General features: G+C 37.0%; 1 protein-coding gene across 1 annotated transcript; it reads left to right on the top strand.

Annotated features, from left to right (window-relative positions):
* Positions 1-40,436: 40,436 nt before the first annotated feature.
* On the top strand, positions 40,437-59,381 carry LOC140230316 (uncharacterized). Its single transcript, XM_072310469.1, has 4 exons — positions 40,437-40,667; positions 41,825-42,040; positions 55,720-55,881; positions 58,982-59,381. The coding sequence occupies exons 1-4, from the start codon at positions 40,437-40,439 to the stop codon at positions 59,273-59,275; spliced, it is 903 nt and encodes a 300-aa protein (XP_072166570.1). The 3' UTR covers positions 59,276-59,381.
* The last annotated feature ends 12,708 nt before the right edge of the window (positions 59,382-72,089 follow it).

The raw sequence follows: 72,089 nt of genomic DNA, 5'->3' as shown, positions 1-72,089 counted from the left end.
GCAATCGATAATGCCTAATAACATTATTATTGATGGTATGCCCATTATTGGAAAAAAATCAACTAAGTTCTTAGGGGTAACCCTTGACTCCAACTTAAATTGGAATAACCACATTGACAATATAACCACATTAATATCCAAAGCCATTGGAATACTTCGGAGATTAAAATATTTTGTAACGGAAAAAGTACTCATTATGTTATACAATGCATTAATCTTACCGTACATTAATTATTGTAATGTTGTCTGGGGAAACTGTAATAAAACCAAAGTAAATGTTATTTTTCTTTTACAGAAAAAGGCAATAAGAATATGTACCAACTCACATTATCTAGAACATACTGATCCATTATTCCTTAGACTAAAAGTTTTTAAAGTTGACGATATACACAAATTTCAAACAGCTATATTTATGTTCAAATACACGCAAAATCTACTCCCACTCTTCCACAACGCATTTTCCCTTAACAGGGATGTCCATGCTTACCCCACGCGCCATCGTAATGATTTCCATTTGAATAACCCTAAACTCCTATTAGCTCAAAAATCAATTCGGCATAACGGGCCTGATATTTGGAATTCACTCCCTCTCCACATAAAACAGTGCACATCTCTCTATTCCTTTAAGGCAAATACAAAGAAATATTTCTTGGCACAATATCATACGGTACAGTAATCATTAAACATGTACCTCTTATACTCAACAACAAGGCAATATTTGGTCCACCCCCTTTTCCTTTTCTTTTACTTTGCTGCTTGACCCTTCGCCCATATTATAACAAATCCAATCATTTTCTTAGAAGTGCTGACCATCAACACTTTCGCGCTTCATCACCTGCACACGCACTCACAGGCACCACTCCTGTTTACCAAGTAATTGTATAAAACTGGATTTACGCGCACTTTAACATGGCCCATCTGTATTAGTGTTCAAGTACTACAATAAAAAATGGTAATTTAACTCTGGCTGTCCGTCTGTTCAAGCACGGCTTATAACGGCGGCCCTCTGCATCATATGTATATATTATATATTGTACTGTGAATTAAGTCATTATTGGCCATATAAACATTTTGTATGTTATTTAACGTTTCATTTGTCTTTACATACAAAATATGATTTACTATGTAATATGTCAATAATTTTCAGAATTGTATTTCTGTAATTGAACCTGCCTTTGTTATTTTTGTTATTCTGAAAGAAAATATGAAATGCAGAAAATAAAATCTTTTCAAACAAACAAAAATACTAATGTAGCTTTGGTTTTGTCGCATCCCCACAGAAGCCGGCAAGACATCGTTAATATATCTCCTATCAGAAAGGACAACAAATAAAAGGTGAATAAATAAAAAGATAGATAGATAAATAGATAAATACATACATACATACATACAATTATATACATACCAACGGCGTAAATCCGTGCTGAGGAGTGGGGGGGGGGGGGGTGATCGGCGATAGTCACCATTACCATCGATTACAAGCCCATAACCGGATGGGTGCAGCCAGTGGCGTACCGTGGGTCAAGACATGGGGGGGGGGGGGGTGGGCACCTCATGGAAAAGTAATTTTGAGGGTGTGTATACTTGTGCGAGCCTGCGTGTGTATGTGTGTGTGCGCGTATGTGCGTGTGCTGTCAATACATATTACGGAATGTGATACATTATGGAATGACGGTGTGAAACGACGAAATGCTGGCAGCAACATCAGGAGAATTGAATAATTGCATATTACGAGCTTGAAAATTTTGACTACAGTCCCCAAACTGCCATTTGTAGCTATATTTTTTTCGCTTTGGAAATTAAGGGGGGGACACCGGGCTCAACTGCTGGCAATTACTGGCAGCAACATCTGTAAAATGTCATGACGATTAAATGCGAGCGAGCAAAGCGAGTGAGCTTGAAAATTGTGACATTTTACAATCTCCAAACTGCCGTTTGTATAGCTATATTTTTCACTTAGGAAATGAGAAAAATGTAGCTGCTGGCAATTACTAGCAGCATCATCAGGAAAATGACATAACGATTATATGCGAGCGAGCGAAGCGAGCGAGCTTGAAAATTTTGACATTTTACAGTCCCAAAACTGTCGTTTGTGTAGCTATATTTTTTCGCTTTGGAAATTAAGGGGGGCGGGGCGCTACTGCTGGCAATTACTGGTAGCAACATCAGGAGAATGGAAAAAGCGATTAAATGCGAGCGAGCTTGAAAATTTACAGTCCAGAAGCTGCCATTTGTAGCTCTGCTTTTTCGCTTTGGAAATTAAGGGGGTGCACCGGGCGCAACTGCTGGCAATCACTGGCAGTGACATCAGGAGAACAGCATAACGATTAGATACGAGCGAGCGAGCTTGAAAATTTTGACATTTTCCAGTCTCCAAACTTCCGTTTGTAGCTATACTTTTTCGCTTTGGAAATGAAGGGGGCGCACCGGGTGCAACTGCTGGCAATTACTAGCAGCAACATCAGGAGGATGACATAACGATTATAATATGCGAGCGAGCGAAGCGAGCGAGCTTGAAAATTTTGACATTTTCCACTCTCAAAACTTCCGTTTGTAGCTATACTTTTTCGCTTTGGAATTTAAGAGGGGGGGGGGGGGCGGATCCGCCACTGATAGTCAAGGGTGTTGGTTTATGTTCTTAATTTTGGGGAGGTATGACCAGCGAGGGTGCGTCGAAGTGACCAAGTGGGGGAAGGATATCCAAAAGCTGCACTTTAGAACATCCCCTAATATCATTGTTTGTGTTTGTGTGTGTGTGTGTGTGTGTGTGTGTGTGTGTGTGTGTGTTTTACATACATGAAAAAGTCAGGAAATAGCCCAGGTCAAGTCTTATTATTGGCAATGCAAGGCATTTTAATATAGACTAGTAATTAACACTGCAAAATCATTATGATCTAGCTTCGATATAACGAAGCGTAAGGTACAAAGGTGTACATTCTACATCACATTGCGCAACATTGCAGCGACTCTTTTTGCCGTTCGGATGTTCTGAGTACACTGCGCACATCCTACTTATATTCAGAATGCCAACCAGGAATCACGCTGAATCACAATTTTGTCGGCTCCGGGCTTTTTGAACAATGTTTCACACTATTATACCTGTTTAAATTATGGTTAAAAGAAATATTAGAAAAATATCTTATTTCTTGATCACCCTTTCATGTAATTTTTTTTTTTTTTTTTTTTTTTTTAACCAGCATAGTTACCAGCGTAGTTACGCGTGCAGCACTGGGGGGGAGGGGGGGGGGGGGGGGAGCTTGGAGCCCCCACATACACGCTCGAATGTACCACTCTTTCGCATGAAATATAAAGTGGGACGGAAGTGGCAGCAAAAAATGTGAAGACTTTTTGTTATTGTTTTTGTTTGTTTGTTTCTGTTTCTCTTTTGCTTGTCAGCCGACTTTCGGCGGAAAATCAGACCTTAAAAGTTTCTCTTATCTTTAGATTTGCTATCTTCTTGACTGACAGGCGATTTTGACCCCCACCCCCTCCCGTTTAAAAACGTAGCGGAGCCCTGAATAATGCCCAAATATATTCAATACAATGGTTATATGGATCTCCATTTCTTTGTATGTAATAACGTACCGGTATTACTTTCTTGTAGGTGTTGTATTTTTATATTTTCTTGATTTAAGTCAAAGCAATCATCCCAGGGGCATCGTTCCGTTTTAATGATGGTGGGTGGGGGAGGGACTTGGAGTTGGAGTATCTGTACAAGAGAGCGGAGCGACCGAGTGGGGGAGGGTGTGGGAGGGGGGATACCTTCCTCTCAGACGAGGAAGATTTTGCATTTTCAGACCTGAAATTAAGCTACCTGGTGCACATTTTTGGTAAAATTTTGGATTTACATGTTTACATGTAGGCCTATACTATTTGACGATGTCAACGTCTGGGCCATAACTTATGTCGATATTACTTTCTACGCGAGCGAGCGAAGCGAGCGATCGCTTGAGACAGTTATGTATACATTATCCTACAAGATGGAATACTGTATTTCCTGTCTGGAGGCGGGCGTACACGATCGTCATCAGCGCAATATGCCAAAAGTGGTACAATCACATTTCTGCTTCCTCCGTCTTTTTCTCAAAATTCGGGGGGGGGGGGTGATTGTACAGGCCATCCCCCCTTCCATCCCCCCCCCCCGTATTTACGCCCATGATACATACATGCATACATACATACGTATAAATAAATAAATAAAGCATAACGCACTATTAAACAAAAACCAGAAAATGGGTGTGTCAATGGGCAATGGTCGCCTGATTTATGTCTAGGACTTATTGCCATGTTTTGCTAGAGTAACGAGAGCATTGTGCATATGACGTGAGCGCAACAAGGACGTTAATATTAATGTAAGAACATGTACAGTCCTTTTACCAATGTTTAAAGGGGGAATAAAATTACCATGATTCAAACCTCCTAAAAGGTTAACATGCTGCTTTCATAGTCTTAAATCTATTCGTGTATAGCAACGTTCACATTTCAGCAGCATTCTCTTCCTATCTCTTGAAAGAATCAGTTTACAGAAATCATCGCAGACATCAAAACCGGACGTGTTTATTCACTATAGAAAGCATGTGAAGATCTAAACCTCTTCAGTTGTAAACTAAAACATTCACTGGATCATGTGCTTGGGGTTATATTAATTTTGTTCAATTTCTTTCTCTCTTTTGTTACGTCTCCTTCTTTTCTCTCCCTAATAAGTTGCCTTGTACAGAGTGACCTATGAAATGGACGCTGGGCGTACGGTCCGCAGACAATAATTGATCGAAAGGGGTTTGAGGGACAGACCCTTTTCAGAATATTATGGAGACCGTTCGATGAGGCTTTAATTGAAAAGGGTTGAAGACTTTGCTCTCCGTACCTCGCCTTTTATTTGCAGTAACACGACATGTGGAAACCGGAAACTTGGTCGCAATCATGAGAAGTGTCAAGGCGAGGAAGGGAAACGGGGTGTGCTGATTTTTCGGAAAAGAAACTACGCCTTTAGCTTCGACCGTAAAATACCCCTAAAAAGGAAACACAAAGGTCTTCCGTGGGAAGATCGATGACTGTGGTGAATTTCCAATTTGAACCGAGTTTACTGGAATATTTATATTGTTCTGATGTAATCGCGGGCACTACTTTAACCTTCTACAGATGGCATTGGCATTTTATGTTTATTAACATTTTTTACTTGTTTTTGCTTTCGTCAATTTGTCATTTATTTTCTTTCTTTTTTTTTTTGGCTCACGCAAACCTAATTAAGTTTTACTGTTGAAATATACTTCAATGGAATCCCAGGACTGGGTGGGGAAGGACTTATTGGATTCTTGAAAATCTGTTCTAATAAGTTCTTTATTTGCTGATCTTGGTTTTCTGGTCCTACCAAAACGACAACTAGTAAAAACAAACTACCAGCAAACGGGCTCTTAGAACATAGAAGACTTGGAGCAACAACTGAAGTGCTTCAGTAAAGCTAGTTTCGAGCATGCTGTATACTACTATAGAAAAGTAACAATACAAAAGACAGGGAGAGCGCGAGAGAGATAGAAACATATAGCATATCAAAATATATTTCGGAAAATCCCCAGAAAGTTAAAAATTGTTGCATGTGGAGTGTATACAAAATTGTAGGTCCATTGCCTGTGAGAACTTGACCCTCTGCAAAGTCTATATACAATAATATTGGAATATCGTTGGGCACGAGATGTAGATGTAGAAGGAGTTTCCAACATGTTTCAGCATAATAATATACTACTACAGACAAAGTGAACATAAATTTAGTCATGCTTGTGTACTTTCAATTGCAAGAGAAAAAGATCTTTATTAGAACATGATGGAGTTGCTACTTCCATTATCTACTGCCGATTATGGTCTCTCTATTTTATTCTAACCGTTCGATGATTTAAATGGGTTACGCACACCTTGTGGTTAGTATTCATTTCCACGTTGCACTAGACTCCGCTGCTGAATTGACATAGCCTACTAATTGAAAAAGAGAATTCTGTTATGTTGTTAATGCTATTGCAAGGTAAAAGTTTCTTCGAATTGAAAAAGGAAACCAGGCGCAATTGAGGATACTTAATACTTCTTGATTTCTCATGCATCTTTATTTTTTTAATGTATTGAAAAGGCACTGACTTACCTCAATCAGAATGCCGGTGGAAATAATGATACCTTCAGCATGTTCAGTATGTCAGTAACATTGAAATGTAGCAGTCTACGAAATCTCTACTATAGAAAGTGTAAATTTGACAGAACATGTTACGAACGCACATTCACCCAAGGTTCCCCCCCCCCCTCTTTCCCCTGCAGGCAAGACAAGAAGAAATATATACTCGATGCTTTCTAAATCGTTTATACAACAACAACAAAAAAATCTCACATGTGTAACCAAGTATTGGGTAAGTGAAACAAAACTCTACTTTGTGAATAAGAAATGTTTCATTGACGTATTGGGATGTTCTTTTTTTTTTTTCAAGATCTGCGTTGCGAAATCCCTGTTTTTATGTTATAGCGGTTGCTGTCATTGTTCGGTTTATTGTTTCATTTCCCAGTATATCACGTGAAAGCGGAAATGATTATTAAAAAAACAAAAAAAAAAAACAAAAAAAAAAACCACTCCACTGGTACTGTTGTCTGCCTGTCCGGTGGAATTCAGGATCAGTTAAACACCTTTTGCCTTGCATTGCGCGTGCCTGAAGCATAACTGTTATGGGGTCACACTCCCAAGACTTGTTTACGACTTCGTAGAAGTCAGTCCCCCATTCTCTGAAATTGAGCCCTTCTGCTATAATTAGTTTCAGGCAACATAAGGAGACTTCTTCTTTTTTTTTTTTTTTTTTGGCGTTTTGCCAAAACTAACTTTTTTTCAATTTACCTTCCAACTTCACACTGCCGCCTTTAATTGCTACAACTTCAAAAACAGGGGAAACAATTCAATTCTATTCAAATGAATTTATGAGGAATGTTCTGCATTGAATATATATTACAAATGAAGTGCAGTCATTTCTTTTTATTTTCAAAACAATAAAACATACAGTGTGTACATCCGAACATATAATTGAGATAAACGTGTACAGATTGAAGAAAAGAATAAGAAAACACGTTAATTAGGAACCACTCGGGATAAAGTGAATCAAATGATCTGATTGGATTATTCCGCATGTAATAGGAGTGTGAATGCAGAAGACTGTCGTCAAATAAGCATAAAGCTTGAAGATACGACAGCCCATAATCGGAAGTAGATATGGAAGTACAAACTGCACCAATATGTTCTAATAAGGACCTTTTTGTCTTGAGATTGAAAGTACACAAGCATGATTTATAACTCATGTTCACTTTGTCTGTAGTGGTATATGCTGAAACATGTGTGAAACTCCTAATACTGACGCATTTCAAACAAGGGGTCTCACGTCTGAAAATGTACACTCAGAAAAAAAGAAAAAAAGTAAACACTTTTTCGAGCTCATAATTTTCATAGAAAATTTTGATGAAAATCAATGTTTTATATACCATATTAAAGGTAATTTTATTGGCTACCAACCCAGTATGTCAATATAAAGCGGAACGTTACGTCATGAGTGGCACGTTCTTTTTTGTCCTCCAAGACACAAAAGTAAAAATTGCAAAAATTGACATTTTGTCTTTCATTTGCAAATGCCCTTTAAGATAACAATGATAGCAAAAGACCAGTTTAACATAATGAGAGACATGAATGAAGGAGTAAAAATAATTTTTCGTTTCCTTTATCTCTTTATAACCTCACACAAAATTAAAGTGAGAAACTTAAGGGGGAATAAGAATTTTCCGACAAGTTCAAATGACATAAAGAGTAAGGGCACAAAGGTGATTAAATGAATAGAATATCTTTATTTCATTTATTCAGTTTAGTTATTTAAGAATCCAATATATTTTACAATTTTCCTTATTTGAGAAATCAATTAAAAATACTACCATTTTTAGTCAATATTGCATTTTCTCTCATTTCATTTGAATTTGAATTTGACAGAAAATGCTTTATTTTCCTCCATTATTTTTAGCCTTTCTTCAAATTTTACGCTTCAAAGATATCATTGAGATCATAGGTATATTTTTGCGAGTGAATTCATTTTTTTTTTCATTATGTTAAATTTGTCTTTTTTCTTATTGTTTCATGGAAACGCATTTACGCATGAATGGCAACTTGTTCATTTTTGCAATTTTTACTTTTGTGCCTTGGAAGAGAAGAACAAAGGTGTTCACTCATGCATTGACTGACCAAGTTGATAGCCAATTAAAGTACCTTGCGTATGGCCATTTTTACAATCAGTGGTGTAAAACATGGTTTTGGCACTAATTGGTGTATAACTTTCTTATACACTGACAGATATGCATTATTTTTTCTCATAAACTTACCACCCACAGTGTCTACCTTGGGTACCTTAATGAACTTTCCTCTCTTTTTCTTTCAGATGTGGCATGCATTTACATGCTTGAAATCCAACACTTTTGGTGTATGCACTCTGACATGGTTTTTTTGTCAGACCTAGCATATTAAATTGTTCATTCCTTTTCATTATTTTTGTTGTTGTGGTGATAGACAGGTATCCAACATTAAGAACTATTATGTTTACCAGGTTCTGCTTTGTCTTCTTTAAAGACTGAAATTGTCCAAACTTTATGTTTCGGAGGTGACATTTTCCGTTAACAATTAACCCCTCTTTTGAGTTAGCTCTTGCTCACAATTATAAAATTCAACTTTGCTAATTTCCATCAAAACAGAATAGTAATCAATCTGACTTAACTTCAATCCAAAGATTATTTGATTCAAATAGCTTATCATTTTTTGGTGAGTGTTTATAAATTTTTTATAAACTTTTCTGTCACCTCCGAGACAACAGATTTATGCATTTGATTTTTTTTATTCTTGACATCAGTTATACATTACATTTACAAAAATGTAACATATCCCCTCACATTATCTCTGAAGGAAGGTAGTAGAAATATAGCCTGTTGTTTTCATTTCGGAGCAATTTACAATTTTCCGTTAACACTTGTCACCTCCGAAACAATCGTCACCTCCGAAACAACAAGCATATTATATTTGATAATTTCTCGAAGACAAAGCAATTTTGTTTGATTCTGTCCAATTGACAGTAATCTCTTTTGGATGAAAATAGTAATATGGCAACAGGAAGTGAGAATTTTCTAGAGATTAAGAAAAGATCTAATAAAAACTAAGAATTACTGTTTCGGAGGTGACAAAACACTGTTAACAAGAGTTTGTGCTCATTTCTATTGAAGAGAAACCATATCATGTACACAAATGGTTTTATTTATTTTAGTAACATAAGTCTCAAAGTGGAGAAATCAACTAACACACTCTCACTCTTATTTTTATTACTATACCGCACATTTTAGGGCAAATTTACATTTTTTCACTTTTTTAACAAAGAGAATGCACAAAATACACCCATCTGTTGTACATATAATATTGTAATCAAGATCAATTCTCCTGCTTTAGTTAAGTAAACATAAAGATGCTTTCATCTTAGAAGCTTGATTTCCAATTTAAGCAATTTAGTTGTGAAGATTTACCAATCACAGCTTTCCATGTAGGTTGCTTTTTCTTGTGTTTCGGAGGTGACATTGTTTGTTAACACCATATTGTTATGTGATAGTGAAAGGCAAGACTTCAGTTCCTTTTCACTATCTATTAACATTTTCAAATACAGTTAATATCTACAAAATCATCACAATAGAAGTGACTTTTGTATACCTAGCTCACCAGAATTCCCTTGATACCAAAGTGATACATGATGTGGCAGTTCATGCATGCCCTAGTCCACAATCTTAAAAAAATCATAAAATAATCAAACTCCACAAAAAGGCCACATGCCTATAGCTGGTGCACAACTTGTTCTTGAATTCTTAGTTGTTGTTTTTCCATGCACAACGTGGTTATCATAAACAAAATTATGTGATTTTTTTTTTATAAATATGACAATAATTAAATTTTCCAAGTTGAACCAACTGTTTATTAAATGACATTGTATTTTTTAAGATTATTGAAGTTATCTGACAATTTAAGTGAACAGACGAACAAGTCCCCAGGACATTGGAAAGGGAAAGATCCAAAAACAAGATTTGTAGTTCTATCTCAATATAATTTTGATGACGTGTTTACCTTGTTTTGTTCTTATGTTTTATCTTAGAATTTGGCTCTAAGTACTGGAATTTCAAGGAAAAGAAAATGGTTTCTTAAAGGACAAGTCCACCTTTATATACATCTGGATTGAGTGAATGCAACAACATTAGTAGAACACATCATTGAAAGTTTGGGAAATTGGACAATCCATTCAAAAGTTATGGGTTTTTTAAAGTATCTATGCAATCACTTCTGGATGAGACGACTACGACAGTGTGTGATATCACATGCATACAACGATATAAAGAAAATATAAGTGAATTTCACAAAACTTTACTTTTTGAAAAAAGTGCAAATTTCTTCAACTTGCTACTGATGTATGTTACGGCAATATTATTCACCCTGCCTTCCAAAAGAGAGAAGTCAAGTGTTCTTTTGTTATGGAAGAAAAGTGAAAATATGTTGAATTTTCTTGATACTTTCTCTATATCCTTGTACACGTGTGACATCACAAGCTATAGAAGTCTTCTCATTCAGCTTTGACTGAGTAGAAACTTCAAAAATTCATAACTCTGGAACGGTTTGCCTTATTTTCCTCAAACTCTCACTGATGATGTGTTTTACTAATATTGCTGTATTTACTCAACCCTCGTGTCTATTGAGGTGAACTTGTCCTTTTTCCGTCCCTTATAGGGTTATTTGAGACCAGTTTGTGTCCTGGACCTTCTGTGAAGTTGATGGGAAAAATTACTGAACAAAAAAAAAAATTCCCCATAAGTTCACACAAAAGCATTATGCTGCTCTCTTCAGCTGGGAAACACAAACTGTTGTCTTAACCAAACTGTAAAAACTTGCTAAAGATTAGTATGAATTACAATCTAAAACAAAATATGAGCTGGTATCCACTATCATGAAAGAGAATAACTAAACAAAATAAAAAGTAAGAACTAAAAGAAAGAGCTTATATTTGAAAATTAAAGCCATGAGGAAAGACATGAATGTTCACAATATATTAGTTAACACCTGAGAAGTTGGGTTGTCTCTGTGTTGTGTCACCTCCAAAACAATAAAATGATTTTTTCTTATCTTATACTTTTCACTCTCAAAAGTGACTAATATATATGATTTGCTGGTAATTTTCAAGCAATTCAGAAAGATACATAGAATATATTTTAGTAATGTCAACAGTTTAAATGAATCTGGTATATAGAAAATTTATCCCAGATGAACCAAACACCTTTCACCAGTATTATAACATTTGTATGGTGGCTATCAAGAATGATGAAGAATTCATGAACATCCTTGAATTAATCTATTTATAATACTATGTGCAAACAAAAACATAATACAAGTCAAATAAGAATTTTTGCTTTTGGCATTCATAACCTAGATGTCCCCACAAAAAAATTACAATGGTACCCTCCGCAACGATAACTTTAAAGATAGTGAATCAATCTAAAATACAATTTGAGGGATTGAAACTATAACTCATTGCCCACACCTTACAGAAAACCCCATTCAATTTGCTTCAGAGATCAAAGAGAAATGAGGATTTTTGTAGAGCATGTCAGGAATCCCTTCCCTCCAAGTTCTGTATATTGTGTTTACACATTAATACGCAGTTCCAAGAGCATCCAAGTGCTAAACTTGGAAGAATCAGACTCCTGACGTCCTTTATAACAATCCACATTTCTTTGAGACCACTTAACCAAACTGACTGGGGCTTTCTGCAAAATAGAGCTAAGATGTTATGTAATGTAAGACCCCAAAGTAGATTTTAGCTGATTTAATCATATTGGGTGCTATCAATGCAAAAGTCTACTTGCATTTTTTTTTTTTTTTTTTTTTTTTGGGGGGGGGGGGGGGACATACTATATGAATACTTGAACACAATGTTAACATTGAATGTCACCTCCGGAACAAAGTTATTCTTCCCTGGTGTTGTGGAATAAAATGTTCTGAGAGCAAAGAATTATTACTAAAATGATCTTACACCCTCATTTCAATTTAAGGTAGAAAATGGAATGCCATGTTTCTTCAGGTTACAATATCTAGCTTATGTCCGTCATATTCTTACTGTAAATGAATATTTCAACACAATGTTAACATTGAATGTCACCTCCGAAACGAAGTGATTCTTTCCTGGTGTTGCGGAATAAAATGTTCTGAGAGTAAAGAAACATTACTTAAATGATCTCACACCCTCATCTCAATTTAAGGTAGAAAATGGAATGCCATGTTTCTTCAGATTACAATATTTAGCTTACAACCTTCGTCCAAATGGAAGGCAAACTACCGGTGCCCATGCTAATTAATAGTGTAAAAAAACACTTGTTCTGTGTGGTTTATCTGCTTGAAACAAGAGTTAATTTCTTTTCTCGAGTTATAATTATTAAAAACATTGATAAAAAGAAGAAGTTTTGTGTTATTGTCACTTACTCTCAAAAAAACTGAGTGTTAATATTAATGTCACCTCCGAAACATTCTATTATGTTAACTGTCACCTCCGAAACATCCATGTGTGAAGAATCCAAGATTTAAAGAAATGATTGGAATTTCATTTAACCTACATAGGAAGGTAGCCCTTCTTAAAGACTTGTTATTGTATAGAGTTTGACATGGCTTGCCCTCCAATAAATAGTTAAAATCTTAAAAATTGCATGTCAATTGGTATTTTTACCAAAAATTTATAAATCTCATGTATTTTTTTTTAAATTCACTTTATATTCAACCCCCAAATAGTTTTGATTCACAAACTATATATTGTTGTTAACCATATAAACTTTGCATGGTGAAGTTTGACTACAGAGTTTTGTCATTATGGTGTAATTCATGAAAACAAAATTTTGCTTAAATTTACTTCAGGTGCCAGGGTTTTCCTTGGATTACACCAATAACTCTTCAGCTTTAAGGTCTGAAATGTTATTTTTTCAAAAATTTGAATACTTTCCAACAGGAATCAAACAGAATAATGAAAAAATATTTTGTTTGAAATTTTGACCCTCTGAGTACAAAAGTTACACCACTGATCGTAAAAAAGGCCATATGGTATATAATACATTAACATTTAGCCGAAAATTCTTTGAAAAATAACCTTGAAAAAGTGTTTACTTACTTTTTTTTTGCTTAGTGTATATTAATTGTTACAGGAATACACAAAGACTAACTGTAAAGGAAATCATAAATTATTTTGAAGTACATTTCACCCCATCTTCCGTCAAAAAAAAAAGAATTCGAAGAAGTAAACGGGTTTCACGGTATTTTAAACATGAGGGTCATGAATGCCTCCGTTTCAAACAATGAATGTCTTTATATACTGATATCACATCAGGAAGAAAAACTAGTGGGTGTTGTGGTTGTATTTTTAGGTCTGCCATGGATCTCACCAGATAGCGACTCCTCAAGCGATAAGTAAGCGGATTACGAACCAAATTCATTCATTCTTTCTTTCTTTTTTGAGGGGGATGCTATCCCAGAGGATTATGGAGAAGAAGGTTGCCTAAAAATGTGTTTCACTGCACATGTCTGTGCATTACATTTAGGTGTCGTATATTCCCCCACCCTTTTTCGATGAATGGCATTAATTATGATAGATAAGATTTCCATTTTGCCGTCGTCATGTTGGCTTAGGGTTCGACAAAAGCGTTGTGCCCATGGGGTATGTGTGTTTTTTTTTTGTTTTTTTTTTGTTTTTTTTTTTTTTTACATTTTGAATCTTAACCGCATCCATAGGAAACGACATACGACGCGTGGTCTCGTGTTGTACTACAGCTTTGTTATGATTTAATAAAACTGAACTAAACCATACTATTCTGCATTGAGTGAACCTTCGATCACAACTCTTGCAGTTATCGGAAATTGTGTCGGAGAAACACCTAACAAACTCCGTCAGTGTTCGGTTGGGTTTCGTTTCGGTACAGTAACAGATTGTACATGAATGGAAAGTAGAAGACTCAAATCAATAAAGCAGTTATTTGTCAATTCCGTAACAGCAATGTCAAAACTAAAAAAAAAAAGCAAAACAAAAATAAAACATATATATTAGAAGGAGGTACCCATATTGCATGCCGTATAATACAAATCGTAAGTACTTAATGAAAAAAAAAATACAAGAGACCGTCATCATAAGCAGAGACTGATTTGGATTGGGCCTCATCCTAGACTGGATGCAATGCTCTTTTACAATACATTATTTTAAGGCGACTCGTCGATGTTGCGATGATATTTTTTTTTTGCTAATTTTGCTGATGGAATGTATGGGCTCGGGCGTATAGTGTAGATGCCAATCAAGTGGTTATCATTATCATTCTTCCAACTCTTCCGAAGAGATAGCTAAGATCAATCCACCGAAAGTGAGCAGCTTCCGCAATCCTGGTTCCACCGTACTGTGAATGGGCATGATAGGGATGAGCCTTGTCAGCATCTTGTTGCTTGATTGTCGTTTCTTAAAAGCACAAGAACCGTGGATTCAAAACGACGCTGTAAGATAATCTGCCATCTTCCGAACGTACGAATATGTCTAAAATTGTCTGAATAATGTCCATCTCAGTTCTTCTCTTGATTCGGCGGTTGTTCCTGGCTTGGTAAGTGAACAGAAAATTGTAAACAGCTGCTGAACATGTACAAAAGAGACCGCATGCGGGCTACCTTGACTGACAGTTAAGTAAAGCTTTAAAGGGGCATTCGACACGATTTCGTAATTTCACATACTCCATGTATAGATTTGTGGAATTCATTTTGGTCCTTGAGCAGAGAAACCAATACTCTGTACAATCTTAAACAAAATTTCACTGAACAGTGTTGATGACACAGGAACCTCACATATTTCAGAGATGTAGCAGTGTAATGTAGCAGTGTAGCAGTGTGGGCGCTGTGGCATAGAGGATAAGACTCGAGACTCCCGATTGGAAGACCCGAGTTCGAATCCTGCCCAGTGCTTACGTCCTTGAACAAGATGATTTTACTCACTATGTCCTTCTCGACCAGGTGTAGTGTGAGGCTAGGAAATGAACGGCGTTGTAGCCACACATTTTTGATGTATTTTTTTCGTAATACTAGTACATTGTATGTCTATTCAGATGCCTTGTTTTCTCTATCCACCTCATTCTCCTTCTCTCTCCTTCTCTCTCGCTTTTATAAATATGTACCATTTATATGTTATGTGCCATGTGTGTTGAATTAGTGACCAGGAGTGCATGTTGCACTCCCACAGACATAGTACATCCTAGCACCCATCGAGGCGATGAAGAAGCAAGGTCAGTTTGACCAAAATCATAGGTGGTCTCGGTAACTCCACTCCCCGACTTTCTCTATAACATTAACAATGTGGTAAGGCTTTGCTCGAGACTTTATGACAAACAATGGACCACTTCTTCCCCATCGAAGAGGTAGGATTCATTCCACATTCTGCACACACAAGAGGAGGAGGTGTCTCAGCCTGCATAGAGCTGGTTAACATACTATTTTGTGGAATCATGCTGCTGGTCGCCGACTAATCGTAAGTTTAACCATGTTATACATATGTTGGTGTATACGCATTAATCAGCCCCATCATGGTTGTATTTTCGATTTACACAAGGGTTAGGATAGCCCAAACTTTTAGGTCACTCTTTGTTTAAATACATAAAGTTTGGATGTGAAGAGCAACTTCAGTTCATCTGAAAGTGCTGGTCTGTTAGGCATGTTGTGAACCAAGGCTGGTTCTTATTCTTATATGTATTAAACATTCGCACATGTGTGCTGTTGTATCATACATTTTGCTGTTGATATTAGTGAGATGATCTTGGGTATAGTAAACTTTGTTTGTTTCCTTTGTTTGTTCATATAGTTTACGGACAAGTCCTGTACATGGCTCATATTATGTGTTTTGTATTTAAGATATACATTAGGGTCTAGCTTGTAGACTAGTATGAAGACAACTGGGATGTTAAGATGTACAGTGCACTTGGTGTGGTCAGTCGCCAATGGTAGCTGAAGGGTTAAAGTAAACAATGAGCCTGTGTGTGGGCAGGCTGCATCAGTGACGGTCAGTTGTTTTTGGACAAAAGGGGGATCCCCATCACTATACCGGTTGTCGGTTAACTTTGTTCACATTTGTTTGGGCCTCTTTTTATGTTGCTGTTGCCATGACAACTGGAGCTCATAGTTTATTTGGGGATTTTGTATGTATGTATACCTGTTACACTCATTTGGTTTACCATATTATACAATTTGATTTGTTCTCTCTATAGCTGAATTCTTACTCTTATCGAGTAGTCTGAGCCCAAAGGCAAGGTACTGCTGGGTACTGTCCGAATAAGGAGGTAAATCTTGCCTGTAATTAGTCCACATCATTTCTTATCCTTTTTATATGTCTAATTTCATGTAAATTTCAAATAGCTTATGCATGGTATAAGTCATTGTGATCTCTAGTAATAATTAAATACATGCCTTTCATTGTGTATCTCGAAAGTACAAAAGTCGTGTACACGATTTGGTCGGACCTTTAAGTTTATTGAGAAATGATTAGAAAAATATATGTGACCCTGCACCTCAAAACAAACAAAAAGTCGCCAGACATGAATTTTCAATTAAGACCATATTCTGAAAGAGCGGACTTTAAGCTTTAAAATGATGTATATCTTAAATCAAATGGACTCTCATAACCTATCTAAATATTGGAAAGAAAGCACAAACTCAGGAAAAGTGTGAACTGAGAAAAGAGGCTCTGAAGTACAGTGTCTATTCAAGCGCTTAATCTTTACCAAACGGTGCTGGCTGTGCGATGAATGGGACAAAAAATAGGAAGTAAACCACCAGAGTAAAAACAATGAAGAGATTATCAGATTAAACTGAAATTAGGCATGCCTCATTAACACATTCTGTCCATAATTAATGCCAATTTTCAAAGCATTATCCCTATCCTTTCAAAAGTTATTAGAGTTGAAAGTGAAGAGTGTGGACAAGGTTTTTCAGAAATGAAAAAGGGATTCTAAAGACACACCTAATCACACTATTCTACCAAATATATTCGAGATAAACTGCTAAAAAACACACTTTCCTGCCCGTTTTATGATACCAAATTTTAGCATAATGTAAAAGAAGACCCGTTCTTTCAGAAAATATGAAAAAGTCAAGTTCGGCTAGGTTGACCCATTTCACTTATTTTCAGTCCTCACGCAAAATCAGTGTGTGCGACTTTATGTTCGTCTTGAGGTGCACGGTCACATATATAGTTGATGTGATACATGTGGTTTTGAGGAGTGAATGTTTAAGAAGGAACAATGTTGAAGGAAGGATAGAATTTTCTTATAAACTGTTTTAATGCAAGGACGAGCGTATTATTAAGGCTCTTGGTATTTATCATTATAATCCCGGTTTCATTTCTTTGGTTATTGTTAACAGGGATAGCAACAAAAGGAATTATATCATCACTCCAGGAGTAATCAAACACAATATGTAGGAGTAGTTCGTGAAATAAGAGTGTCATGAACATTTAATCAACATTTTGGAACGAAGTGGAATGTTAAGCAAACAATGCCATATGTAGATTCAACTCATATTATTGCACTTTTCGACATTTTATGGAGTAAGGTAATATTTTATTAAAAGATTGTTTGTCTATGGTTAGATTGTAAGAAAGTGCGCGTACGATTCTAGTTGCATTAGAGTACACTAATTTGTAGTTGGTATGAGCCCTTTGTGCATAATATATATTGATTCATGTTTTCTTTTGTTCATTGCCCACAGCACATGTACACCTAACGGCGTGCACCGGACGGTGCTGTGTTGGTTTAGTTAGTTATTTTGGTCCTTTTCCTTTTTTTTCTTTGTTGGCATTTCAGGGGTTGTTCTTAGTCCTGAAGCAACTCATTTTGTTTAGTATTCTATGATATCAATGATAAGACAGAGATTCTTCACAATCGAATCTCACATTCATGATAACTTCCCTAATAAATCTGCATTACACTTTATAATTTGAACTGGCTTGCTCCTATGTGTCTTCTCTTTCCACCTGATCTTCGAGTGTTGAGCCTAGCCTCTTTAGTCCCGAATTCAGTCTTACTGCTTTACCCATTTTGGTTTTCATTTTCATTATCATCATTTATTTCATTTTCATTATTTACAAATACCTGTGTACACATTCCACGGGTCACAGTATGAACGGGTACCTGGCAATGCTAGGACAATAATAATAGCAGGGCCCTCTGGTAGAGCAGTGGGAACACTGAAGAGGCTACCCTGGGTAAATAAGACCTTATTATTATTATTATTATTATTATTATTATTATTATTATTATTATTAATATCATTATTATTATTATTATTATTATTATTATTATTATTATTATTATTATTATTATAATTTATATAATTCCACTACAATACCGCTTGCTTTACAAGTTCACCTGTGTAGAATCTGCGCATGCCTTCTTCTTTTGTTCTACTTCCTTGAGCCCCAACTCATGCATTCTTACGGTAAGGCTGCCACGCATATAATTCTTGTTCATGGCAGTTTGTTATTAACTTTAAAAACATTCTTATTCCTTATCTCAATCACTATAAATTGTGAAACCCTGTACTCACTAAAACTAATTTATGGTTGTTCAAAAGTAAAAGTCTGAAATTCAGCCGGAGGTCCCCCTTAAATCGTCGATCTCCGTAATGAAGATGGTGGTGATTATTACACCATCAAACAACGCCCTCTTGAGGCCATGGTCCGTATGCCTTTAATTCGGAGCCCTCGAGTAGGTCAGATACAGTTAGGCCAAATCATGAACACAAACTACCACTCATGGACCAGGTTACAAAGTTTGGAATGCCAGGTATAAAGCTTCAAAACGAAGTTACTGCAACTGCCGCAGAAATCAGCACAGACAACTTCTTGTTTCACAAACGAGGCTCCAGTATTATGACCTGTAAATCTGAATTCAAAAAACACAAACAAAACAACGACTTTCAACCCTAACGGCAAAGCGTAAACATGGGATGTCAACCGACGATGACTTGTTGATTTCTCGAGTGAGACGAGGTTCATCAATGTTTCGGCGTGTTGTTAGATATCGAAAGGAGAAATAAACAGCTCTCCCACCCCCTTTATTGCTTATTCACTACATAGGGCCTAAGCCCCGAGGCCTCTTTGCTGTATTGCTAAATTATCAAATGTGAACGCACCACGCATGACAATATTGTGCTGTATCTTCCATGTTCTTTTTCTTTTTCACTACTTGCTCCCTGTAAATTAAAAACAGACGATTGTTAACGCCATGCAGTGTTTTGATAACCATGTCATGTTTTATGTGCTTCAGTGCTTGTTACCTTGTTCTGCAAATTTTTAGCTGGGACTTGAGGATTGAAAAAAGTGGCTCACATTGTTTAAAGGCAGGCACCTATACAATGTTATATGAGAGAGTACAGATGCATGGCATGGATATGACCCAATAGACACGTAGAAGTGAGAAAATTAATCATTGGATCATTGGCATTATGTTGACTGTGAATTGTGAGTATTGGTTCTTTAAAAGAAAAACTAGTTGATAACGTTATCATGCACAAGTTATTCATTGCTATTATTTTTTGTTTCGTCATTATCACTGTCAATAGGTGTCATTATCACCATCCCTTTCATTTTAGCTATTATATGTATTGATATATTCAATTCAGACTTTATTTTCCTTTTTTCAACGGAATGTACAAATAAATATTAAAGTTGAATTTGACATGCATTTTGTCGAATTGTATACAGACAGCCAAGAATAACATGATCATGTTTATGATTATTACAAAAAGAGACAAATGTACAAACATATTCATACATTCTACGACTACAATTGACGAGGAAGGCCCATGGGGTTTGCGCCTATTATCAGTCTGCCTATAATCCCTCCCCACCCCCACCCCACATTTTCTCATTTCCACGCTGATATTCCCACGTTTCAAGTATACGTGACCACACAACATCATCGAACATAATGCGATATCGCTGGTATTTCGACGTTAACGTCAGGCAGTCTACTTCGTACGTGGAGTACTACACGAGGCGGTAACGCCGTCAAGGAAAGCCGTATCGTTACCTATACGTGCTATCTCATTTCACCACTGCGGTTAGTGTCTGAATTATTTTCCGATACCCAATCAACATCCCATCCAGGGGAATGTCTTGATATGTGCGCAATCGATGATCGGAGAGTAATAGACATTTCGCCTAAATGAATTACGCCTAATATTCGTGAGGGGAGTTGCATTGCAGTTCCATTAGAGCCGAGAGCTCGTCATATCGATTCGATTCAATCCTATTTTGCCAAAGTTTTAAATTGGGCGAAATATTAGGAGATTGTGATGGTGCTCTCTTCTTTGCGGGCCAAGCAGTGCTCTATTTTGCAGGCAGTATCCGAACACCTTCTGCAGTTTTGTTTGTTTATCTGTTTTGCTTCCTTTTATTGTTCTTTTTTTAAATGGAGATATCATGACTGCAACAGCCGGAAAGGCACCCAAGATTAAAATCTTAAAGGTAGGAGATACCTGTTACAGACCTCCCAAAATGCAGCAAAACATTAAATATGAACCTCAGGGGACTTGTTTAGGCCACTGCTGAGAAATTTGGAAGTCGACAGTTATCTACAATTTGAATAATGCACAAAACTCAACTACTCAGTAGTTCTGCACATTTAAGCCTTTTTGTTGCAGTCTTCTGTATTTTTTATTTATAAACACAAATCTAAAAGTATAAGAGCTGATGTAATAACATATAGAGTGTGTGGCAAGAATGTATATAGAAATGTTTGTAAGTTTTGATGAACTTTTGATGAACTGAAAGGCAAATGTCAATGTATTTTACGATCTTAAAAGGAACGTGGATTTAACGAGGGGGTATGATTCTTTAAATAGGCCAACATCTTATGGTCCTATTTCATTTCGTAATGGAAGTTAGGGTCACAATCAGGATCTGGAACCACCTACCTCTTCTTGCAGTCACAGCACCATCAACTGTTGCTTTCTAGGACTCCATAGTTTCCGCCCTATACATTGTACCTGTCATCAGAGGGATGCAGCCTCCTGTGGGCTCCAGGCTACTCTAAACCCAGCCCTGGATTTTACTTGCACAGTCACCCTTTTATTGTACATACAACTTTTTCACTGTCACCTACTCTTCTTACACTGTCACCTACCATCGCACACCCATCCCAAAGTTAATAGCTTTATGGACAAGCTGCCATCGGGATTATATGTTCAAGGTTCAAGGTCCCTATTGCAGGCGTCATTTAAACAATAATAATTATTGTTTGTGAAATCAAGCCGTAGAATAGCTGGTAATTACCCTAGTTTCCATTGTCTGGTGGAGTGTCATTTGATGGCTTCGAGAGAAATGTATGTTCTCCTGCCTCATCATCATTCCTATTAATTGATATCCCTACAGAGATATGCTTTCTGCATGAGGAACTAATTCAGTTCAATTCAATTCAACTGATTTCATTTCCTTATAAAGTAATACAAAGTAATACACATAACGCTTACATGAGTACATAACATCAAAAGGAACTTTCAATCACGTAATTTTCAACAAAACATGAATACAATTATCATAATGATATCAACTCTGGTTTAGATAAATAACAAGTAAACAATACAATCTTATGTATTTTGCAACTCTACATGGAAAAGAGGAATTCACCAGAAAAGCATAGCTTGTAAAATTTGTGAATTACTCTAGAAGGTGAGGGCATCTCTAGATCCGTCAAGGACTCCATGTATAAATTTTGATATCCTGATGTCAGGCGAAATTATCAGAAAATTAAAAAAATAATCAGAAAATAAAAAATGCTAGCAAGTGCATGCCAAAACTATTATCAGTCATTTTGGGTTGCTACTTTTTAACGCCACTGCATGAGAGAATGTTTTTGATTTAGGTCCACGCAGTTCATGTCACAAGCAAACTTATTATGCATCGCTTGTCCCAACGTTTAATGGCATTTAAGCTCCCGAAAATGGGCTATTTACACAAGGAGTTCCTGATTTAGACTTGACACGTCGGCGCTCCGATATATTGTTCAAATTCATGAAATTCTTCCGTCGAGATGTTTTCATTGCAACTGATCGACGAATTACCCTACATCGATGTTTAAAAAAAGACCCACTGCATTGATCAGTGTTTTAGTAGTAGCCATGATAAAAGAGATCATAGGCGTATATGATTTCGTTTATCATGGCTACTACAAAACCACTGATCAATTCAGTGCTTATTTACGTCAGTGTATGGGGCAATTTGTCAATCAGTTGCAATAAATGTCACTGAACTGAAAAAGAAATGAGCTGACTCCGTGTGATGAGAGAGGAGTTGTTGTGGTTCAGTAAATTAGGCCACAGACTGTCAATCACGAGGTCTCCTGGCTGCATCAGTTACGCCCTTAGGTGAGGCACATCGCCCATAGGGCTTCGGTGGGACTTCTTCCCGTCGGTTCCGCGTGTTTACCTGCTTGCAGCTCACAATTTCCTTCTTTTCAATTCAGTTTCAGTCTAGTTTGTCATTCTATTCGTCTAATGGTACTACGCTTCTCTCATTAATTCATTCTTTCTTGTCTCTTTAAACACAAATCCAGTGCAGGTGGACGCATCGACTGGGTGTGATACAAGGGCTTTATTACCGAGATCAACGAATGATGAGTCGATCATACGATGAATCAACCAAAACGAATAGTTTTACAACTCTAAACCTGAAATAGTTTGAAGTTCCAATTAGTTCACTCTGACACCGTTTTCACGCGAGCTATTAAACTCTATTCGATCAAACCTTATCCATTTTTTCATAAGAAAATTTAGGGATTCCTTAACTGGAAGTTTCATTCCGGTTTACCAGAGCCAAGACCAAAAACAAAAACAAAAAACAAAACAAAAAAAAAAACATCATTATTAGATATCTTACATCAATGGTAAAGTAGACAGTAAAGTTTTATGTCATTTCTCAGAGATACCTTGAAGTCGTAAGCGTGCAATAACTAAACGAAATTTGTCAATTCAATTAAACTGCAAACTTTTTTTTTTTTGCAGGAAACGGCTGTGAGTGTCAAAGCGACTATATAAATGCAGGCAGAATCGTGAGTACAGTACCCCCATTACTGTAAGCATAATGCCTTCAGACGTATGTTATCGTTATTGTTGCTTCATTTGCTTTGCAAACTTTAGTCCCGAATTCTTTCTTTTTCGTTGGTTCATTGACCACACACCTAATCAACACAGTGTTCTCAAAGGAGGACAACGCGAACATGAACAGGTCTATCGCAGTATAACGTTACTTTTAATGTTAGTTCCTATTTGCTAACTTTTTTTTTTCGTGGAAACTATAATACTGTTCTTATGTAAAGCAATCATTTAAGTCGAAATGACGTGAGCTTGTAAGTCTCAGTGAGAAAACTTACATTCATTACGGATCTACCAATACAATCCAAAGAGCCAACCCATTTTGAGCACATTTGCATCTCTTCATTTGGGTAATTGAGACAACATTCATTGGATTCATACCACGAATAAAGTACCCGAAGAACCTGAAGAAAACCTGCACTGGTGACGTACAATGGAGCATCGTATCCTGCGTGATAAACTTGCGCTGAAATGTCATGACCATTAAGAGTTTTCTAGCGAGGCCACAAATAGAGCAAAATAGCCCATGATCGGCAGTTGCGTCTATTTGGGCTTCCATTTTAAAGTGTTTGCGAGTAAAGAGACAGAAATGACCTATAAGCGATGATTTTCTTTTTTTTTTCCTCCACCCCCGCTGCCATTATTAGGTCTACACTGAACATTGCTAGGAGATTTGGGACATTACACATTTGATCGGATGTCTCATTTGGTCAAAAGGTGTCCGGACACCACGAAAGAGCCGCAGAAAATCCTCTCTCCTGGTAGGAATCTACACAGGTGGATCATCAGATAGCTTTCTGATGTTATGTCTGATTTGATAAAGCGTCAAACCATTGTTTCTTCGATTTTGCTTTCTCTGTATCAAGACAATTGTTTCATGTAAACAAAATAATGACGTGTATTTAAATTTCATTTGGATATGCAAAATTTACATTGTACTTAATTTGTTTATATGCAATTGTGATATTGTGTGTTTTGGCCGGAAATGAGATAAAAATAAAATAAAATTAAATGAACACTTACGTCCCGAGGATAATCAACCCGGCTAAATACTGATTAGTAACCGTTAGAGTAAAGATTAGGGTTAGAGTTAGGTTTAGGGTTAAAATTCACGTTATAGAGTTAGAATTACGTTTAGGATTTGGAAAGGATTTAGGATTAGGGTCAGGAGAGGAGTCTGGGGTAATTGTCCAGGAGATGATTATCATCTTAATTAAGGGGATAACTGCCCCCTAACGTTATGATAAATTGCAATATCTCGGAGGCAGCAGCTTTGAGAATGTCGACTAAATAGGATCTGGCGAATGCAAATATTTACGCTTAAATGCTGCTATTTCACGATTGACCAACAAGCGAGTGTACTTGCAAGACATGGTGATTTTTTTCCCCTCCAAGTCGATTAAACCATGATCTTTGCGGAGACATTTTCAGTATGAAATCATATGATTTCTTAGTGGAAACAGAAATTCTTAATTGTCTTGCATTTTTTTTCTTCAAGCCCGAATAAATTTTTGGATCATCCCCCTCCACAACACCATCTGAAAACGGAAAAACTAAACGTCTTTTTCTTTTACAATCACACTGGAGAAGGCATCGTGTAATCAAACGTGTAAATAAAATGTACAGGGAAAAAAAAAAAACTTGCTGTAAAATCAATGTGCCGAAATTGAATTCATACCATGATTCTGTTTAGTTTGAATTGTTTCTCTGCCAGCTCTTACAGTGGTTTTCCGGTGATGTTCGTTATTCCAAAAATTCGCTCATCCGAAACTGAAATAGGGTTTTGTCATTCTAAATGTTTTTATTCCGAAACATCACACATTCCCTTTGCCCAATGTTCGTTTATCCGAAATAAAACATGATTCGTAAAATCTAAAAATTCGTGACGTTATTATTTCAATGATCGTTAATCCAAAAAATGAAATAGTTCTCGTTAATCCGAAAATGGAAGGGAAAGTGCCTTCTATCGAACGTTTGAAATTATAAACATGATTCCGTTTTCGTGTATTGAACAAACGAATCTTCGGAATGTTTTGTTGTTGTTTTTTTCATTATAGGAATAATAAAACTTCGGAAGAAAGAGTCTTAGGAGGAACAAACGATATTTCCTTTTCGGATTAATCAACCTTCGGAATAACGAACTGCATCCAGTTTTCAGTGCTACAATTTGTTTTCTTGTTTTCTTTTGAGGACACTCCGTATCATAATATTGAAACGACTTTGAATGTTGAATAACGGTACAAAAATGCCATTTACCGTTTACCTGCGTCTTGATTTGTGTGTGTTTGTGTGTGTGTGTGATCAATAATTCAAGCATACTTAAGGAGATTTTAGTTTACTGCAGGCTTTCATATCATGTTGTCCTTTCATATTTTGTATAACTTGTAAGATTAAACAAACATCTTTTTTTTTTTTGATCACGTTGAGTTAGTTCAATGTTTGTATTCACTTCATTGTGAAGACGATTGTCACATCAAACTGAATGCCAATAAAAACATTATTTAAAAAGTGTTTGAAGGTGAGTGAGTGTGTGTGTTTGTCTTTTTTTTGTGTGTGTGTGTGTGTTTTTTTTTTTTTACTTTCGTTCATGTGATACCACTTATTTTTGTTCATACTAGTTTCATTGTGAAAATGAGCCTGATACTGAATTAAATTCAAATAAAGAATATCATTAAAAACATTTGTGTGTGTGTGTGTGTGTTTGATTCTTTCCATAGAGTACCCAGCTATAGGTAGTAGTATGTATTAGGTCACACAAATCAATATTCTTTTGTTGTTCGAGTGTGATCCTAGCAAGCCGAAGCAGTGCATACATACCGCACAGTTTATTTCCAAGCAGTCGGGAATTGATTTTGAAGTCGGTAGACTACAAAGAATTTCGTGGGTCTCCTGTGGATCTACTTTTCCACTCCCGTCTTGGTTTGCATTTCGTCACCTGAGTGTAATCCTAGCTCACATTTATGGATGGAGAAGGTCGTTTAAAATGCACAAAGCTTTTGCATTAGAGGATTGGGGAGAGTACAACCTCTATTTCCCTCTCTCCCTCTCTCTTCCTCTCACTCATCAATTTAAGCGAGATATTTGTGGAATGTGCGGCTTTCAAAGTTCCAAAGTTCATTATTCCGAATACCCAGATCTCATTAAAAGGCAAATAAATTCTGAATGTCTAAAAGAATATATGAGGCAGATCTTAAACAAAAGCCGCGGTCACACTGGCAAAATATTATAATGATCGAGATCTTAAAGATCGCGATCTTTTGCCATTCTGACCGCGCCTATGGTCTTGCTGCACTAAGATCCGATGCTTCCAAATATCAAATGCTGGCTTCGAGTCCTGATAACTGATCGATTGAAATGCACAGTATTTTAGGAATTATTATAATGTACACTATACATAATAATATTATTACATGTATTATTATCATTATCATAGATTTATCTTTATCATCATCGTTATTATCATCACTGTCATTATACTATTTTTTGTTATCATAGACTTAAAGATTACCTTATCTATCAGTCTTAAGGTTCAATCTGAATATCTTTCTTTATTCTCCGAATCAAAAAATGTCAGCAGCTGGTTGTATTGTTCGTGTATTCATGCTACGGCATACACATTCGGGCTGATTCCACAAAGATACACCGGCCATTAATCGTAGAGGGCGTGCTGTTCTTTATTGTAAAAACTCCGAAACTACTATATACATTGTACTTGATAAGTGCCACGGCGACACGTCATTATTTGTTACTGCGACAATTGCTCCGGTCTTATTTTCTCTGAGCACTTAGGGCTAGGGCTAGGGTCGTGACAGGGCTTTAGTTTTAATTTGATGTGAGTATTAGGATTGGGATTAGGGTTATGTTTGTTAGTAGATTTTTTTATGTCTGGCTTAGCGTGCACAAGGGAGGAATTGTTGCAGGAGCAAATTTCTCGGAAACAAGTACCATAGCAAATTATGCGTGGAGAGAAAGGAGCAGAATCTATCTTTACTTTGAAAACATGATATATTTAATTCCATTTATCTAACAAACATTTACACAAACGCGAAAGACGTTAGATTGGTTCAATTATCTATAAACTCTGGTTTCAAGTAAATCGTTTTTCAATGCCAGGCTGTACTAGATTGGATGAGACACATTCATGCAAACTGATAAAAATCCTTTTGATCTCAATGGAAATGGGGATAGAAGTGATGCCATGGCAGCATTGTAACAACGATTACGTTGATTAACGCAAAAAAAAAGGAATATACAATAATTCGTTAAAGTAAACGTTAAACCAATTAAATATCATAAGGAGGAATAATCTAGAGCGTTAATTTCTCGACACCATGCTGTAACTCATGACAAAGAAACTTGCAACGCTTTTGACAAACTATTACAATGGTATTTTTGGGTCATCTAGGCTTATATTCTAGGGGATTTGTAGTCCATATTGTATGTTGCATAAATATGCACATTTTCTACCGTGGATGGTTTGGTATGTGCAAATAAAACCGACATTTGTCTTCGATTGAAGACTCCTTCGGTTCATTTTTCCTGGAAAGAATGTAACATTTGCAAAGAAAGAATACGATGTGGCTTCCTTGAAGGGTCAAAGCAAAGAAACTAAAACATGAAATGCATTTTCCTGCAAGAGGTTCCTCCGTTTTATGTATTATGATATAAAGCTTTCTTTGACATTAGAATTCATGTTCAATCATAGCTGCATGTAATTCAATGATATTCAGCATTTGCGGTCAATAGACTTTCGTCTGAGGGGATTTCAACAAATCTAATTATTCGTTGTTTACTCCACTACAAACAATAGGAAAACAATATATGAAAAGTAAGTACGTATTATCAAAGTCATTGTTTTCCCGTTTCTGAAATCTGTGGAATTGATTATGGAATTCGTGGCACACATCCAGTTACTTGACGGAAAAGAAGTATTAGAATTCATGTTCAATCATAGCTGCATGTAATTCAATGATATTCAGCATTTGCGGTCAATAGACTTTCGTCTGAGGGGATTTCAACAAATCTAATTATTCGTTGTTTACTCCACTACAAACAATAGGAAAACAATATATGAAAAGTAAGTACGTATTATCAAAGTCATTGTTTTCCCGTTTCTGAAATCTGTGGAATTGATTAAGGAATTCGTGGAACACATCCAGTTACTTGACGGAAAAGAAGTATGCATCAATTAGAAAATATTTATAAATATTATCAAAATCTATCACATACCCAATCACATAGCATTTTAGCTTTCAAAAAGGCAGAGTTAGGGATTTGTAACAAATGATTACTTATTCACCGAAGCAAGAAGAGTTAAAAATGAGTTACACTTTGTTTATATAATGGGTTCTATCTACGTTTAGAGATAATTTATTGCACTTAACCATCATAACTTTTCAGTTTTAAAGGCATAATATACCATTGGCAGAAGAAATAGAAACCCGGTATTGGTGCTGTAAAGTAGTTCAAAAATGTGAGTTAGGGATAGAAACAACCACTGTAAAAATTTGAATCCGTATACTCAATGTTAAGTATTGTTAAATACACAAAATGTGAACAATAGTTATTATAAAAATGAAAAAGTTCGTGGACCGTAATAGGTCGTTTGCCTATTTTACTAAAGGTGTCGAGCTCGTGGGCCTTGTATAGCTCGTTGACTGTATGACTCGTGACCTGCATAACTCGTGGGCTGTATGATTCGTGGGCAGTATGACTCATGGTCTGTAGGACTCGTGGGCTGCATGAATCGTGGGTGTCGAGCTCGTGGCGTGCACCCTGTTCAAGCTGGTATCAATACACGAAGTAACACCAAACAAAGAGAATTACTGAATGTACGTCTGTTCCACACATGTATATTCACGGAACATTTTACACTAAAAAGAGTCAGCAAATTAAGAAAGGAGATAATTTTATCGCCTCACAAATGCTCATTGACCTATGCGCAGATCATCTCTTAATTTCATTTTTCTTCTTAGAGAACATTAAATGAGAAATAGTCTAATTATACTTTGCATCGACACTGCTGTTGTGTTGTATTCATGACTTCTATGGGTGAATGGATTATAACATTACAGATGGCACACTGACCAAGAAAGAATATCGTCGTAATAATGCAAAAATATGTGCATCCCACGGCAGTGTCATGTGTTCATGACACCATTTCCACTGTCAGAAATATAGATATGGTAGCAATGACGGATGTCAATGTTTGGTACTTGATAGCAGTGTTTGACGCAAACAGTCGTATGAAATGTCATGATTCCACAACTATATCAATTCGATTGTTAGAACTATTTGATTTTTTAGGAGATTTGCATCATTCTGTAATTGATTGATTTTACCCGAATGTACAGAGTGGAATTACACTTGAAGCGTACCAAATCAAATTTCTACTCGTAAGGCAACCCTAACTTGTGAATCGTTTGTGCTACTCGATATGAAAAATTTACAAAAAAAAAATGAAAAGAAAAATCCAGGGAGATCACATGACAAAAGTGTTACTCGACTTTCTAAAAGCAGGTATATTGTTTCTTTTAAATTGCAGGGTAGTTCCATGACAATCAATAAGGATACGGGGGAGGAAAGACAACGGATGAAGAGATTCAAGCAACTCCTTGTCCCCCCCCCCCCCCGCCCCCATGTGGACTATTAAAGCCAATTAGGGTAATTTAATCCGAGATTTTTGACACTATTCACCTAAATTTCCTTTAAAAAAAACACACGGAAAGCTTGCAGAAAGAGGGTATATTTTATGCTGCTTTACCTTTCTATATTCAATTGTGGGTGGGTTTTTTTCCAAATGATCCACGTTTTTCTTTTTCTTTTTTGTTACCATTGCAAAGTGTGCATTATTTTCTCGTTATGTAATCATCCATACGTATATTTTGTAGTTTATCTTATGACTTTTACTTTTTCTTAAATAACAATATGAACTGAAAATGTACCGTATTATGGTATGTTTTGTGATACTGTAAACGTAAATATTCCTCTTTTTGAGAATTTTCAGTTGCTTACACAATCAGATTTATCCAGAATCGTTATGTCATCTGCTACTAAATCTTGTCAACTTGATCCCATTCCAACATGGCTCCTGAAAGAGAACCTCAATCATGTATTACCATTGCTTACAAACATAGTCAATCAATCTCTTTCCACAGGTGTTTTTCCCAAAGGAGCACACTCGGCAATAGTAAAACCACTTTTGAAGAAACCCAGCCTGGACCAAAACGAACTTAAGAATTATAGACCAGTGTCAAATTTAACATTTCTAGGTAAACTTATTGAGAAAGCAGTTTGTAAACAGTTAGTTCATCACATTGAGTCTAACAATCTTTTTGATTCTTTTCAATCTGCTTACCGGTCTCGGCACAGTACTGAGTCAGCTTTAGTAAAAGTGAAAAATGATATTATGTTTGCCATTGATTCAAACAAGGTTGTTTTTGCTGTTCTTTTAGATCTTTCAGCCGCATTTGACACGATTGAACATAAAATTTTTCTTTCCCGTTTATATAAACGAACAGGTGTTAGGTCAACAGTTTTGTCCTGGTTTCATACCTTTTGGGATGGTCTTCTCAAGTTGACATTGCCGGTGATTTGTCAAACCCCACTGTGTTAGAGTTTGGACTTCCCCAGGGATCAATAGTAGGACCCATAGGATACTCAATTTATACTCTTCCAATTGGCGAGATAGCCCAACATTATGATGTTAATTACCATCTTTATGCTGATGATATACAGTTATATATTTCTTATGACCCGAAGACTCCAGGAGCTTCTTTTAATGCCATCACTAAACTTGAAATGTGTATTTTAGATATTAAGAAATGGATGGTAGCAAATAAGTTGAAACTGAATGATTCGAAGACTGAGTTTTTTGTGGCAGCTTCAGCCCACAATCTGCGCGGTCTTTCAAACATTCAGCTCAATGTTGGTTGCACACTAATTAGCCCCTCAGAAACAATAAGAAATCTTGGTGTTATTTTTGATCGTCGAATGTCAATGTCTCAACATATTTCTCAAATTTGTAGTACTGTTACGTTTTGTTTAAGAAATATTGCTAGGATTAGGAGATTTATTGTTCAATCTGCATGTCATAACGCAGTGCGTTCTTTAGTTCTATCCCGTATAGATTATTGTAACGGGCTTCTCTCTTCCATTCCTTCAACTCAACTGGATCGTGTGCAGCGACTTCAAAATTGGGCAGCCCGATTAGTGTTTCAGGTTTCTAGGGACTACCCATCTCAGCCACTTCTGAAGTCGTTGCACTGGCTTCCTTTGAAGCAACGGATAATTTTCAAATTAGTTTTGTTTGTTTATAAAATCCTTAACGATCAAGCTCCGAAATATTTAGACGCCTGTTTGACTTTATATACACCTACTAGAAATTTGAGGTCATCTAGTGATCCGCTTCGTCTCACATACTCTGTTACTCGCACCTTAGCCGGTGATAGGACATTTACTGTGTCTGCTTCAAAGCACTGGAACAATTTACCACTTACCGTTAGACATGCATTCTCCATCAGTCAGTGTGTTCAAAAAAGCCTTGAAAACACATCTTTTCAGTAGCAACTAGTTCGTAGCTGTATATATAACATTTATCCAATTATACATACTGTCGTACACGTTTTGAATTGATTGTAAGCGCTTTGGGCCTTGTGGGAAAAGCGCACTATAAATAATAGTAATAATAATAATAATAATATGTACTACTGTTTGTATTAAGGAAATATGATGTGCATTCATTTTGCAAGGGTGCCTGACTCTCAGGTGCTTTAATGTTTAGCATGTTTCTTTGTGGCTTTTTTTTTTTTTTGGTGGTCTTTTTGTAAAGACTTATGTTCCAACACAACAATTCTGGCCCCTGATGTCTTTCGCAAAGAACAAACATCAATTTGCAGGATTTGTAGCTTATATAGGCTTACACATAGTCATGTGGAGGTTCTTGTTATGATGACCTATAGACATAGACAATACATATTCTGTGTTGGAACTGTACTTCGGATATTTTGATTCTATCTAGGGATATAAATGTACCTACATTGACGTGTTCTATACTCTCACTCACAATTACACTTCTGTATCCTCATCATGACTGGTAAGCACGATATAGCGGGGGGGGGGGGAGAGACTAATAAATACATGTCTTTCAGGTTGCACACGAAAAATATACTTCTGTAATTTCTTGTAACAGTAAATTCGTGTGAAACTCTTTGGAGCACCCCGTTCAATGTTTCTGATAACACGTTAAAAATAATTCTAGCAATACAATCCAGTACTATAGCATAAAAGGGTTCAAGAGTCTGTTGCAAAGGTTCAACGCCCTCAAAAGGACAAATGACTGTATACAGTCGTTCGTAAGTATGGCCGGACTCATATCTCAGAAAATTAAATAATATGCTTTACAATTTATCATATTTTGAAGGTTTTTTACAGATATTATGCTATTAATTGTTTCCAGGCAGTTTCTCTGGAACACTCCTCTCCGCAAAATTCCCCACAGAGTTATCTTGACAACTCTTTTCTAGCGTGACTGATGAGAGAAAGTAATATGTGATATAGATTCTTTGTCCTTGAGCATTGAAACTCGTCATGAGTAACACATATCTAAGGTTAAACCTGTGTTTGGAAAGTCGTTTTTCCCCAAAGGGGACTGGTTGCATCAGCAAGAGTATGATATAATAATAATAAAAAAAGATTTCTGGAAAGATTCAGAGTCTCAACCTTGAACGTCTCCTGTTCGAAGCCCTTCAGTGCTGCTAGGGATGCTCATCATGTCTTCGTGTTTGCCTAGTCCCTTGGTGAGGCGTAATGCTTTGATCGTGGGTCTGCTTCCTTGCAATGCTATACGTGTAAAAAAAAAAAAAACCAAACAAACAAACTAATAATAATAATAATAATAATACATTCATTCACACTCTTCCAAATACCAGTGTGTGGCATTGACCATTGATTCGGACTCAAATTTAATAAACTCAAGTACTTGCACAAAAGAAAAATCAAATGCAGTTTTAGAATCAAACAGAAGAATAAATTCACTGTACCGCCCTGGAGGTGATTGCTACATCCGGTGCGATATTCTTTTGGAAGAGGTAAACAAAATGTAATCCAGCAGTGTTTTCGAAAAAAAAAAAAAAAAATATTGATTTGTGCTTTTGTTGTTGCGCAAGAATTCAGAAAGATTTCGCTTTTCTTTCGTATAACTTTGAATTCTTCGAGGGCTGTGAGTCTACCATTACACCCATTCAATTATGGTTTCGGTCCAAAGAAACTCGTTTGGTATCGGCTAACCAATTCTGATTTCATTAGTTGTTAAAGGGATGGTGCAGTATTGGTGGAAATGAGAATTGGGCTTTTAACTTTTTGCGAGATACCAAGAAAACACTTATGATATAGTACAGAGCATACCATTTTAAGAGGAATTCAAAGTTTATTTGATGAAAATCGGTTTGGAATGACAGAAACATCAAAAAACAAAGTAAAACAAAGCGATCGCAATAAAGTGTGGGTCCCACACTTTATATAAGAATCACTCTTTTTTGATATCTCAGCCATACCAGTTTTCATCAAATTTTCATCAAATAAACGTTGAATTCCTCTTAGAATTACGTGTTCTTTCATATTTCATAAGAGGTTTCTCATTATCTCACCAAAAAATGTTAGAAACCTGAAATTAGGTCTCAACCAAAACTGTACGGTCCCTTTAAACTCTGCCATTGACTGCTCCTGCTCTAGACATGGAATAAAAAATGTACAACCCCCGCCAAAAAAAAAAAAAAAAATAAAGAAATAAAATAAAGAGTAAAAAGAATCGAAACAAATATGAATGTAAAAATGAATAGAGATCACATAAACATCAAAAAGATTTTTTTCCCCCAAATTCAATCATGCATCATCTGTCCAAGGTAAGAAGGAACAAGAAGTCCATTCATCCGGAAGACCTTTTAATGACTGTTTCGGTTTTTTGTTCAAGGCCGATAGATTAAAGCAAAATGTATTTCTTGATATAAGTTTTATGTCTTAATTTCTGTTCCTTTCGTTTCTTTAATTTTGGTTCTTTGTTGTTAGTTATTGCTTTTATGTTCTCTTTATTCTTTTTTTGTAGTTTAGGTTTTTTTCGCTCTTTTTATTACGATTTGTCTTCTCAAAGGGTGTCAAAGAACAATGATTATGGTTATATTTTTGCCTTCAAATATCTGGTTCAAAATCTAATAAAATTGCAGTGGACAGTCTCAATCATATCTTATTTTAGTTTTTTATTCACGTATCTATTTGTTTATAAAATTTTTAAAGCTAAATAGTAATAGAAGACTTGTTATCCTCACATCTTGAACGGAGAATAATTAGTGAACTTAATTCCATCGTCTTATAGTAATGTTAAACTGTTTCAACAACCGATCCTGTGCTAAAACTGTGATAAGAGCAGTTCGCCAGTGCATGCCTTTACTCTAAGCCAACCTGAAATGATAGGACGCTCCAACCTGCTCAACCAGTCTTTCTGAGTGTATGTGTGTGTGCGTGTGTGTGTGGGGGGAGGGGTATACCTACCAATAAATCAAATCACAGACATAATTGATTTGAAAAGAGTATCTATAGTATCGTCTTCGTCTCTTCTATGCGTTAATTTCAATCGATTGATTTTTTTTTTGTAAGTCTTGAAAAAAAAAAACTTCAGTTAGACGTTTCTCAGATCATAATATATTACTGGTCATTTTGCGGTTCAGAAGCATGTGTTATATTAGAGGAAGAAGAACCTCTTGGTTTCTTCCAAGCGGCATTAATTGTAATACAGCTAATGTTAGGAATGTCGCTGCGAGTTAGCTGGCGACTGGATTATCGTGCAAGTGTCGTTTTACACCCACATTTTATCTTAGAAGCGCTTTTCAGAAACTTGATTATAAAAATAAAGTTCCTTGATATGCATCGAACCCTTCATATACACATTGATCTGGAGCGATCCGCGCTTGTGACAAGAGATCTGAAAACACAGCGAAGAGGTGAGGAAAGGGGCAGACAGGAGAGGAAGAGGGGGGAGGCGGGACGGCCGGGACTATTGCCGCATGACAGGATCTCTCTGCACTATGAGTCACTCTTGTCATATCATCCTCCTTCCCGTGAGTTCCCGGTCCTCCCCATGTAATCCACTTCCCTCTCAACCCTCCATTCCTCTCTAGTTCAGGCCTACATCTCTCACCCTCACTCTACCCCTCTCTCTCTCTCTATCTCTCTGACACACACACGCACACAAACACACACACACACACACACGAACAGGCACTTACAAGCAGTGTCTCTGTCTAACATGACAGCGTAAAAACCCAGAGTAAATCCCCGATCATCGAAACGGAAGTTGTTGACGTGTGCTAACGAGCGGCTGACTTTCTCGAGACCCACGATGAAGAGCCAAGACAAGCAGCCAGGCAACGCAACGCGGGATTTTCTTTTCTCTCTCCCAAAGCCCCTCCTCCCCCCCCCCCCCCCTTCGATGAGGGACATAACATGTCGTTAATTGTTCAATGGGCTCATATCCTTTTAAGCAATCTAGAGAACGATGTTCTCCAGAAGTATGTCGAGGTCAGTATAAGAAACTACAGACAGCCACTTATGACTTCACTGATGATTGTTCTTCCCCATCTCCAAGTTTTTTTCCTTTCCCTGATAGTTTCTTAATAGGCCCTAAAAACTCAGCATCTTTGGACATTTCTTAGAAGTATCGATATTATGGAATATAATTACATGTATTACTATATTTATAGCCAGTCTTTTGAGAAACGGTCTCAGTCTCAGTGCCCATTATCTCACTTGATCGCAATAGTTAGACACGAAGTAATGTTGAATAGTAAATACTTCCTTTCACGGGTGCACGTCACGAGACCGACACCCACGAGTCATACAGCCCACGAGTCATACAGCTCACGAGTCATACAGCCCATGAGTTATAAAAACTCACGAGTCATACAGCCTGTTCGACACTAAGCTAACAGGCCCATGAAAACGACACATTAAGCCTCGTGTTGTATCTGTCGAGCTCGTGGGCTGTTTAGTGTCGAACTCGTGGGCTGTATGACTCGTGAGCTGTATGACTCATGGACCTGTTTTCAGTGTCGAACTCGTGGGCTGTATGAATTGTGGGTGTTGGTCAAATGGGATGACCCCCCTTTTTCACTCAGCGTTCGTCCTTGTTTTATATTGGGGGCCATCCTATTTGCCTTTTTTCTCCTCTTGTAATGCAATCTTCCTTTCTTCGTATCTATCCTTCTCTTACAGGCATACCACTCATATTTCTGTTTTTTTTTCTTCCTTCTCATTACCCACTTGTTACTTTTTTTTTGTACGTTGTGATATTACTGTTTACACATAGACTGACGACATTTTCTATCTTTCGCCACTGAGCTTAATATTACACCCTTTTTATGTTTAAAAACAACAAGACAAACTGACCACACAAACATGAAACTGTTTTTCAGCCGTGGTTCACGAGAGTTGATTCCTTACGAATGTGACATGTGTTTGTGTTTATGTTTGTGTGTGTGTGTGTGTGTGTGTGTATGTGTGTGTGTGTGTCTGTGTGTGTGTGTGTGCGTGTGTGTGTTTCATTATAAACGGGAGGCAACTCGACAAAATAAGACAAAATACAATCATACAACAACTGCAGCATCAGTAATGCAACTCTGATAAATGAATGACTAATCATAAGAAAATACTGAACCATGTCAAGAGGTTTTTTATTGGTGTTGTTCTGGAAGATTTTAGCTTTTTCTAACCAAAATAACGTAAGCGCAACTGAAAAACATAATTCTAACGTCATTCGCAGCTACTAACTTCTACAAGGTATGAAAAACATCGTAAACCATTCACAAGGATGGTTCATAGCGAATGTGAAGTGTTTTTGATGCCTTAGTCAAATAGTTTACTAGTATGTATAGCATACCCCGCGTTCACATTGTCCCCCGCGTCGCGGGGACAGCCTCAAGAGATCTTATCTTTTTTACGACTGACCGTTCACATTGGTATCTCATCTGTCCCCGAGCTGTGGGGGCAATTGGGGCTTGGGGCGAGCTCTGCCAGGCATAGCGCATGCGCACATTTGATGACCACAGCTGGACGCTATCAATTTCGCCCCAAGGTCACTCTCCCCTCCAAATCTTGTCCCCGTACCCGACTTGATTCGCGGGGACGAGGGGACAAGTCCCAGCGAGCGTTCACATTATGGTTTTGGAGGAGAAAGTCCCACAGCTCGGGACTTTCCCCGCGGCGCGGGGGACAATGTGAACGCAGTGTGTGTCAGTCGTGCTTGCCATGCTTTCCGTCCGTTTCTGAACAAGGAGGTTATCGCCTTTAGCGCGTTTCCCTCGGGGCCAGCCCGGGGCCAGTCTGGCTTCTTGCATGCGCAGGACGTGCCTAGAAAAGACATGGGGCTTTATGTTTAAGGGGGGAGGAGTGTGAATGGGCAAGGGGGAGCTGCCACTTTTCAGATTTTCAAATGTTACACGATGTTTCCTAAGATAACAAAAGTAACACATAATACTACATGTACATAGGCCTATAATGGTCTATCACGAAGGAGTTTGTAACAATTCTAGGCAGGGCGGGACTGGTGGCAATACCTTCGCCCCCTTCCTACACCCCCCCCCCCCAAAAAAAAAAAAAAATGCGTGCGGCAATGGAGAGGACTATTAGAGGAGGGAGAAAAAAAAATCCGTTGTCCGGAAGGACACTTGGCGGTTTAGAAACTATCCCTTAGCCCGAGGTCTGGCTGAAATGGATAATGTCAATGAAATACCCCAACAGGTGTTTTCATAGATAACTAATGAGTTATGACACATGGATCGACTTGTACGGATCTTCTACTTCTTACTTTCCAATTATTAAGAAAGACAACAACATCATTTCGGTACTCTATTGTTTTCCACTAGATTTAACACAACGCACAGGTGTACAAAGGAATTTGCCAATGTGGTAGCGCATTCCAGTAATATCTAGAGACTATTGTGTTGAAAAAAAAAACAACAATAATGAACGAAAAGAAAGTTACGGTGGCGATACTTTATTAAAAGACTTGACAGCGACAACATGAGAATCAGTGTGCGGTTTCCTGTATTTGAAGGTCACCGCACAGCTCTATCCGCAAAGTTCTATTCTTCTTTTTATCAGAGCCACCAGGATGTTCCAGTAAATCAAGGTTGTTAAGGGATGATTAATGAGGTGTAATTCTAGAGAAGTGTGCAAATTTAAACTTGCCGCTGATAAGCAGCAAATCAAAAAATATTATGCTTTGCTTTCTAAAGTTTCAATGCAATCTCTGTTACCCAAGCCAAAGGCGATGAAACTGTTTTTGTGTTGAACACGTTGGCACAAACTGATCACGATTGCACTGTCTTTAAATTCATGGTCAAAACTGTTAATGAGCAAATAAAGCCATTGTCCTAACTTGGGGTTTTAATATCATTGAAATAACTTTATGATCATGAGACATCTTTTGCTCAAAAAAGCCCGAAATGTAGCCAAATCCATGTATGAGTGTATGAGTGAATAATGCACTGTGGACTGAGGGATACCGACACAAAAGTATTCAGTTTCGCTACGGATCCCCTGCCCCGTTTCTTTTCCTAGCCAGTTTGATTCCACCCCCCCCCCCCCCACGTAAACGGAGTCTGAGTGACCCCTTTTCTCAATATAACGGTACGTGTCACACTGTGGTACAGTCCCTTCGCCCCCTCTTCCTCCCTCCCCCCCCCCCCCCCTTCCCGGTGCCTGACATCACACTTGGCTCTAATTCAACACTCCCCTCGACTAAATCACATGCAACAAAAAAGTATCATATACGCATATTCTCTTTCAGGGGTAGATTTATCTCCCATTAATACCGGCCAACTTTTTTTTTTCTTCGTCAGCCTTGCCAGCTTGGACGAAGGGTGGCAAGAGTTGTGTTTTGTCATTGTTAAGTATGCCCCGTATTCTTGTTAAAATGGGTAGGGGGTCTGAAGAAGGTTTTGACCGTGATCTTTGCACAATACTTGCTTGAGAAAGAGTGATTTGTGTGTCATTTGGCTTGAAACTCGCACAATATACAGTGTCTACTCGGAGAGGCTGTATCAAGCCCATTACAAATTGCGCAGATCCTACGGACACTGTACAGAGGGACCAAGCAAGCTATGGTAAGTGAAATTTGCATTCGCATTCCTACAACCTTGTGTATGTGAGTTCTCAGAATATCCCAAAATAGAGATTAAAAAAAAACAACTATTTACATTCATGTCTATCTAGAAACAAGGCCTTTTCTAGAAAACCAGTAAACCTATCTTAGAGACTCCTGATATAGCAACAACCGCTGCATGCAATGGTTAGTGAAATCTGCATTCGCATTCCTACAACCTTTTGTATGTGAGTTTTCAGAATACCCCAAAATAGAGCGATTAAAAAAAAAAAAAACTATTTACATTCATGTCTATCTAGAAACAAGGCCTTTTCTAGAAAACCAGTAAACCTATCTTAGATTCTCCTGATATAGCAACAACCGCTGCGTGCAAGCTGAATCCTTAAGTATTGAAGTACATTGTAATAGATATTTACTTGTAAACCGGGGTGAATGGAATAGGCTGTTACAAGGTAATAACTTAAGAAGGATGAGGGATATATGCTAATGTATAAGGCAGATTTATTGTGTCCAAATTGATTTTGTGTGAGTGTGTGCATTTTTGTCAGTATGACCAAAAGAATCTAGTAATTATACATTTTAGATCTTTGTACTTATCACAATATTCGTAAGAAACTGGTTGACATGTATTTAATAGTATTTTCTGTGCTGGAATGCTTGTGTCAGCTTTCTGGAAAACGAATAAAGTACTATGAAGATGTGTGTCTGAATACATAGAATCACAGTCATGAATATGAATTTGATAACGCATTTCTGTTAATAGCGTATTGTTCGTTCACACGATTGTCGAAATATTAAGCAAGGACGTTATCGAAGTTCAAATGTTATCACACAAACGTAGATTCTGCTGAAGTATCGCGTACCAGAACAACGTTTACCACGGTATGTAATATGGACTCGCGTGTCATTTAAAAGCACTGTACCTGACCTACACATTTCTCACTGTAGAAAATCTGTTTGCATACAATAGTCCATATATTAACTCACTGTCATATAGCTTTGTCATTTCGTCTTCCAGAACAAACGTCCATGACTTCGAACACCGGCTCAATTGTAGAGATGAATCGGCGAGGCAGCCCCCTGTCCAACATCGTCTGGCAGCCCAGCACAGGCAAGGCAAGGTCGATGTCGAGCGTGATGTCGAGACTCCAGTACAGTTCGGCGATCGTTGTCCTCTTCATGATCGTGGCCATTCTCGGCTTCTTTTGCGTGGCTCTCCTCTTATCCAATCCCGGCATCGAGTTCGTGGACTACACCCTGCAGAGCGCCCGCCAGAAGCTGATGTTCAAGGTACGGATCAAACTTTGTTATAACAAAAAAAAAAAAAAAAAAAAAAAAAAAAAACGGGATGGCTACAAGTCACATGAAACTGCTCAAAGGACTCAAATCCGACTTGGAACGGACTGTGGTATACACTGCCTTCATTGCTCGATAATACCAGATAATATTCTCGTTACAAAGTACCGAAGTATGATGTCTCAGCCATTCGTCGCCATGGAAACTGGTCCTATTACCTGGTCCCAGCGTTTATGCTCGTACCTGGTTCCAACCAATAAGCTATAACAAATTTTGATCAAAATCTGATAAATTATTGGAGAAGTTATGAAATTTCGACAATGTTCACAAAGTAATTCTTGATAAGTCAATATGAATATCCACATTAGTGAGTTGATGATGTCACCGCTTCACAACTTGCTATACAATTCGTAAAAAACAAAACAAAAAAACAAGTTTTGGGTTCAAACGAAATTATGCCCCAATCTCAAATACTTAAAAGTCAAATATCTGAATGATCATTATTATATTTTGAAGTTATTCAGCCAGTAATAACGATATGTTTTTACACTTTGCAGTAGAATCAAATTCTCGTAATGTTGTTTTGCATAATCAATAGAAATTGTGAGATGATGACACCATCTGCTCACTCAGTCAGTGTCAAAATGCGCATTCACACTGGTCAAAAACTGTTAGGCAAAAATTAGCTAAACTTCACGAAATCATAATTGTTATCCGGTTTTTGATCACATTTTCACTGTTATGCTTACAAGATTTTGTTTCTTCTTTTCAGATTACGTGGTCAGGAATTGCCCTTTAGATATTACCGACTAAATAATGACATTACATGGATAACAAATTGACCTACTAACAACCAACTTTGCTCATGAGTTTGAATATAGCTTCAATGAAAAAGAAAGAGAATACATATATCTGTATTTCTTTTTTGATCGCAAAAAAAAAAGACGAAATCAGCTTTAGAAAATCAAAAGCGTTACCACACTTGCAGATAAAGAAGACAGTAACAACATGGAAATTAATGCCAAGTACATCCTATGACATGTTTTTCCTTGTGGACAAGCGTAATGTCCTGCTATTGTAGCGATGGACTTATCCCGCCTGCCATGATAATGATCGGTAATTCTAGTCGCTGGTGTCGTCTTGCTTTGCAGATCGAAAATTTGGACGTTGCGCTCGAATCGGCCGAGAAGCGAGTCAAGAAAATCGAAGGCGAGAAGGCGGCGCTGATGTCCAAACTCGAGCTCGTCTCCAAGAAGTACCTCGACACCCGAACCGAATGCGAGAAGGCCGGAAAGTCAGCCAAGCAAGTAAAGACTGAGCTCGACGACCGCGTGCACTATGCCATGTCCGAAGCGTCCAAGGCCGCGGTGAGTTTGTGCGTGCGCATATATTATAATGTGCATATACAATTAGACACAGTCTATGTAAAACATTTTATTTTGCAAAGCGGAAGACATCGACTTAGAACTGTCGTAGAAAAATTCAGTATGTGGAAAAAGAGGTCGAGAGCACTTTTAGCTACATGCACGCTTTTGCTTTCATGTGAAATTAGAGGGGGGAAAGCATGCAAACAAGAGAGCCGTTCTGCTGCACTTGTCAAAATGGTTGTAAAAATTGCGCAGCAACGAGCACCTGAGAGAAGAATGACGATATTGTGCACTTAAAGGTTGTGTGATCTAATTGATGCGCTGTGACAACTTCGAAAATATGCACCGAAACTGCACTCGTGTATAGATTGCATTGTTTTCCAAGTATTGGAAAAGGGGACTCAATCATTATGCGTATCCACCTGTTCTCCTGTATAGCAAGAAAGGGAATAGAAGATATTGGTCGTGGTGATTTCAAAAGTCTGTATGATGGCTGCTAACAGACTTAATAATCATGCTGGAACAATCAGTAAGTTATATAAGAACACCTTGTTCCTATTATTCCTTAATTGTAATTAAGCTTCAAATCACCATCCGCGATTCCAGTTTCCATTCACACGACAAATTTGCATAATTACAAATTTGATTTGAGTTTGCTTATTACAAATTTGATTTGAGTTTGCTTATTACAAAATTGCTTCAAATTGAGCAAGCTCGGTAGGTGTGAATGCCAGGAGATTAGTGGGCATACCTGGTAAAGATATTGTTATCACTGTTGTCGGTAATTCCATACATCAATTTTTATAATCTCGATTATTTCTAGTTGATGAGAACAATAGGAGAATTAATTCCGTAATCATGAATATACTTTCATCAACACCGTCCCACATGCTTCCGCAAAAGCGGTCACTCACAGCCTTTTGGGTATTTAAGTCAAACATTTCAATTCAATTCAATTCAATTCAATTCAATTCAATTCAATTCAATTCAATTCAATTCAATTCAATTCAATATCAATTCAATTCAAGTCAAGTCAAGTCACACATTACTCCTCATAACTCGATCATTAATTTGAAAATAGAAATTTCAAGTAATCATTCTTATACCTTAATATGAGTTCTCCATCCACCCCCCCCCCTTCTCTTTCTCTCTCTCTCTCTTTCTCTGTGACGATGGCTTTCTAAAATCAACATTGTGAAGTCGTAAAACCCATCGCACGATTTTGTATGAAGGGTACATTTCTAACAATTCCTTACAGAAGAACGGTTATTTATATAGTAAACAGTGGCGGATCGGGGGGCGCCCCCTCTTTATTTTTTTGTCGAAACAAAAGAAATAACAATCAATAAAAAAAAAAAATAAAAAAAAAACGGAGAAGGGCGTGCGCCCCCTTTATTTTTGTAATGGCTCCTCCCCTTTACTGAATTCCTGGATCCGCCCATGGTGAAGATTTATCTATTAGTAGTAAGAGTCCCAGCATGCCATGAGATCGCCTTCTCGTGTTTCATGCAAAAAGACAGTCACTGCTAGGCCTATTACTTCATGGAAGCACCAAGCAGCTGTAATTATGGTACTACGAGGAAACAGAACACCAACCTGCTTGCTTACATCTTTCCAACCACCACTTGTCAAATCATGGTTGAACATGGGGTCTGGATTAGAATTTTCAAAATAGTAACTGTAGTTTCTGTTGTAGCCTGCTGTTTCTTTTTTCTTGTTTTTTCGGGGGGGGGGGGATTCTTCCATGTAAAGATTGCTTTCTTTTAGCTTACTGATGCTAAATTTGGAACGATTCATGTGACATCGCTAAGTCTAACTAGCCATCACTGATTTCGCATTGTTATGAGCTTGTCACGGTATTCCATGCTGTTTGATAATCAGTTTGAAATCATCAGTCACATGGAAACCGTGATAGGTGACGTCATGGTAAGTCGGTGTTTCTGTAGATTTACCGATGACTTTGATATTCCGTTACCATGGTAACAGCGCCAACGGTTTCTATGCCAGGCCTGCAGTTTGGATGATTCATTTTCGTTTAATGATTTCCTGTCGCTAATAATATGATCATATCAATCAAATTGGATTGGAAAATGTGCTATTTTCTGGAAGTTGCATGCTTTTGGCAATTGATTCCTAAGCCAAATCTTGGCACATTTCCATACAGTCTAAACCTATTGTAATATAATGGGTGTGAACATAACGTTTGTCAAATAATGTAATAAGATGCCTCGGTGAACGCATGACTATCAATCTCTCCCCTTAATTTGGGCGATAAACAGGACCAAATTGTCATTTCTTTTTATTTCAAAGCCAGAGAGAGAGAGAGAGATTATTGGCAAACGTTCTGGCAAACCTTCATTTTTAATTAGATCATGTTGTTTCAACATAGTACCTATGTAAACGGAACAGTTCGAGAGAAAAAAAAAGAAGACTTTCAGGGGATTTTTTTTTTCGATCACTAACATGTTGAGTCGGCGAATGCTGAAATATTCGGAAAGCACATAGTGGGCTTTCGATTAAAAAAAAAAAATCGGACCATCTCAGAAAAGGGGGGGGGGGAAGACATGCTACTCTCGTTGTGTCACCACATGTACATGAGCAGTCCAGAAACAATTCGTAATTACACAACAGTAAAATGATTGAAAATATAGAGAGATTAACATTACATTGAAAGATGAAAAGTTGAAATAATAACAAAAAACCAGCGATATCAAAAGACCGATCGAAACTGTGAGGTAAACAAAGAATAATTGTTATCATACACTATTGTGTGGAAATGTGGAAGTGGTTGCATCTATAGTAGACATAATAATTCATTGTTGAGAAAATGTAATACTTATGATAGTAAAAGTGGTAGTGATAATCATGATAATGACCTACTGACGTACTGATCATGATTTGCAATGTTATTGTTATACAGTGTTACGTCCAAAAAAAGTTACAATTGGATTTTGCATTGATAACTTTCAAAGTGACTAAACAATCTTTCAGTGTTTTCAAGTTATGAAACTATATCTCTGTATAGAGTCTTACCTACATCAGGCAGAAACCCCATTTCAATTTGGTTAAAGTGGTCACATAAAAATGTAAATCGTTGTAAAGCAGGTCATGGGTTCGTTTCTTCCAAGATTAGCACTTGGATGTTGTTGGCATCCATAACACAGGGGACTAAACTTGGAGGGAAGGGATTCTTGACATGCTCGAAAAAGATTCCCATTTCTCTGTGATGAGCAATCGAATGGGGTTTTCTGTAAGATTTTGGTTATAAGTTATAGTTTCATACCTTGAGATTGCACTTTGGTTGATTCACTTTTTCTAAAGTTGTCGTTGCAGAAATTTTCATTGTAATGTTTGGGGGGACATTATGGCATGATCATTATGAGTTTAAGCATTTAGATCGCCATGATGACGGTTGTTACCTGTGTTGTCAAGTGATATCAATGATAAAGCATTGTTTCGGCAAGTCTTTAACAGATGACATTTGATATCTATGCCTTCAAAAGAAGCAATATTACAGAAGAATATGCATTTCTCCGAATCGCCTGCTGTGTTCTTATTTTTCTATTTTCCCAGGATTGTATTACCGTGCAAACAGATAAAAGGATACGAGATTTAATGCCATGTCACGCTTTTCGTGGGGTATAGGGGCTAGATAATACACCCCGTAGATTACACGCGATCAGGTTTCCGGAAACGAGGCTGAGAGTTTTGATACACCCAAACGAGTAAATTACCTCTTGAAATTGTAAGACTTTAGTCCCTCCTCGACTATGCTGAGAGGTCACATACTCCGTACCACGTCCAAAATATTACATATCACCGCGAAGGATAATCACATTAAGTCATGTCCAAACCTAATTCCATAACTTGTCAGATATCACGAGTTGTTGCAACTGATTGACAAATTGCCCTACATCGACGTAAATAAGCACTGAATTGATCAGTGTTTTAGTAGTAGCCCATGATCGACGTAAATAAGCACTGAATAAGCCAGTTCGGAGTTCCACTTTGCGCATGAGCAGAAACAAGGTCATTCGGACCAACATGCATGTTGGTTTTTAAATTCACTCGGATAAGCATCTGTGATGGAATTGTAATGATTATTCATATAATCCTTATAAATGCCGCTTGCCAGTACATCCACCTGACAGCAAAAGTGGTATTTGGCAATATCAATAAAAAGAGATTGTCAATACATCCAATGCAAAATAATGAAATGGACGCTTTCTCAAGTGTAATTGACAGATCATTCTGCTCATCTGGTCTTCGCAAGTTTATTCTTTGTTTGAACAGGATTGATGAATCCCATAAATTGTTACGTAAAACTTATATGCATTATGTCCGGTGTATGAAAACGAGTGAAGTGCCCCTAACCAACTGAGAAAAAAGAAAGGTCATTCGTACCAATGTACCCATGAGCTAACTCCGAACTGGCTTATTGATCAGCGTTTTAGTAGTAGCCATGATAAAAGATCATGAGCTACTACTAAAACACTGATCATTTCAGTGCTTATTTACGTCGATGTAGGGCAATTTGTCAGTCAGTTGCAATGAAAACATCACGACGGAAGAATTTAATGAATTTGAATCACGAATTGTTTTGTGATATTGATTTGGTAACGCTGTGTTTTCGATAACTATATAGGCCTACGATCCAAAAGTTTGGTTGTGTGTATAGAATTCGCAAAACAAAAACTAAAAGAAATGGACGAGGGCAAAAGTGCAGAATACGTGAAAGGAAAAATAAGCAAAGCAAATCAAAACTAGAGCAAGCATTAACATTTATGACGGAAACACATTGACGACAGTAATAATATGGATGAGTAGCAGTAAACGCACCGTATCTTTTTTGACGTGTCGTGCTTCGAACATCGTGACTGTAATTAATGTCCTGAGAATCCCTTAATCACCTTAGCTGGCTTCATATTTGTCATCATGTATTTTCTTCTATCAGTCCCTTGACTCCTATTAGAAACGTTGAAGTTGCCTTTCATGTCACCAAAACAAAACAAAAAAGTAGTACTCGCTGCATATAATATGCTGAACTAGTTTGTAAAACAGGTTAATAAATCAAATCGAGAGTCACCCCCGAGGGAAATGTAGTTCGTGTTGAATATAAAACTGTTCGAATGAAAATGAAAATATTCAGGGGGAAACTCTGTAAACGGAGACTAAATTCGAGAATTTGTGATGGACCGCCGCGCATATCGGTGATCAGTATCGTCACGTCTACCCCATGATCGAATGCAAAATCTTCTGCTTGTTGAAAGCATCGCACTTAACACCTCAATTTACTTCTGCTTTAATCAGTATCAGCCTGATCTTAAAATTTTGTAGCCACTAACATCTGTTATTCCATACTTCCCTATCAACAGGAGGTGATCAATGTTCCTTTGAACAATCTCTCGCTTTGTCGAATGGATAGATAATTATGGAAAATGGAAAATGGCACAAGTTATTAATTACTGAGTATCGTATCGTCTTGTACAAAGCGACACTAAAATATGATGGTCACGGGGCCTTAAAATGAGGGAGGGGGTCAATTATAATTTATTTAAATCCGGCTGGCCATGGGAGACAAAAGATGCTCTTAAACCAATTTAAATAAGTTACAGCAGGCAAGTATAATCTCAGACATCTCTTTCTTCTTCGCCTAAGTGGAAATCCTCTCCAACGTGAGCCGTACAGAGCAATCGTAACAACTTCCTCTGCGAAAGATTATCTAATGGCTTTCAAGATCAACGTTGCACGAATCTGTACCTCGAGCGATCCTCGCACTTTTTTTTTAATTACTTCCTCGAGATTTAAGAGCCAAGAATCGCATTGTTCACTTATCGTGGTCATTTCTTGAATTTAGACTGCAGCAGTTTCACTAATGAAGTAAGAAAGACAATGACCAAGTTTGATGACTGCGAGTTTCAAACTGTAATCACAATTTCACATTCTTTCGTACAGTTTATCAAAGGACGGAGTTGCAGCCAATTTGAAATGTCGAACTTTTCTTAGTATCACTAAACATTCTAGTTAAGTGACAAGTTGAGTAAATGAATTGCAATCGAAAGCTTGAAAGACAGACTTGAGCGTCAATTAAGGGTTTGCGCGTGTTCGTCTTTAGCACAAGCGGAACTTAGCAATCTGCCTGTGGTTTAAAGGTTGAAGTATGTGTTCCTTTTAGTCGATTATATACCATAAAATATCAACTGACAATATCGAGTCTTTTGGAAGAACTTAACCTAATATCATACGTAACAACTAGACAAACAGATCAAAAGTTAGATATTAAGCGCACAAATTGGAACACGCGAAAAGTGAATGATAAAACGTACATTTTAAACACCTAAAAATGAACGAATAATTGCGAAGTACATTCAGACATAAATAGAGGCCTATGTGACTCAATGAATATAAAGGCCTGCACAGATGAAAAGCACGGGTCTGTCTGGTCCAACAAAAACCTTTTCGGAAATAGTCGGGAAATACAACTTGGTAGGGGAATTATTTCCTAATCATTTCAAAAAGGATCAAGGTGATGCGTCAGAGTGAAGGAGAGTCTGAAAACAGGTCTGGCCGTGGTGGAGTTACTCAAAACTCTCGGAAATAAAGTTCATGCTTAGTCAGTACAATGTTCAATGTTCTTCGCTTTTCTTTTTCTGTGAAGAAGTTCATGCAGCCACGAGTGAAAGGCAAGACTTTCAATGCTGTTGTTTTTTGTAGCTGCTGATGATGATGATTTGCCTGTGCCATCGCTTTTCAAGAGAAATTAGTTGCGTGATGTTCTTTTTTTCTCACACTTATATTTGAAGACACATTTTAATACCTCTTCAATGGCGAGGAAAGTTCTTCATTCCAAGGCATAATTACAGATAACAGTTATAGATATTACTTATACTGGAGCAGCATGTCTTAAAATATAACAGAACTATAATCAGCAAGTAGGTCAACTTCTTGAATACTATTTCAGAAAATCGGCCAACTTTGCATTGCAACTACCTCCCACCCCACCCCCTTATCTTTACGTCGGCTGACGTTAGGGAGTATTATTTTCATCAGGCTACATCATTTTAAACCAGCCCTACGTGTAAAACAATGTAAAGTGAGCAGCAAAATTTGACGAGCGTAGAAAAAAAAAATAAAGTTGAATAACTTGTTCAACTATATAATAATTACATGTATACCGTAGTCAGTGGCACACCCCCAAACAGTAATGATGTAGACCACTATAGATATAACTCCATTTATTTAATGATTCATAATTTCGGGCAGTGAAGCACGAAGTTATTTTTATGCCTCCGCCACGAAGTGGTGCCGGAGGCATTATGTTTTCGGGTTGTCCGTCCGTCCGTCCGTCCTTCCGTCCGTCCGTCCGTCCGTAATGAATTTTGTGGACAAGGTAACTATCAAAACCTGTTGAGGTATCCTAATGAAACTTGGCATGTATGTGTATTAGGGGGTGAAGTTGTGCCTATCAACTTTTGGGTGCACATGCTCAAGGTCAAAGGTCAAAAGGTCAAGGTCAAATACATAAAATTTCACTATTTCCACCATATCTATTGAATGCCTGAAGATATTTTCTTGAAACTTAATGTATACATGTATTACCCAATTAAGATTCTCTGGTGAAAGTTTGGGTCATGAGGTCAAAGGTCAAAGGTCAAAAGGTCAGGGTCAAATACATAAAATTTCACTATTTCCACCATATCTATTGAATGCCTGAAGATATTTTCTTGAAACTTAGTGTATATGTATTACCCAATCAAGATTCTCTGGTGAAAGTTTGGGTCATGAGATCAAAGGTCAAAAGGTCTGGGTCAAATACATAAAATTTAACTATTTCCACCATATCTATTGAATGCCTGAAGATATTTTCTTGAAACTTAGTGTATACATGTATTACCCAATTAAGATTCTCTGGTGAAAGTTTGAGTCATGAGGTCAAAGGTCAAAAGGTCAAGTAAAAATATTAAAACTTCTTTTTTTTTCTCCATACCTTGGAAAATTGTTCAAGGTATCTTCATGGAACATAGTATATACATATACTGACTGGAAGTGATTATCTAGAGAATGTAGGGTTCATGGGGTCAAAGGTCAGGGGTCAAAGGTCAAGTGCAACACTTCAAAATTTTACTATTTCCCTCCTATCATGCAATGCCAGCAGGGTTTTTTTTTTTTTTTACACTTTGTGTATGCATACATGTGTAACCTAATAGAAATTCTCTGGAAAGTTTTTTTTTTCTTCTTTTTTTGCCTCAAAGGTCAAAAGGTCAAAGATCAAGTGAAAGTGCTGAACTAACTTTTTCCTCCATATCTCGGAAGTGGCTCAAGTTATCTTGAAACTTAGTACATATTATGCATGTTCTACCTGAAAGTGATTATCTTATGAATTTTAGGGTGAAGGGCCAGATGAAAATGGTAACAATTTACTATTCAATTCAGAAATTGCACTTTTCTCCACACCTGTACCTTGAAAATTACTCAAGTCAATGCCTAAATGTATGAATGGGTCAAAGTCAAGTTAAAGTCCTTAAATCCCTAGATACATGCTCTCCTATTCATCCAATTAAACCTAGGTCAAGGAAGGTGAACATTCAACACATTTGTGACAAACTTGTCATTTCAATATTTTGCCAATTTTGTGAAAATGTAATCACACATTGTCCACATGTACTATCTAGACCTATTGGGAAAATCATGCATTATGGCGGAGGCATACCAGTCGCCAAAGCGACGTTTCTAGTTTCTCTCTATATCTTTCTTTTTCATTCATTCCTTTCTCTTTTTTTTTTCTTTCTATCCTACCGTTTCCATATTTTCCTTTCTTGTCTGAAAATAACAAAGGTATATTCGAATAGAGATAACTGTGATACAACTTCTGGCCAAATTATTTGGGAATCATCAGGGGGTATCTAATCCCATGAGCGGAATTCGAAGGCGCCGCAATGTCGATTCATGTTCGTTGAGCATTCCACGTGGGGAATGACTTATAACACTTTCAGCGCATGATTAAAACATTACGTTCATTCATGCATAACGTCAGTGTTCCGAAATCTGAGCGCAAAGGGAGCATCAAATATTCAACTTGTGGGTTTTCATAATTTCATTCACACTGAAAATATGATACGCGCTCTCAACGTATGCTGGTTACCATATGGGATAATGGATATCATACGGTTTAGTAACCTTAATTTGCAAGACACCGCACAATTATCATTGTTTAGATATGACAAAGACAGTTGTTGGTGAAGTTCAGCTCAAACAACCTACTCGAAAGAAACCGCGGGCGTTCTTGTTTAAAATTCCCCGGTGCGGTTAATCTCATACATTGTGAATATGAAATTCGATTTGTGTTTTGTATCTGTCGCTTGACACGAAGAAAACAAAAAAAGAGAAACTAACCGAGATCGCTTTTGGTTCTGGATGTTGATAGCCTTGTTGCAAAAGACAGAGATTTTATCATTATCATTATCATTATATATTATTATTATCATTATCATTACCATTTGTGTTCGAGGCAGAGAATTCCCTACCCATTTTTTCGTACTCGCTCGTCTTACATAAAGCGCGTATGGCATCAATAATTCATGATATCCAAAAAGTCGACTTTGCAATTGATCCCGATTTGAGTGGCGGAAATTAAGAAGAGCTTGGTTGTTGTTGTTGTTGTTGTTGTTGTTGTTGTTGTTGTTGTTGTAACTTGAAACAGCATCAGTAGCATTTAGCCTCCGTATACATTAAAAAAAAAAAAAAAAATCGATTTTTAAATCACGATAAGTTGCCTGAGCACGAAGCTACGTACGAGCTAACAGTTTGATTTTGTCGCTGTTATTTTTGTTTTCAGCACGGTGTGTAATCGGCAAATATCCTCATCACTTTTGTGTTTTTCGAAAATTCCTTTAAAATGCGCGATGTGTCTCCTTGTGACATTAGGCCGGATTTTTTTTTTCCAGTCAAATAAGGGTCACATTAAAGCTTGATGTCAATGTTAAGATATAAACATATTCCAACAAGAATTATCACTTCAAGGTTCTCTGGGTTCATCCTCTATACGTCAGACCCCCCACCCCCACCCCCATGCAGGTGGTTGCTACTGACGCTAAACCACATCTTCACGACAATGTCGCTACGAATCTTGTGTCTCCCGGGACTGGCAAAGGCTGATATAACATTTACACATACAAGACTCTCTCAGATGAACAAAAAAACTGAAAAGCTGAAAATGTGAGTTCAACATAAATATCAAAGAAACACTGTATAACGTGTGACCGAAACTATAACCCTGTTGGATAAGAGATGTTCGGATCAAAAACATTTTGGACTTACGTCTGACTTTTTGGACTTAAGTTTAAATTCTAGGACTTATTTTAAAGTATTGGTGGCAGTAATTATCATTATGTGTGTTGATTTCTTGTTACAGGAAAATGGTTAGCAATCTTTGTCACGGGACTCCCTGTTCCTATTATTGGTTTGGCTATTTTCATTTTTTTTTTACTGCTTTAATCAAGACTTAATTTTATTTCTACCCCACCCCGACACACAAACAAACACACACACACACACACATACACACACACACACACACACACACATACACACACACACACACACACACACACATCGCTCTATAGCGATACAAATCAATATCACTCTTGTACCAACTACGGTGCATTATTGTGGCCTAACAGAGAATTTCCGCTCAATCTGACAAAAAAAAAAAATGTTTCTAAAAATAGTACAAATCTATAGGCATGCTTTGAAAAGGATGTACCGGCTTATCTGACTTTCGCATCAGTAATACTCGGTATACAATATTTTCATAATCCGCACGTGATGAGCCTTAGGGGAGATCACAATATTATTTACGTTATCATGTAATATCTCTCCTTAGACCGGCTTCAACTTGACATAAAATCCGGCATTTAGGAATTACATTTGACTTTCACATTTGGATTTTACATGTGACCTTTCAAGCTCATAGTAGGGGCCATTTGACAGGTGAATAGCGATTCATGTCACGCGCTGCATGAGCTACTCACTTTGACAATCTTTTATCATCGGTGGATTTCTTTGCACTAATACTCATGTCGAGCGTTAAAGGAGGCCTCCGGATGATTTTCAGACTTTTACATCAGCACAACTATATTAATTAGTCATATTGAGTACAGAGTTTCAGAATTTATAGTGATTGTGATGAGGAATAAGAGTGTTTCAAAATCTATAATAAATTCTGTGTATAATGAACACGTATGATGACATCGCAGATTAACCATAAGAATGCGTGAGTTAAGGCTCAAGGAAGCAGAACAAAAGAAGGCATGCATAGATTCTACCCAAGTGAACTTGTTAAAAAGCGGTAATGGAATTACATCGCTACATTTCTGAAATATTTGAGGCTCTTTTGACATCAACACTGTTCAGTGTAATTTGTTAAAGATTTTTAGAGCCTTTGTTTCTCTGTTCAAGGACCACAATAAATTCCACAAATCTATACACACATGGAGTTGCCGATTTAGGAACTGCATGGTATGAAATTATAAATATCTTATATCCATAACGATTTTGTGCTACATCAGGCAACTCTTCTTGAGGTCACTCTCCTGTATAGCTTTGGAGATTACCGCGCTTTATGATATGTTAAATACGAATAACTTGGAGATGTTTTCACTGATTAAACGGCTTCTTTTTCTTCTTCCTTTTTTTTTTTTGTCCCACTCGCAAACGCACCAAGCGTGTCATAACCAGACCTATACCCCTGTTGTTCGTGTTGGCGGTCCTGGTTATCATTCCCTTAACTGTATCTACTGAAGATGACGTCACTTTCCCTCGCTGACTAGGGTGTGAAGCACTGCTGGGATCCAAATTACCAGTAATGAATCCAAATACCTGTCAGAATTCTAACCGTGCAATTAAAGAGCTTCTCAACCCACTCGGTTCTTTGATGTTTGCGACTAGGAATCGCAACTTTAAAGGTAGATCGTAGTTCGTGCACTGTAAGCTAGGTTCGGAGTTCAAAAGTGTTTTGGCCTACAAGTTGTAAATATTACCGCGATGAGAATAACCTATGAGCGAGTAGAGTATGAACTGAGTACCTAGAAGAACAATGTTGTCAACGGAATTTTTGACCGAATATTTGTCATAGCAGCAAAAGATTCTATGTAATATATTAGGTAAGTGTGTGATAGTACATTCCAGCAAACGCTATGCCTGGCATCGTTCTTAAATGTGTGGAAGTAATCATGTTTGTAATATTTAGAAGATACAGCTTCTGCCAGATTATAAATTCCTTTCGACGAAACTATATTTTGCCAATAACCTATATCCGCTTTCGAGATTTCTCTACAAACACTGAAATAAACCAAAAAAAAAGTTTCAGTCTGCGCAGTCGCATGCAGTGGGTGTGTGTTTGCATGTGTGGAAGGGGATTACATGCACTTGACTGCGGGTAGGTGTATACATGTGTTTGTTTGTGTGTGTTATTTGTGTGTGTGTGTGTGTGTGTGTGTCTGAATGTATGTTTGTGTGTATGTGTGTGCGTTTGTGTGCGTGTGTGTGTGTGTGCGTTGTGTAATTTGTTCGGGGCGTGTGTTTGCACAACATTATGATTCACATTCTAGATGCTCTCTAAAGAGCAAATGGCCGCTCTCCACTTTTGGCTCGCTCCATCGAGGTTAACCCTTTAACTGCGAGCTCCTTAAATCCCCACTGGCACTATACAGGGCGTACAAGGTTGTCGAAAGCAAGGGGTCACCACTTGGTTTCCGGTAATCCCCTTGAACGTGCACTGACCTTTCATTGCTAGTGCGAGACTCAACCCTGCACATGAGTGACTACTGGTACTTAAAAGCTGCACTTTCGATTTTCGCGAACCAGCTCAGTCTGCGCACACTGATTACGTTGCCATCTGCAGTAAGATCAGTAATGTTCCGCCAATAGGCTATTCGTGTTGCCTTGGTAACGCTGTTCAAATTGGAGTATGAAAACGTTGCAGGAGCAGAAGGAAATCGACACTTGCTTGATATCTCTCGTTGTTTTATAGTCCATGGTATATGGAGGCCGCCAGTACAGTATGTCAAAAAAAAAAATGACAACGGGGCCCTCCACAATGATATCTTTAAAAATATTCCATCAATCTAAATATAAATTCAGGGTATGAAACTATAACTCATTATATTATAACTCATAAAATATAACATTTTAGCTCTATTTTGAAGAAATCCCCATTCGATTTGGTTAAGCGGTCACAGAGAAATGTGGATTGTTGTAAAGCATGTCATGACTGTAGAATTAGGGGAATATGAAACTAACAACAACAGCTAAATATCAAACAGCCAAGAAGATGGATACACAAGCGCATTGTGTACTGAGGAACTCTGCTTGATTCGGTTGATGGCAGAAAAGATTAGCTGCTGCGCAAAGTTCTAGCAAAGACCACTGTTATTGTTACTCTTATCACGTTATACAAAAAATAATGCGGCGTTTGACTATGATAATTGCTTTCACTGTTAAACATTCTTTTTTAAAGACCTTAATTTTTTTTCCTGAGGTAAACTGTCAGCATGGCCAACGCTGTCGAGATGTCGAAAACGATAAAAGTTCTCCGTCATCTTGATTTCATTGCTAAACATTCTCCCAAAATATTAATTGTTCTCATTCGGCAGTAATTTCTCTTCTTGTTTATTTCCCAGGTGAACTACCAGCATGCCATGGCTCGCGCTGCGGAAATGGAGAAAACGATTAAAGTTTTGCGGTCTGAGAAGCAGCAGCTTCACGTGGAAAACGAAGAGCTGGCTGTGAAGCTGGGGAAGGCGATCCAGCGGGCTGAGGTGGCCGAGCGGGACACAAACAAGGTACGGGTATGGGTTCCATAACATTTGCTCCTGCGAAAATAACACCATAATCAAAATCCTCATATAAAACTAAACCTTAACCCCTATCAGAACCCTAACCTTAACCCTAATCCTAACCCTAAGTCCTTGGAGAAAATAAGACTGGAGCAATTGTCGCAGGAGGAAATGTCGTGTCACCTTTGGCATGCGCCACAATGGATTTCCAGATTTTAAAACAAAGCGGACGCAGAACGCCAATCTTTGTAATATAACCCAAAAGGTCATTGACTGTAAACTGACTCTTTTGTTCGTTCGTTTGTTTGTTTGTTTGTTTGTTTGTTTGTTTGTTTTTCATTTGACACCTTCTTGCTATTCGGATTTTGCGGGGAAAAAATTTAAATATATAGGAATTTATAGTAATAATCAAGTGCGTGATGCCGGGCCCTGTTGTATAAAAGATAGAATCAAACGTTAAGTCAGAAATCGAACATATCAGGTATCAGCCAATCATAATTTAGTATTCAGAGACTTCTCTTTGATTTACTGACTTATGTTTGGTCTCAACTTTTATGCAACAAGGCCTTGGATACATGAAATACCACACAGCGAAATGAATAAAGTATAAACGAAAGTATAGACTAGACTTTGTTTATACCTCCAATTATCGGTACTATGATCGTTATGAATACGCTTGTATGTGGCGCTGCTGTGGCTAAGTTGACAAAATCACAAATCATTAAACACCAGCTCCCTGCTTCGGGTCCCCTAGTTGCAGCAGGTGTGTGTCCTAAAACAAGGCTGTTTAACCCTACATACATAGTCTTCTGAGGGGACCTAAAACTGTCGGTCTCGTGGGTTGCTTGATTACAAGTTCTTTTTGCTTCCTTCCCAGTCCCACTCACATGAATCAAATCAATTCAAAAGATAAACTATAGGTTTTCCCATTCATTTTCAAACTTTTTTCATTCAATTTCACAAATTTTTACTTCAATTTCGTCGCGGAATGTCGGGAGTAGGCCAAACTTACTTTCAAATTCGTCTTTCGTCGTTCATTTTCAAATAAAGTCCATTCAATTTAGTCTTTTGGCATACATTTTCGTCATTTACCGTTCAAATTCGTCAGTCTCACTCGCAGCACTCAAAAAGCAGGATCGATTTCGTCTTTTGTCAATCATTTTCGTTAAATTTTCATTCATAATTCGTCTAATATCTCTACCCGGTGTGATTTTCCAGTCATTCATGTATTGTTTTTTTTTTTTTCTGTAACCGTTCACATTTTACATTCAGGAATTACCATACACACAAGTACCCCCCCCCCCCACACACACACACACACACACAGAGCACAGAACCACAGATACAGACACACACACAAGCAATCCGAGTACACACTGATATAAACAGACGTATACCGTCTCGCAAACGAAAACACTGACAAACGATTTCTAGGCAAAAATAATTAAAGACAAAATCTAAGTGTAGAATTGTCGCCTGTTTAATGTCAAAGAATGGAAAACATAATTATGTTTGCTGCTTTCCAGGGTACAAAATTTAAACTTTGCTAATGTTTTATGATGCGAAAACCTGAACATTACGAGTTAAAGTTCAAAATGTAACACTGACATACTGTCCTGGGTTATGACTTTTGACTGTCGTTTATCCTTCAATTATTTTCGTTTGCAGTCTTGTTTTTCGTGTGTATTGTTCAAGCAAATGGTTAGGGAATAATGTGTAACGATACAGTTTACGAGAGAAAGTAAAAATATGTCGGCTTAAAGTTGGTTCACCATCAAAATAAAGAATCGACAATATCAGACTAATTTGAATGAAAAATTCATGAAATTGTGTAAACAAAGACGAATTTGATCTTCACATTCTGCGATCCGTCAGCGGGAGGGACGAATTTGAACGACAATTGACGATTCGGAATGCTATGTCTTCGAAAATGTTTGACGAAAAACGCATTACAATGACAATTGACGAAATTGAAGTTAGGATTTGCGTTCCACCTGCTTCTCGGGACGAAATTGAATGATAAATCTTTGAAATTGAATGACAAAAGTGCAAAAATGGATGGGAAAACCTATATTAAACGAAAAATTGCATAGTCAACGGTATATTTGAAGAACACACCCATGGACGGGAGGAAAAATCGGTCAATGTGTCAATTTGCTGAGAAATGAAAAAGAGATAAAATACCGCTACGACAGTAATGGAAGACAATTCTAAAACGTAGACACGACGACACAACACAGCACGACACACACACATTGAAATAAACACAATATTGTATGTGACGCTGTGTACATGATAACTATTCCTAAGCTCCAATTCAGACAAAACAAAAACATCGAAATTAACAGTAAATACACCGAAATTATTGCACTTGGTGTTATCTGATATATTCGGACAATATCAAATTTAAGGGCTTAATGACTAGTCTAAGTTTGTGTGTTTTTTTTCCCCTTGAAGAAGCGGGGATATGTACGGTCCCACATGAAAATTCTGTTTGCTATATTCTGGAGCCATAAATGTTCTCGGTATAAGTCAACATTTGTATCGTTTCGTTATTGGACAATGTCACAACTGTAAATGTCGTGAAATATTGTAACGATTACAGAAAAAGAACAAGGCGATATTTCCATTTCTTTCGTGAAACATGTTAGCCTCACTTTGGGTACAAGTATGTAAAGCGGGTAGAAAAACTTAATGGGATGTGTCATCACACACTCCTTCATCGAAATAAAAACATTCAACTTCACACAAACATGACGACGCACTCCTCAAAAGTTTCTGTGGCAATATAATGGAATAACGAGACCTTCTTTCGTATTATAAATATTAAAAAGCAATGTTGAAGTAAAGCCCCATATTGTCTGCGCAGGTGACTCGTAATGCATGCGATTTACTAATATCTGTGAGATTACTGCTGGTTTGCTATGTTTACTTCCGTAACACAAACTGCGCCATGTGTACACAAATCTTAGATCATGATACATTGATCGATGGGCTCAATCCTTGTTGAACGATGGTGCTGCATGGCACGCTTGACATTAATCCATTTCCTGCTCCCTTTTTTCTTTCTTTCTTTTTGTAACTTACTGTTGTTGTTGTTGTTCAGCTCAAGGCGCTGTATGGCATGCAGATCGACACGCCAAATGGTGTACTGGTGCTGGCGACGACGGCACACGGAAGTGACGTAGGAAACGCGGAGCGGAAGCGAAGAGTTGAGGTGATGTCGAACGACAAAGTCCAAGACGGCAGGAAGGAAACGCGCGCCCGGCAAAGCCCTCAGAGGAAGCCGTCCAAATTCCTTCACGGAAATGCTGCCACCAAAGTCATGACGCATCGCACTGTCGCGCCTTTGTCGCAGAGGGCGCTCCGTGGAAATAATAAAATGTTTGATGCTGGCTAGGTTATGACATAACCGGCTATCAAAAATGGGGACAAACTTGAATTTTTGATATGTGGAACTGTATTGACTGTACTCCAGACGTGAATCAGAAGACAATGATGACTTCAAGGCACGTGCAATAAAACCAGCTTCACTATTTATTAGTTTAGGACTTAAAAAAAAAAAAATGCATTGCCGACGCTGCTACATAAGAAATATGATTAAATCATATTGTCATGAAATTTTCATGACAAGGTCACAACTGTACGGAAAAACATCACTTCTCAGTTCTTGAATCAAAGGCGTGTCATTGTGTATTCAAAGAGAGTGATGCAAAGATAATGTAGCAGAATTCGTCTACATATATTTTCTATTAAAATTTAATGTCAGCTCTACGTGACGTAAATAAAGTGTGGAGGATCATCGAGCACCAAAAAAAAAAAAGATCGCGGACATATCTCTTATGGAAGAACATCGTAGGTTCTTGTTTACGGGGCCTGGTGGCATTCGTAGGGGACAAACCAAACGCACAGTTCCCTTTACATAATTCAACGTGATACGCATACAGAGTGGTAATCAAAAGGTTACGGATTAACAGTCTGTTGAGACCTACATTTGATCACTTGCATCAGTGCATCGTATTCTTGGTGGACATGCATTGTATCTATGACTGATGTTTAGGATATCTACACAAAAGATGGTAATTTAATTACCATCATTTTCTTTTCTAATAATCTTAGAAAAGAAATTTTCTTTTCGAAAAAATAAAGAATGAAAGGGCCAAAATTTCATTTTAGAGTTGAATCAAATATGATATTTTGTTTCACAGACATTATTTCCTTTTTAGTGACTACTCGTTGTTGTCGTTGTTGTTGTTTTAATGATTTGCAGCCTTCAAAAATGGTTCTCGGAGCAGGTTGTCAGCCTACCTCGTTTTCGAAATGAACAGAATTTGTTCTCTTGTCACAATGTATGCCACGAAATTGCTATGTCAACATGTACTGCAGAAGAAACCACTGTTACACATTTCGTTGATACATGCAACCGTAGGCAACATTTTTTATAATAATTATTACAATTATTGCGTGGGAGACTCTCTCTCTCTCTCTCTCCCTCTCTCTCTCTCTCTCTCTCTCTCTCTGTCTCTTTCTCTCTCTCTCTCTTTGTATATGTGACCCTGCACCACAAAACCCAACAAAAATTCGCCAGACATGGATTTCTAGCTTAGGGCATATTCTGAAAAAGCAGACTCTAAGCTTTAAAATGATATATAACTCAATACAAATGGATTGTCCCAACCTATATAAGTATTGGAAGGAAAGCACACACTTTGGCAAGTTTGAACTGAGAAAAGAGGCTCTGAAGTACAGCGTCTATTCAAGCGCTTAATCTTCACTAAGCCTTGCTACCTGTGCCATGAATGAGACAAAAAAAAAAAACATGATGTAAACCATTGTAGCAACAACAATGAAGGGATTATCAGATTAAGTTGAAATTAAATATGCTCTATTAACACATTCTGTTTATGATAGATGTCAACTTTCAAAGTAGTAGCACTATCCTTTCAAAAGTTATTACAATTGAAATTGAAGAGTGTGCACAGAATTTTTAAGAAGTGGATAGAGACCTCTCTGGTCACTCTACGCTATATCAAAAAGAGGGGTTGTAGAAAAACTGCTGAAAAACCACTTTCCCATTCAGCTTATGATCCCAAACTCAAGAATAATGTAGAAGAAGAATAGTTCTTTCAGAAAATATGGAAATATTTCGTTTCTTGAGCCCTGACATGAAATCAAGGGGTGTGACTTTTTGTTTGTTTTGTGATGCGCGGTCACATATATATATATATGAAGAGTTTGTTTGCAAAAACCGATAAGTCCATATTTGTTCAAATGGAGATATTTGCGATTAAAGGTCAAGAAAAATAAAGAGAATAATGAGAAAATTTTTGCTTCTTTTGACCATAATTTCAAAAATGTACCTTTATGTGTAGTGACCAATATATCATTTAAAAGGTATTATTTTGTATTTTATGACAGATACCGTAATTCAAAATCTTCAAAAATGGACTTATCGGTTTTTGCAAACAAACTCTTCATATATATATATATATATATATATATATATATATATATATATATATAGATATATATATATATAAATATATATATATATGTGTGTGTGTGTGTGTGTGTGTGTGTGTGTGTTTGTGTTTGGATAGGCTATCCTCGTACAGAGTGCTCGATGTCCGGATGACAGAGCATGTAACAAGAAGATGACTAAAGGTTTATTGGTGCTTTATTGCTTTATTGAGCAATAAAGCACCGGTGAACCTTTAGGCATCTTCTTGCGTAGACGTGTTATACATATATAATATATATATATATATATATATATATATATATATATATATGTATGTATATATATATATATATATATATATATATATATATATAGATATAGATATAGATATATATATATATATATATGAAGAGTTTGTTTGCAAAAACCGATAAGTCCATTTTTGAAGATTTTGAAGTATGGTCTCTGTCATAAAGTACAAAATAATACCTTTTAAATGATATATTGGTCACTACATATAAAGGTTTATTTTTGAAGTTATGGTCAAAAGAAGTAAAAATTTTCTTATTATTCTCTTTATTTTTCTTGACCTTTAATCGCAAATATCTCCATTTTGCAAATATGGACTTATCGGTTTTTGCGAACAAACTCTTCATATATATATATATATATATATATATATATATATAAACACTAATATATAAGAAAAATGAATCTCAAATACGCCATCTGTAGATCCAACAAGAAGGTTTTTATTCACAAAATTTTCAGCCTGCCTCGGGCCTTCGTCAGTGTAGTGTATACTAGGCCAATGATAAGTTTTTGCAAACAACAGATGGCGTATTTGAGATTCATTTTTCTTTATAATCATAACATTCGAAGTCCTACACGTGGAAAATTCCAAGATGAACATTATAATACATATATATATATATATATATATATATATATATATATATATATATATAATATAGGTACGCACAAAAAAAAATGTAAAGCAAGAGATGAAATGGTGATGCATAGACAGCAAAGAAAGAAAAGAAAACAATATTATTGACATATTTTTACGAAAAGGTATACATGTATATCATAATTATCTACTCTGGCTAACTTTCACATTGAACAGTTCTCGTTTCAACGACCTCCTCCCCCCCCCCCCCCCCCCCCCCCTCTTGACAAAATAGATCTGAACGTGACTTTGCCATTCAATTTTAATGTAGATGCTCTCAGGGAAAGATTAGACTTAACGACTGCCGACGAGAGTCTTGTGGGGGTTTGTTGGCTTGTCGCAGCTCTTTTGTGCACACTTCACTATAGTTTCAACAATAGTCACTGCAAAGTCGAAAGATGTGCAGAAAGGTACTTCCCTGGAGACTGGAGGCTACAATAACAAACAAAATAAAAACGAAACAAACAGACAGAAAGAAAGATTCCGATACAACACGATGTTTATAGATTTGACATCAATATAGTGGCTGCATCATGTGTCCAGTCCATCAATTTATCAGTCTTACGGGTAATCCAAGGGTCAGTCTACGGTGGCTGCGGAACAAATCCAGCCCGCTGCGTCCGGTATTAAGACTGTCCCTCATAATTCTTTTGCGCTAAGACGGCAAACGGACAAACTCGCTTGGACGGTGATGCATTTCTGCACTGTGGCATTTCCATCTTCTTATGGACTGCACTGGCTTCGATGACTTGATGACTGCCATATCGTGATATCAGTCAAAAAAGGGTCGCAGGTCACTTACTCTACGCTAATGTCTTAAAGTAATCAGAAAATACCCGCTAATCGTTTATCTTCTGCGCTTTGTTAACCGTCGACAATATTATTGCTTGCAAGTTGATACAGACATATTTACGTGTATACATACATACATACATGGATTCACAAACAAAAATTTAAAGTTTCATATTCTTACCAACATTGGATGAAGATCACATCCGAAAAGACGTAAATTATACACCATTAAAGGTTATTGATTTTCACCATGTATAATAGACTTGTTAAAGGGGGTAAACGCTGCATTTTTAGTACAAATGACCTATTGGCACAGATGTTCCCTAGGACAATTGGAAGTTTTCCATCTAAACAGACACTCTGTATCTATGCAAATAAGCCTTAAATTGCATGATTTATGCAAAAATGCATATAAAAATTAATAAAATTTATTTGTACATCCAGGAGGAATACCTAATTTGGTAGACGTATTCTATAGAGCATGTGAAAACAGTTCCTGCAAAAAAAAAAAAAAAAATGATTTTATACCTATGTAATAAACATAAAATTTACATAAGTGTTCAAGTTATTGTGCAAAAATCTGCATTTTTGAAAGAATTTATAATCTATTAAGCACTTGATCTTGTAGTACAAAGGCAAAGGTTGAACCTGAGATGGATGTTCCTTTGGTCAAATGAAAATGATTCATCTAAAGAGACAAACTGTCTCTATGCAAACAACCTATTATTTGCATAATATGCATATCAATACCTATACATAGATAATCAGAACAAACAAAAATCATGTGGCAATGTCTTAAATCGCTTTGAACTAATACATCCAAAAAGTTAATAGAATAGGACATTATTTGGGCAACAAAACTCTTCAGTTACTTAAAATGTTTCTATATTATTAATAATTAACCTTGACATTTCGTGCATAACTATGTAAATAAGTATACAAGACGTGAAATTTCGAAACATATTGATTTTTAAAATAATTTTTACTATCGATTTTCCCTCATTGAATAAATGCTTTGCAGGGTGGGAAAAATAGCAATTGTATAGTAACACTCTTTAGATATAATTATGCAAATATACATTGTAACAGTAGGGCCTACATTGGAACAGCACTGATACATGCAAATCGGAACAATATTGCTTACAAAAGGAACTTTTATTTTTCCTTGCAAACAGTACACAACTGAGGTCATGGTTAGAAAATCATTACAAAACATCACTACAATATGGAAAGTGTGAATTTTGATTTTCATTGTATTTTGTAGGCAACCAAGCGAATAAGAAGCTTTTTACGTCGAAATGATGATAAACTTGTGCAAACTATGTGGATGGAAAAGTATCTGCACACATTATGAACATACAAGCTTGAGTTAGAAACAAAGTATGTTTCTTGAAAAAAAAAAAAGCTCCCTCAGTATACTACGAGCTGCTATGGCATAGAAAATGTGCCAGTAAATTTATACACAATAACATCGTGATAAGGCAACAATATACGCAACAAAAAAAAAATGTCCTGTAAACCAAATGTGAGATGTTATACTTTAAGTCAATATTAAATCTTAGTCTCTGACTTAAAATCAGTCAATTTCAACAATAACCCAAATCAGAAATAATATGTTCATAGCCATAAATGAGTACATGTACGTATATTAGATGGCATTTACAATTTAGGATGTGATTTGTGGACAGATCGTCACATGCTACTGTTTGCGAGGATCGTAAATGTCAACTTATCCCTGGTTGTGATATTTTCCTTTGGGATAATGTAACTCCCTGGCGGTCCAAAGAATATTACATTCCACCACATACCAGCTAACATCAGTGTAGATGATCATGACCTACATGTTCTTGAAGCTTTTTCCAAAATAATTATGTTAACTAGTTTTGGGTAAAGATGTCAGACGTTAAAATAAAAAAAGAAATAAGTACACTGTAATCACAAAGGTAAAAATGTAAAAGGTAAAAATTAAAAGTTATACATGACGTGTGCATCAAAATTAAGTTTCATGCGACCCATACATTAAATGCAATGACGGTGATGACTATGCCATGTCACTGCATTCCATTTCTTTTCCTATACGTATCAAGCGGAAACAAAAACACTTGAGAGGGGAGGGCTTAACATTTTTTTTTTCGATAATGAACAAGAGTAGCACTGTCGGGTAGGCAGATACATATACAAATACAAATATGTAAGTTTCGAGATACCTTAATTCACATCCAAGATATGGAAGAAAAAGTGAAATAAAGAACTTTCATTTCAGCTTTGACCTTTTGGCAGGAAATTTTCCAGAGAATCCCCATTAGGTAATAAATGTTTATATCAAGTTTCAAGAAAAATCCTACAAGCATTGCGTTAATATGAAGGAAATAGTGATATTTTGAGGGCCAAATTGACCTTGATCTTTGACCCCTGACCTTTGACAAATGACCCCTAAATTCCCTAGAAAATCCCTGACAGTATACCAAGTTCCATGAAGGTACTTTGAACCATTTGCCAGACAAAAGTTAAAGTTAAATTTTAACATTTTCACCTGACCTTTGACCTTTGACCTCTTGACCTGAAACTCTCTCTGCAGAATCTTTATTTGGTAGTACATGTATGCAGTCACTAAGTTTCAAGAAAATACCTTCAGGCATTGCATTGATATGGGGGAAATAGTGGAATTTTGAGTATTGACCTTGACCTTTTTTACCTTTGACCTAGTGCCGATTTTACCAAAAACTGCTTAATTAATTGCCCCATCATACGTCATCCTTGGACCAAGTTTGGTGAGATTTGCCTGATCCAGTCTTGAGTTATCACGTAAAGTGATACAATTTCAACCACATGAGTCGACCTTGACCATTGACTTCTGGTATATTCGGGTATTAATATGCACAATATGCTAATTAGTTGATATTTGCACAGAGAAATAATGTTTTGATATAACAAACCATTTCCTCTTGACTAAAGGATAATAATGCATACTACTTTGATAGTTTTATCATGAAATACAGTTCTTAGACTAAGAAAAACTTATAAAATAATGTTTTTACTTTACTGTCTTTACTCAATTATGTAAATTAGGTGATAATGATGGTTCCATTATTCAAATTCTTTTCTCATTTTGTTTTATAGAGTGTTTCTAACGGGTTACATATCTATCTAGAATGAGATTTAAGGGGTCTTTATTGTTTACAAATCAATTTGAATAAATTATACAAATTAGGGGCTATTTGCATAGATACAGATTGTCTCTTTAGATGAAAAAAAAAAAATCGAATTGTACCGAGGAACAAGTGTGCCAAATAGGACATTTGTACTATGAAATGCAGCGATCGCTTCTTTTTTCGCCCTTAGCAAGCCTACTAGCATTCATTTTCACCTATATAAGTCAAGTAAAAAGCAAAATATAACATGATTTTGGCAAAGTAACTAAGGAACAAATAAATCAAAAACAGGTTCAATCAAACGTGTGAAATGGGAATAGAGATATTTTACTTTGATCTTAAACAATGGCTCTAGCCTCCTGGGTTGGACAATGGAAACAGCTGTCTCACGCATGGGCAAAACAACATTTTTATTTTGCCTGGCAGCGTCGTATTTTAGCGTTCGAATCGCAGATCTACAGTTTGCTATTGACTTGTTTGCAGACAAAAAGAACTACACAAGTTTGGTGAATATAAAGTAGACTCCATTTTAACAAGATCCAATCCTGTACGTCGCCAGACATTTTCAGGGTGTAGCAGCCTTACTTTGTGCAACAAATTCCCGTCTATCATTTAAACGTTGCCACGTGCGGGGGCCAAGTGAAAATTATGGCAATCATATCGAACTCTCCTTTATAAATATGGACCTTTAAATTCCGTAGGATAACAGCGTAAGGCTCAGGGGATTTGTTTGTCAAACGGTTTTGACAAACATGGCCATTTATCCTCTAGTGCATCTCTGTCGAAATCCTCGCAATAGAAACTTCCACGAAGCAATCTTATTAAATCCTACATAAGAGATAGCTTTGTCACTACAAAGGAGTACTGTAGTTGTAGGGCTACATGGGCGCATGTCAGATCCGTTAGGCAGCTGCAAGCCATGAACAGCTTTGAAGTAAATTCCTCTTAACCTCAAGTTTCTAAACATGGTAGCAAATGAGTGTTGAGGAATGTGAAAAATGCTGTACATTCAGATTCTTTGTCTACTCGCAGCGGAACACCTGGCGAAGTCACATTTTACCAACTTGCCCTGCGCTTTGCTTGCAAAAGGTCCAGGGATATTAATTTCCATCAAATATAAATATAATGCATTATCATTATAATTACAAGTTAAGTAACATGCGATCAACTTGAAAATGCTTCCACCGCCCCTGGGCCACCTCTCTTTCCTCCACGCTTCCTTGGACAGATTCTGGCCTTTAATCTTAGTATAGTCGGCGCTTCTCGTATTGCTCACAGAATATGAAGAGCAAATTTATGACATTTATTCTCCACTGATCTCTTCCTAAAGCTAGAGAGCAGTGCAGTTCTCATGACCCAAGGCATACCTTTTCGACAACCGCAGAGGTCGCCCTTTGAGGAGTCTTCTACTGCAGGTTGGGATGCACGAATCCGTGCAGCACGATACCGAAGTGCAGAACTACACAGACCGATGATTATTTTCACATAAATCGAGTAACTCGGCCAACATAAAATTCTAAGAATATTTTCAAATCAAGCCAGTCACGGAATGACTGACGTTGTGAATCGATGTCAGCTCATTCTTGTTCGTCGTCCATAGTTGTTGTTGGTTTTGTTTTTTGTTTTTTGTTTTTTTTTTTTGGTTTTGTATCGTCTTGTTTGCTCGCTTGCTTGTTAATTGCAGTGATTGACTTTTCCAAACGATTCCTCTATTGGTTAGAACTTGCTCTCTGCAAGCTGGGAGAAATGTGATTCGGTGGTCAATATTTATTGCCCCCTCAAGAAAAAACAAACAAACAACAACTATATGTTTAAGCAATATTATCAAGTGGGTGGTGACAAAAAGATGTACAGATATGTGCAGTATATTTCGTGATAATTTCTACTGTTTTCTTCAGATTACTTGGATACCCCACCCTCCAACCCCCCCCCCCAAAAAAAAAAAAAGAAATTCAAGCCAAGATCCTGTCAATGACATCATTTTGTCAATCATCGTGAAAAAGTACCAATACTAGTAATTAGATTATGATCAGGCAATGAACCTTCCCCTAGACTGAGCATAACTTGCCTCTTTCCCTGCTATGTCTTTAGTAGTTATCTAACATGGAATAAGTATATCATTACAATGATAAGTGATTTTGAGGATATCATGAATCAGCACAAGCCATTTTGCCCTTGAATCTCACGGTGCCTTTAACACGGTTGCTCCAGTTCTTTATACGTGCTTGCAATGCTTTCGCAGCAGTCAGTAAATCAAGTCAATCCAATAAAATGTTATTCAAAATAATAGCTAGCAACCACATTTCTGTATCGTTTCATCTATGTTTCAATACATATACTCACGCTGCATGTGTCGATATAAACACCCTATTAGTATCAGGGGAATATTGTAGCATCTACGAATGAATTTGTTTACACGATAAATAAGTTGCAAACGTACACATTTGGTTGGAGAAATTCACCGCTAGATTCTCGGCTTTCCCTTACTCTTCTTTCACAGAAGCAGACTTTCACACACAAAATTAATTAATTCTCGGTGCTTGGGAGTCACCATCTACACTGAAAAAAGAAAGATATATACACAGGCCTTTCACTGAAAAACAAGACACATTTTCTACTGTAGACGATCAAATTACCGCTTTCGACATCGTTAAGAAATCAAATATATGTAGGATATGTACCTAACAGCTCATAATGGAATTAAACTGTGTTATTTAGATAAGTATTGTGAACACTTCTGTTTATTCCATTTGGGTACACGATACTTTAATCTAAAATGAATTTCTCTAGAGAGGACACCATGCCTCTGCAATCAAAATTAGGTTTGTTTCAATCTGCTTCACTACCTTTATATTGGAAATGAAAGGAATGTCCCTTGGGCAAACTACCGAAGATAAGGCTTCTTTAGGCCTGATACTTCTGTTCAATCTTCTTCACAGTTCTTATCCGCTCCACAGAGAGGAGTACGGCTTTAATCAAGAACACCCATCGCCGACTGACCGCATCTTGACCTGCAAACAAAACTCACGATCAGGAAAAAAATTATATAACAAGTAATGATCAATATCACTACATGTATTTCATGATCATGCGTTTTAGTGTATCCTGGAAATCACTCTGAAAACAAGTCTGAATTCAATTATATCTACCAAGCTTCTTCCCAAGGGTGAATAAATTCTCTCTGGAATCTGAATTTTTTCAACTGCATTACGACAAATTCTAGTCGAATAATACTTTTTGGACACCAAATCGGATAATAATAACCTGGATGTTGTTTATACGTAGAGAATTTATACGACAGAAGGTGAAAGTAAATTGTTGTTCATGATAAAAACATATAGGGCCTACATATTCCGTGGGAGTAGAAAAAAGAAGTAATTGTTACTGCGAATGGGTAAAAAAAAAAAAGAGGCTAAAAGGTGAATCCAAAGATTTAAGATTTTCGAAGAGAGTTTGTGTCTTCGAATACGATCTCTTATTGAAGCAAGGAGGAATGATCATGTTATCGCGCATATAGAATCTAAACTCTCCGCAGGGGTAATTATGACGGCGCTTTGTGAGTAGTGGCAAGGAAATCAGCTTACTGGGACCCATTCATGTTTCAAATATCCCTATATATCCATGCACGGGTCAATCCTAAACCATGGAATATTCAGCTCATTTCAATTTCTTCATAATTCATCTCCATCGAACAGAAGGGTAAATAATATATAATATAAATCATCCATTTAAAAATCAAGAATTTGCAGGAGTAGTTAGATTAGGACAAGGTGAATCATGAGGTACCTTACAATAAGTACAAATGCATTGAATAAAAGGAGAAACAACACGTATACTTCACAGGTTGATAGAAAAGTGGATATCAGGACGGAAAAGAGTGATAGATTATAAAGCGGAGTTAGTAATACATGGCCTATTATACTCAATGGATGCTTGGATACAGGATGCTTGGGGTGAACATTCCCTTTTATTTTTCCATGAACACAATCACAATCGAAATGTGTTATCTTTGAAATAATTTTGATAGATGTGACTTTCCATGCTTGTTCTGCATGGTTCTTTCCTCTGCTTGACTGCACTGCAAATAAAACTGAAGCGTGTGTACAAACAGTACAGATAGCATATGAATAATTGGTATGGTGTTCCAGATAATTTTACGCAGTGTATATCCGAATATTTACATCTATTTAGCTTACAGGATATTTTCAAGAGGCGGCGCACAGCATTTTATGATCAGGGTCAATTGTCCTCGTTAAAGCCTGCCTAGCAACCTGCTTCCTTGAAGGTGACTGCACGACCATAGCGCTAACCTAGTCAATGCTGTCGTTGGCGCTAATGTGATACTGCCACCTACGACTTCAAAATTGTAGGTTTGTTGTTGTTGTTGTTGTTGTTGCTGCTGCTGCTGTTGTTGTTGTTTCTTTTATTTTCTCTGTTGCGCTCCCTTTTGCTTATCCCGACTGCCTCAGCCCGAGTATATTCCGAGTGGCGCCTATCGTGCCTATGAAAAGCGGGTGTTTTTGTTTTGTTTGTTTGTTGTTGTGTGTTTTTTTTTCATTTAAGCGTTTTCGACGGGATGCTGCCATAATCACAATAAATCATGCAATTTCCCAGTGGATATCTTTCTGTTGTACGACATCGCCAACCTTCATAAGGTCGTGTATGTTCCTTACGACTCAGAAACTGACAATGCACTGATTGAAGTAAATACGAAATTCTACATTATAATCATAAGACAGTTACGACAATCTGAATATCGGTAATGCTATCCGACGTGAATGGTGAAACAGCCAGCCTTAAAGTGACTTTGACATCTTTTGTATAATTATGAGTCCTGCATGATATCTTCTGTAGAACAGATGTTCTGTAGAACAGATGGATTACGACATGATTATTATTAAACCCACACGTAGATATGAAATCAATCACAGACACACTCGAGCACGTTCTTTATTCTGTTCAAAGCATTCGTTTTGGGGTTGTTGTTGTTGTTGTTGTTTTTTAACACACCGTCCAAGAAACCTTATAATCACCAAAATGCTGGTATATATACTTTTATGAATAAAATTTGGTATTTAGGGAGATATGAGGAATCATTCGTATAATTCGGCACCCTTTGATTTAGTCAGATTTGAGGTTCAGATCGGAGAGATATGTCCAGATGCAACAATTTCTAGTTTCCTCTATTTTTTCTTTCATTTGTGAGGTCTTGTTGTTGATTTTGGCAATGCTCTACCGATTTCGTGTTACTCTCCAGTACCAAATTAATTGCGTCGGTTAAATTGTACTTTAAAGTATAGCAGCAAAGGTTTTCGATTTTTTTTTTTTTTTTTTGGGGGGGGGGAAACTGTTTACAAACACCATTAAGAGAATCATACAGTCTTCTACTCTTTCCCTTTGAATTTATCGCGGTTTATATTTTCTTAGCAGCCTGCACATAATTATTCTTTTTAAAAAGCCAATTCGTGGACAATTTACTATGGGAGACAAAACTGTAATGTATATGGCTCATAAACTGATATGCAATCGTGTGTCTCAAAAGAGGCACCTAATTGACTGATCCCAGCTTAAAATTTTGCATGCCAGATAAGAAAAAAAAAAGATATTGTTCAGCAGTACGTGAAGTGATGAACAAGAACAAAGGCAATGGAAAGATCATTAGTGTTATGTATTTTTCGTGTGTGTAAATACATTGTAGTTACATTTTTCTAAGAAGAGTTGAGGGTTATGAAATTACACCACTTACTTTTCTTACTGTGGATTTTTTTTGTCAATATTTTTTTCTAATAACAATGCCCCAGGCGATTAAGAGCAAAGGAAAGACAGATAAAGGAAATGAAAATCCATGGAAATGCAATGC

This window comes from Diadema setosum, chromosome 7, assembly GCF_964275005.1.
Source record: "Diadema setosum chromosome 7, eeDiaSeto1, whole genome shotgun sequence".
In the NCBI taxonomy this organism is placed as follows: Eukaryota; Metazoa; Echinodermata; class Echinoidea; order Diadematoida; family Diadematidae; genus Diadema; species Diadema setosum.
Note: the sequence above shows the minus strand (reverse complement) of the source record. Positions and strands in the feature narration are given on the sequence as shown.

Bases quoted from the DNA above. Each gene is read 5' to 3' on its own strand.
- LOC140230316 (XM_072310469.1), top strand. From the start codon at position 40,437: ATGAATCGGCGAGGCAGCCCCCTGTCCAACATCGTCTGGCAGCCCAGC. The intron at 40,668-41,824 runs GTACGGATCAAA...CTTGCTTTGCAG, and splicing joins GCCAGAAGCTGATGTTCAAG to ATCGAAAATTTGGACGTTGC. The intron at 55,882-58,981 runs GTACGGGTATGG...GTTGTTGTTCAG, and splicing joins CCGAGCGGGACACAAACAAG to CTCAAGGCGCTGTATGGCAT.